The sequence below is a fragment of the Melanerpes formicivorus genome, unplaced genomic scaffold, assembly GCF_026170545.1.
Source record: "Melanerpes formicivorus ecotype bairdi unplaced genomic scaffold, bMelFor1.0.p_v2 SCAF_134, whole genome shotgun sequence".
NCBI classification, from domain to species: Eukaryota; Metazoa; Chordata; class Aves; order Piciformes; family Picidae; genus Melanerpes; species Melanerpes formicivorus.
In genome coordinates this window covers 709,995-777,332 of record NW_027142486.1, presented here as the reverse complement: position 1 = coordinate 777,332, position 67,338 = coordinate 709,995, and the positions used below count along the sequence as shown (strand labels likewise).

Below are 67,338 nucleotides of genomic sequence, written 5' to 3'. Positions count from 1 at the left end.
GTGTTCCCCAGAAGAGGAATCAGTCTCAGCCCCAAATTTCCCCAGGGGGCTGGAGAGGTGTCAGGGATGGCTCTTAGTGACCCTAGGTTTGAGTTTGGTGTCATCTCTGGGGCATTCCTGGGGTGAAAGACTGGGCTGGGAGGTGAGGGAGACTGGAAGGTGGCAGTGCTGGGAAAGGAGAGGCACTGGGAGATGGGGAGGGTCTGGCTTTTGGAGTCTTCATGTTGAAGCAGTGAGTGGTCACTGCTGTCAGCAGTACTCTATCCACCCCACCCCCCAGTGCCCCTGGAGGCCTGGGCTGTTTGATTTGCAGCTGCCCCATGCAGGAAGCTGGAGAGATGCCAAGGAAGGTGGATGGATCCGTGCCAGAGGTGAGGGTGACTGCGTGCCAGGCCTGGGCTTGTTGCCAGGGCTGGTGCCACTGCCAAGCCTGCCTTTGCCCTGGGGGCTCTTAGGAGGAAGAAGGAGGAGTCCTGGGAGGGATAAATCTGCCCCTCACCTTCCCCAGCTTCACCCAGGACTTACCACACCACAGAGGAAAATGAAGGTGGCAGTGGTCGGCGTGGCTCTGCTCTTCACCATCCTGCTGTGCACCCCAGCAGATGCCAAGGTAAGACTCCAGTGCCACAGGGAGGGGCTCATGGGGATGGGTCATGGCTACACGACATGTGGAATGAAATTGGAGTGGTGAGGATGAAACCCCTTGATTTGGCCTCTCCCTTGCCCAAGCAAGAGGCTCCTCCAGGCTCCCCTGCCTCTCCTGGCAATGCAGCTCTCTCCCTCCCACAGCTCCATCTCTTCCCTCCACTTCCCCCACTAAGCAGCTTCTTGTGCCCAAGGCCTGAGTTCCTCAGTGAATGCCTGGAGCTGTTCCCTCCCTGGGAAGGTCCAACACCAAAGCTGGGAAGGCTCCCACCAGTTTCTCCTCTTGGTGACCCCACACTCCTCCCTTCTGCAACTCCCCATCCCATGCTTTTGCTCCCCTCAAACATCTTCTGCCTGGGATCTCCTCCATGTCCTATCTAATGTCCCCAGATGCCCTCCCTTTGATCTCTCCCAATGCCTTTCTTTCCATCTTGTCCCTCAGCCCTTTGCCTTTCATCCTCTCCATTGCAGTGGTCACCCCAAATCTTCTTCCTGCCATAGCCATTCCCAAACACTCTCCCAGTCCCCTTGGTTGTGTCCTCTTCCTTCTGCCCCCACCAACCAGCTCTCTTGATGTCCCCATGTCCCCTCATCTTGAATTCTTTACCTATCAATTGCACCCCACACTGTCCTGCCCCTTCAACACTCCAGCCCAGTCCATTGGGGTCCATTAATTCACCCCAGGGCTCTGTTGTTGGAAGCCTTTTCCTTAACCTCATCCTCTTTGGAGACCTGAATTCCCTACACTCTTCTTGTCTCCATCCCCAGCCCTGAACCCTGCATGGAGAGGCATCCCAGGGGAACTTGGAGGAATCAGGCTGAGGGGAGCAGAAGGCATTTTCCCCTTCAGACCAGAGGGAAGCCTTTGGCCTGCTGGGACTGAGGACAGTTGTGCCCCACTCAGGGCCCCACTGAGGTTCCTTCCAGGTCACCTCTTTGCTCTTCCTCCCTAGGCACTGCTGGAAAGCATTGAGGAAAATTCTCAACTGGATGTAAGTAGTGAGGTGGACTTGGAGGGCATCCAGTCTGGGGAACGGGAGGGCATTTTGGCCCTCCCATCTCTTGCTGGGACTGGAGGTATCCCAGTGACCAGTGAGGTCTCCTGGTCTCTCTGCAGGTGAATGTAGCCAAACCTGAGCCACTGGAGAGTGTCGAGGTGGGTACCAAGAGTTCTGCTGGCCCCACCCCCTCCCTTCCCATGGCCACAACACTGCAGAGCATCCCAGGGTGCTCCAGCACACCCCAGTGCATCCCACTGCAACTCCAGAGAGTACCCCAGCACCCCAGTGCTTTCCAAGGGAGGACCTCTCCCCCAGAGCCCCCTTTGCATCCCCATCCATCCCAGTACAACCCAGTCCACCCCCGGCTGCCCCAGTACACAACCACACAGCCAGGTGGGCCCCTTCCCAGGACCCTCACTGCCTTCTGGGCACCACCATCCAAGCTCATCTGCTCCAGAAGCAACTTCCCCAAGGACTCCATTGCTTCCCCCCATCCTCCCAGCACACCCCAGTGCACCCAGACTTGTCCCTAACCTCCCTTTCTCCCCAGCTGCCTGCGGCTGATGTCCTGCTGGAGCGGGTGCGCCAGAAGCGCCTGGCTGTAGCTGCTAAAGCTGCTGTCTAGGTGAGCAGCACCAGGGCATTCCTAACCCCACAAAGAATCCTGGGCCCTGGGGCATCCCTGAGCCCTCTGGGGTGGGCAGACCTTAGGTGTCAGAAAAGGAAACAGAGGTCACTGTCCCTGATCCGTGCCCCAGGGGACACAGCACAGAGCTGGCTCTGTGCCTTTGCTTCAACTCAGTAGGGCTCTACAGACCCAGAGGGTCGCTGTGCAGGCCAGGCAGAGGCTTTGGTGCCACACAGACCCTCACAGGCACAGTAAGAGCTGGGCAGGGCTCTGGGAGATTTAGGGACATCCCAGGGTAACGACACACTGGGCAAGGGACTCTGGTGGCATCTGGATCTCAGGAGAACCAAATCCTGTCCAGGGTATATTGAGAGCTCCAATTCCCTTCTCTTTCCCCAAGTGTCTGCAAAGAGACATGGTGGGGACAAGGTTCCTCTTATGTCCTAGCTGACCCTGGGAGTCTCTCTCTTTCAGGACTGGAACTGCTGGTGACACCTCTGTCCTGTCCCCCATCAGAGGAAAGAGGAGATGATCATCCCTGGATGTCCCCACCTGATCCCCTGGGAGCCCTGGGCCATGTCCCTCTCATGATCAATAAACCCCCTCAGCAAAGCTACGCTCTGTGTGTCCAGGACCATGTTGTCCCTCCTCTGCCATTGCCACAACACTTGCATCCTCTGGCAGCACCATGGTGAGGAGCAGACTGGCAGAGGGCAGGTCTGGGAGCCTGGATACCTGGGAGCCTTTGTCCAGAGAGGGTTCCCCTGGAGCATCCTGCCATGAGGCTGGGAGATGCAGGCAGTCACAATGCCAGGCCTTGGGCAGGTGGTGTTTGGGAGGGGTGAAACGCTCTGTTGTTTTGGGGTGAGGGCAGGTGAGGAGCATGGAGAGGCAGCTGGGACCCCTGGGTCCTCTGCCCCACTCTGGCAGGGGTGGTGGTTCCCTGTCCCATGGGCTCAGCACCCCTGGGCTCACAGGAGATTTCAGAGCCCCATGCAGAGCCCAGAGGCCTTCCTGGCCCTCAGCCCACACTCTTCTCTGGGGTACCCCAACGCAGACCAGGAGGGCAGGCCATGGGCACAAGACACTGGTTGGATGCTCCTCTGTCCCCTGCCCTGTGTGGCCCAGCCTTGGGGACTTTGTGTCCATTCTCTGGGCTGTGCTTTGGTCTCTCCAGGCATGCACTGAGTTACCAGCGACTGTCACAGCAGCAATGTTTCCCTCACCCCATGGCATGTGGTGATCTCAAGGGTCTTTTCCAGCCTCAGTGGTTCCATGATTGCATCATTTCCTCTCTTCAGTGGGGGTGACTTCAGGGCAATATTTCCCTGGATGCAGAGGAAGACCTTAGCATCCCCAGGGCAGCCAAATGCAAGAGGAATGGTGGGCAGCAGCTTCCTGTGGCTTATCCCTGGACTGCAGGGAACCAACAGGAAAAGGGGAAACCACAACTGGGGCCTAACAGTACTTAAAGGGCTGATCAGAAAGCTGTGGAGGGATTCTGAGCAGGGCCTGGTGTGACAAGGCAGGGGCTGATGGTTTGAACGGAGGGAGATTCAGACTGGAAAGAAAGAAATGTTTGACACTGAGGGAGGTGAGAGCCTGGCCCAGGTTGCCCAGGGAGGTGGGAGATGCCCAATCCTGGAACCATTCCAGAGGAGATTGGAGGGGGGCTTTGAGCAGCCTGCTCTAGTTGCAGATGGTCCTGATCATTGCAAGCAGGTTGGTCTCTGTGATCTTTAAAGGTCTCTTCCAACCCAAAGCATTGTATGATTCTGGGATTCTTTGGGATTCTTGAGGACAAAACATGGAGAGGTGTCCGGGCTTGAGCTGGAATAGAACCAACTCTGTTCAGGGATCTGACTGCTCAGCTCAGTCTCTGCTCAGTGCCAGCACTTTCTGATGTTCAGAGCAGGTTTGCACGGTGGCTGCCTCTGGCAGTGAGAATGCTGATGTTCAGAGTGCCTGCCAAGGATTGCTGTGCAGGCCAAGGTCACTGCTCAATCTTGTGTTCCACCTTGGGGATGCAGAGTAAAAGGCTGCACTTGCAGGGAGGAATGGACAGGAGAGGTGACCCTGAACTGATCAACAAGAGATTCCACTCCATCCACATCACACTCAGTGTAAAGCTGAGGCACCACCAGCATGACGCCTCTTCCTCAGTGGCCAACACCCGAGGGGGACTCTGTTCTGCCTTCTGTCACAATCCATGAGTTCCTATTACAGTCTGAAGGGGGAACTTCAGCCTAGTCCCTGACTGCAAGGAGTGAAAGTAAAACAACTTTTTAGTACCCACTGGGCACAAAAGCAAAGTAATGCTAAGGTCTACAGAAGTCATTCCTGTGACCCTGTGATCCTGGGATAGAGAGCAGTGTCACAGCAGATTGGTCACAGACTCCAATATGATAATTGAAGAGGTTCATGAGAGCATCTGAGGGCCCTTGTTCATGCCCCAAAGAGCTGCTGTAAGCCAGCAAAAAACCAGAGCTGGGTCAACGAGCTCATTCTGACACAACTGACACAATAGGTCCCAGAAGACTGGAAGCTGGCCAACGTGGTGCCCATCCACAAGCAGGGCCGGTTGGATGAGCCAGGGAATTTTAGGCCTGTCAGCCTGACCTCAGTGCCAGGCAAGATCATGGAACAGGCCATCCTGAGTGCAATCACACAGCACTAACAGGATGGCCAAGGGATCAGGCCCAGCCAGCATGGATTTAGGAAGGGCAGGTCCTGCCTGACCAACCTGATCTCCTTCTATGATCAGGTGACTGCCTGGTGGATGTGGGGAGGCCTGTGGATTTAGTCTATCTGGACCTCAGCAAGGTCTTTGACACTGTCCCCCATAGCAAACTCCTGGCCAAGCTGTCAGACCATGGCTTGGATAGGAGCACACTGCATTGGGTTAGGAACTGGCTGGAGGGCTGAGCCCAGAGAGTGGTGGTGAATGGTGCCACATCCAGCTGGCAGCCAGGCACCAGTGGTGTGCCCCAAGGATCAGTGCTGGGCCCTGTGCCCTTTAACATCTTTATTGATGATCTGGATGAAGGCATTGAGTCCATCATCAGTAAATTTGCAGATGACACCAAGCTGGGGGCAGGAGTTGATCTGCTGGAGGGTAGAGAGGCTCTGCAGAGGGACCTCAACAGGCTGGACAGATGGGCAGAGTCCAAGGGCATGAGATTGAACACATCCAAGTGCCAGGTGCTGCACATTGGCCACACCAACCCCATGCAGTGCTATAGGCTGGGGTCAGAGTGGCTGGAGAGCAGCCAGGTAGAGAGGGACCTGGGGATGCTGGTCGATGGTAGGCTGAACATGAGCCTGTAGTGTGCCCAGGCAGCCAAGAGGGCCAATGGCATCCTGGCCTGCATCAGGAACAGTGTGGCCAGCAGGAGCAGGGAGGTCATTCTGCCCCTGTACACTGCACAGGTTAGGCCACACCTCGAGTACTGTGTCCAGTTCTGGGCCCCTCAGTTTAGGAAGGAGGTTGACTTGCTGGAAGGTGTCCAGAGAAGGGCAACAAAGTTGGTGAGGGGTTTGGAGCACAAGCCCTATGAGGAAAGGCTGAGGGAGCTGGGGTTGCTTAGCCTGGAGAAGAGGAGACTCAGGGGTGACCTTATTACTCTCTACAACTACCTGAAGGGAGGTTGTAGACAGGCAGATGATGGTCTCTTCTCCCAGGCAGCCAGTACCAGAACAAGGGGACACAGTCTCAGGCTGCGCCAGGGGAGGTTTAGGTTGGATGTTAGGAAGAAGTTCTATACAGAGAGAGTGATTGCCCATTGGAATGGGCTGCCTGGGGAGGTGGTGGAGTCGCTGTCATTGGAGGTTTTCAGAAGGAGACTTGATGGGGTGCTTGGTGCCATGGGTTAGCTGTTTGGGTGGTGTTGGATTGGTTGAAGGGGGACACGATGATCTTGGAGGTCTCTTCCAACCTGGTTGATTCTATATTCTATATTCTATATTCTATATTCTATATTCTATATTCTATATTCTACTTCCTCCTGATTACCCTGAGGATATTAAATTCACTGCTTCATGGTCACTGCAGCCAAGGATGTCTCTGAGCCTCACATTGGTTACCAGCCCTTTCCTGTTGGTGAGAACAAGGTACAGCATAAATTGATAACCTCTGGGACAAGAGGGCACTCAGAGGGAGACTGACCCAGCCCTTGGCTTTCTCTTCCATGGAACAGGCAGGGAGGATGGAGAGATGTCAGTGAGGGGGATGAGAGATTGAGGTGAACTTGGAGAGAGGACTGGGTGTCTTCAAAGGCAGAGGTGCAGCTATGGGACACCATAGGGCAGGCTGTGCTGGGGACCACTGAGGGCATTGGCCAGGCTGAATGCCCTCATCAGAGATGACCTCTTCATCACCATGGCTGTGGCCATTGTCTCTGCAACCAGAAGGTAGCTGAACTTCATTCACAAAGACCTCATTGCCTCCCTGCCCCACCTAGCACTGTCACACCATAGACCTGCTCCAGCCATTGCAAATCCTCACATCCCACTGCCCCAGGAAGAGCCCTGAGCCATGTCTGAGGGGCAGGATCTCCCTTCCAAGGGGCAGGGGGCCAGGACTTGGCCCTTTGGCTTGATCAAGCCCATCCAGGTTTGCTCAGCATCAGAGCAAACTTGATATTGTCTTGAGGTCCAGGTTGTTGCTCTTGCTTCTGCTTTTCTGCTCTAACAAGCCCCTGGGGAGGCTTTGTCAGTGATGGTCCTCAGTGGGACCCATTAGGGCTCCAGCAAAGTTGGCAGTTGGCATTTGGCTTCCTAAGAGGTTTCTTCAGCTTGCTCTCAGTCTCTGAGACTCATGGACTCGACACCAAGGCCACCAGAGGAGTCATTAAATGCCTGGGGCTGGTCCTCTGCTGCTGAGCTGGGCCAGGCTCCTGGGCTGGAGGGAGCTGCTGTTCAAGCAGGCAGCACTGCAGAGAGACAGCTCTGCCCAGGAGCTGCTCCTCTGCACAGGGCAGCAGGGCTGAGGGCACTGCCAGGACATCTCAAGGAGATGAGGAAGGCAGAGAGAGCTTCAAGGTAGCCAGGAGAAAGCTTCCCAGCCCTGGGTGCGGTGAGTCTGTGGTGTCCTAACCTGTCTGATGTCTTCGCTTTCAACAGTCCTCCATGCCCAGAGACAGACCATGTCCAACAGCAGCTCCATCACCCACTTCCTCCTGCTGGCATTCACAGGCACAAGGCAGCTGCAGCTCCTGCACTTCTGGCTCTTCCTGGCCACCTACCTGGCTGCCCTGCTGGGTAACAGTCTCATCATCACCACCATAGCCTGCGACCACCACCTCCACACCCCCATGTACTTCTTCCTCCTCAACCTCGCCCTCATTGACCTGGGCTACGTTTCTACCACTGTCCTCAAATCCATGGCCAATTCCCTCTGGGACACCAGGGACATCTCCTATGCAGGATGTGCTGCTCAGGTCTTTTTTATTGTCTTTTCTGCTTCAGGAGAGCTTTATCTCCTCACCATCATGGCCTACGATCGCTACGCTGCCATCTGCAGACCCCTGCACTATGAGACCCTCCTGGGCAGCAGAGTTTGTGTCCTCCTGGCAGCAGCTGCCTGGGCCTGTGGCTTTCTCACTGCTCTGCTGCACACCACCAATACCTTTTCCCTGCCCCTCTGCCAGGGCAATGCTGTGGAGCAGTTCTTCTGTGAGATCCCCCAGATCCTCAAGCTCTCCTGCTCCACCTCCTACCTCAGGGAACTTGTGCTAATCGTGCTCAGTGCCTCTTTATTCTTTGTTTGCTTTGTGTTCATTGTGGTGTCCTATGTGCAGATCTTCAGGGCAGTGCTGAGGATCCCCTCTCAGCAGGGATACCACAAAGCCTTTGCCACCTGCCTGCCTCACCTGGCTGTGATCTCCCTATTTATCACCACTGGCTTCTTTGCCTACCTGAAGCCCCCCTCCATCTCCTCTACATCCTTGAATCTGGTGATGGCAGTTCTGTACTCGGTGGTGCCTCCAGCAGTGAACCCTCTCATCTACAGCCTGAAGAACCAGGAGCTGAAGGATGCCCTCAGCAAACTGATCCCTGGGTGTTTTCAGAAGCAATAAACTCTTTGTCTTCTCCTTCAGATGCCTTTCTCCTTCTGATGCCTCTCAGGGCAGGCCCAGCCTGGCTTCTATACCGTTTGCTTCTGGTAGGGGATTTTGACTTGTGAGGATGCTGTCATCTCCTCTCTCTTTTCTTTTCTCCCCCAGGGTCTGTGAAAGAGGAGCTGTGCTCCTTGTTTGTTTAAACAAAATCAAAGGCCTTTCAATAACAGTTTCCTGCCCCAAATCCTTCTTCCAAGACTTTGCTGGAACTTCAGGGACAGTTTCCCAAGTGCCCAAGAGAGTGTCTCATAGATGAAGGCAGCAGTGACCAGCTAAACCATGTGAGTGTGCAGGGGTGGGGCAGGCAGAACTGTTCTGCAGAGAGAGGCCTCCTGAGAGAGATGTGAAGGAGCAGCAGAGCAGGAGCAGGTCCAAAGCTGTTTGCTGGATCTGAGCCTGGGAAAGCTGCCACAGGTCAATCACCCTGGAGCAGTGGTACAGCTTGAAGGGGGAACTGCAGCCTAGTCCCTGACTGCAAGAACTGAAAGTAAAATAAATGACCATTGGCTGTGAAAGGAAAAGAGTGATGAGGTCTGTAGAATTAATTTGACTGCTAATGGGCACACAGAGCAGAGGCATCAACAGTTCTTTCTCTTTTCTTCATCTCTCACTTCTGCTTGCAACCTCTCTCCCTGTGGGAGCTTCAGGCTGTGCCTAGACAATTTTCCACAGATCTTGAACAGAAAGTGGTAGAATGTAAATAAATTGCTGCTCTTCCTCTCATCCCTTTGTGTCGAGGGGCTTAGGGAGGGGGGCAGGGAAGGGGAAGCTATTACCTGCCCTGGGTTGTGTCCAGGGGGCTTCTTGTGGTGTTTCTAAATTGTAAATACCTGTAAATATTGTCAATATTGTATATTTTGTACATATTTGTTGCATTTCATTGTAGATTGTGGTTTTGCTTGCAAATCCAGCTTCATTTGCTCCCAGCTGAGCTGCTCTGGCAATTTCATGTTGGGGGGAATTTCAACCCACCACACTCTCTCATGGCCTTGCCAGGGGATCTCTGTTTTGACTCCTGTGAGAAGGAGCAGGAAGGAGGAAGGGAGTAGGGGAGGAGGTGAACTGTGCCCTGGATCCATCCAGGGGGTTCTGAGAAGTTTCTGTGCTGTTTATAAATTGTATCTATCAAATATTGTGCATCTGTTCTGTATTTTGTACCTGTTCATTGCATTTCACAGCTCTAGATTTTAGTTTGCTTGTAACTGGAGCTTCACTTCCTTCCATCCCAAACTGAGCTAGGTCTGGCTCAGTGTGTGTGTGTGTGTGTGTGAATTCTCTCAGATTAGTTGGGAGGTGAGATTTTCAACCTACCCCAACTAGCCCCTCACAGCCACTATTTCCAGCCCTGGCCTCTCACCTCAGCTTGCATAGGTTCTTTGGACATGGACTCAGTAGCTCAGTGTAGCAGTTTGGGCTGGGTGCCCTCTGCTGTGTTCATATAAGGGGGTACTTCCTGTGTCCAAAAGTCCAGCCCTGTGCCTGGACACAGGAACCTAGGTATTTCATCCCATAATGAGATGGGGAAAGACTCTGAACATGCTGAGATGAGGAAGGAGTTCATGGGGCCAGCTCAGATGTGGCCACCTGAGGGAGCTCTGACATCTCTGTGTGTGGCTGTGCTTTGCCTGAGCACATCCAGTGGTAAGTTGATGCCGAACCTGCCGGTCTGGACACGGAGAGCAGAAATGCAACCAACAGCCAGGTGTGAGGAGGTGACACTGGCACAGGGGAGCAAAGTGGCCCAGAGCTGCAGAGCCAGTGGCTCTTTATTGCCATGTAGATGAATGTTACAGATGCACTTTCCCACAGCGTGCCTCCTTCAGCCACTGATTTATCTCCATTTCAGCAGGTGCCCTTCTCCCCAGCTGCCTCTCCCTGCCCTTCAAAATGCAGCACTCTGCCAGTTTCTGCTCCCAGCCTTTTCTCACACAGTTTACAAGTGCAACATTGCTTATCACCTCCAGGGCCTCACACACAAAAAAGGCCACCTAAACATTTGGTTATCACTTCCCTTTTGGGTTCCCACATCTCCCCTTTCTTTGTTTTGCAATACTGAGTCTATGGCATCCTGGTATCCAGTCCTGATTCCGATGTCTCCTGGTCTCATTTACACGTGATCAGTCTCATAGCATAGGATCAGGCTTAGGTTGGTTGACTTCCAGCTTTGCAGGCACAGCCATCACTGCAGTCAGCTTTCATTTGGCTGTCCTCATTGCAGGCAGGGGACTTCAGGTGCATGGGACTTGTGCCAACCACAGGCTGCTTGGCCTGTTCTCCCCTCCTGGATGGATGTCTTGCAACACAGAGATTCATCCCTCATGTCAAGGTCGGTATAGCTGTCTCCACCACTCAACACCTCTTGGGTTGCAGCTTCTAGCCAAGGCCAATCCAGTCTTGCCCTTGACCATGGGAGGAGAGGATTGGTGGGTCCCAGCCCTTTCACCTGGTTGTTAACACAGAACCTCACCTGCCTCATCTGGTGACAAATGGCTATCAGGGCAAGGCAGAGGCAGATCCAGGTGAGCAGAAGAACCACATCAGGGTGTAGCAGGGGTTTTGAAGCTGCTGGTGGCTGTGGGCTTCCCAGGGGTGTTTTGCCTGACCATTCCTGCATGGTCAGCTGAGGTGCTGAGCATTGCATCTCCACAAGAAGCATTTCAGACCTTAGCAGTATCTGATGCTGCAGATACTCTCCTCCTCACCCAGCACAAAGCTCTCCTTAAACTGAATAAGGGAGAGACTCAGACCATGTTTTGCCCTCATCTGCTATAACTTCTGGGAATGCCACAGGATCCTCATTTCTCTCTGCTTCCTTACAACATGCACACCTCAGCCCCTGAGATGCCTCAGGCAGGGGAGGAGAGCTTGAGTAAAAAGCTCAGCCAGGCAGCTGAGCACAAGCAGCAGGGGGCCTGGAGGCACTTGTTGATTCTCCACTGGTGTCTGCACTCTTTCCATCCCAACTCTGCTCCTCTGGAGAAGCTGTGGGAATTGTATCTGTCTGCTGTGTTATGATTATGATTAATGAGAAACTAAGAAGGCAAATATGCCTTATTAGGGCATATTGCAGTGGGGGGAGCAACTGATAGACTGACTTTAGGGAGTAGAACCTCAAGCAATGCTCAGCTGCTAGAAGGAAATGGTTTAGCTCTTGTGGGCCATATACCCTGGGAACAAACTGCAGCGGTGTAGAGAGCAAAAAGCATTTAGCTGATTACCAATGACCTTTGTGACTGGGTGCTGGGTGCCAACTGATGCTCTGCTCCTCACAGGCTCAAGAGCGGTGTCCTGGCTGGCTCACCAAGCTGACACAGTGCATTAACTTAATGACCCCACACCAACGTGACCACTAAGCAGTATCCTTTATTGCATCACACACAGCCTGCACTGGAGCTCTGCAAAAGGCTGGGAGCCCTGAGCAAGGCAACCACACTGCTCATGGAAGGCTGAACAAGACAGATGCATTACAAGGCTACAAACTTCTTGAAAGAGAGAAAGTCCTTTCACTGCCTGGTCTTGGATGCTTTCCAAACACCATGCAGTCCTGATCCTCTCTTTCCAGTTGTTTCTTCTCATTGGTCTGGGGCCAGTTTTACAGGTTCCAAGCCAGAGACTGCTTCCCTGTGTCTCTCTGCAGCTGCAATGCTATCTAAGCCCAAGGCATTACCATTACCTAGCTTAATTGAAACTACTTCTAGTTGTGCTTCAAAACCTATTTCCTATGCTACTGGAGAAGCTTTTTCTAACAGAAAGAAAACAGAAGAGGAAGCAAAACCATTAGGGAGTGTCCTTCCTTCAGCACAATGCACAGAACTAGTCATCATCAGCAGTATCCTGCACTATGCTTAGAGGCTCATCCTCAGGCGTTCCAGAAGCAAGACCTGTGGAGAAGAAAGGAAAAAACTTCTCTGCCTGGCTGCTGCCCCCAGCAATGGTAAAAGTGTGCAGAGCTCTTTTCTTATGGACATCATAAACCGACAGCTGCTTGGCTGAGACGTCCAGGAAGAGCCCAATCTTTTGTGGCCTCCCACCCACACTCAAACGGGACCATGGCTCCACAAAGGCCCAGCAGTCTCGCCCATCTACAAGCCCTATGGCCCAGAAGCCATTCTCAGGGGACAGAGTCAATGCCCCTTTGCGACCCACAGACTCCCGCGCAACACCCAAGGTCCAGCTTTTCCTCCTGCCAACATCCACTTGCCAGCAGTGCCTGCCCGAGGTGTATCCTTCCTTTGCCAGCACAAACAGGTGGCTGTCAAACCTCAGATCATTCCTGGGAACGTCCCTGAGGGCCCCAGTGTCTTTCACACTCTTCCCCGCCTCAGAGATCTCCAGTCTGGGGTGAGCTGTGTCCGCATCCAGGGTGACATCCCCTGCAACCACCAAGTCATGCCATCAGGAACAGTCAGCACAAACTCTGCATTCCTGAGACTTTCTCCTCTGTGTCCTCATCCACCTCTCCCTTGCTCTTCCTTCCCCCTCCATGCTTAGGTGCACCTGGCAGCCTCTTGCCTCAGGGGACCTCCAGCTTCTCTCCTCCCATCCCTTCCATGTCCTTCCCTCGGGCTGCTGACCAGGAATTGCTGGGGGGATGGCCTGAGGAGAAGGACCAGGAGCTGGCCATGCAGCTCCTCCTTGGCAACACCAGAACTACAATAGACTTTTACAGGCCTGAGGAGCTGCAATCAGAATGGCCAAAGGAAGTTGTGTGTGACAGAAAGGGAGGGGGAAGCTGGAGAGATCAGGGATCAGGCTGGCAGGCAGCTGAAACCCACCTGGCAATCACTGCAGACACTCAGTGGCCAGCAAGAGCTGCTAAAATACAGACCCAAAGAGTTCAATAACTGCTGAAAACTGGTGTGTGGGAGCAGACCCTGCTGGGAATGATGGTGGAGGACAGCCAAGTCTTGAGCCAGCTGGACACAAGTCTCATGGCTATGGAAATGCAGGACCAGCAGCTGGAATTTGGGTTGGGGTCATGGTGAAGTCCTTAGCAAAGCCTGAAGGAGATTTTCAATCTCATCTCAACTCAGATTTAAAGAGTAAGGAACTGAGCCTTCAGTGGAGCAAGAGCAGCTGCAGACACTTCTCCTGAGCCTTGAAAGAGGGCAAGGCCAGGAGTGGGAGGCAGGGCCTGAAGCAACCAATGCTGGTTGACCATCCCTCTTCCCCGCAGCTGGGAGGGCTCCTGTCAAGCTCAGGCAGGGGCTGTGGCAGCACACAACCAAGTCCAAAGCTCTCAAAGAATCCCTGCCCTGAGCATGTTCCTCAGCCAAGAGTTCTCTGAGCACTGGGAGTTGCCTGCCAGAGCTGCACTCCCAGCGAGTGCTCGGCTCCACCATCGCCCTGCTGCTTACCTTGGTAGCGCTGGATCCTGAAAAGCTCTGTGGGAAGAGAGGAAAGCAGCCATGAGTGGATTTGCCAAGGCTGGCTCCAGAGTGCTGAGACACAGCCCAGGCTGCTGAGCAGAAGCTTCTTGTTCTCCTCTAGTGCTGTGCTGCTCATGTGGCAGGGGAATAGCGAAGAGGACTGCAGCAGGACACCTTTAGCACAGATCAGGTGATGGAAAGCCCAAGCTACAGACTCCCTTTAGAGACAAGGGAGGCAAGAGGGACCTTGAGCACCTGCAGTGTCCACCTGAGCATGCAGGCATCTCACTTGCATGGGACACAAGAGCTGCTCCCCAAGAAATAGAGCCCTGTGCACTTGCATCACTTGTGAGGAGGTGCAAAGGACCTGCTTGTAGGTTCCTTTGATTGTCCTCCAGGATCATCAAGTCCAACCTATCAACACAGACCCTATGACTAGACCATGGCACCAAGGGCCACGTCCAATCTCCCCTTGAACGCCTCCAGGGACGGCGACTCCACCACCTCCCTGGGCAGCACATTCCAACGACAAATGACTCGCTCGGCGAAGAACTTCCTCCTCGCCTCGAGTCTAAACCTCCCCTGGCACAGCTTGAGACTGTGTCCCCTTGTTCTGGTGCTGGTTGCCTGGGAGAAGAGACCAACCCCTTCCTGGCTACAACCACCTTTCAGGTAGTTGTAGAGGGCAATGAGGTCACCCCTGAGCCTCCTCTTCTCCAGGCTAAACAATCCCAGCTCCCTCAGCCTCTCCTCATAGGGCTGTGTTCAAGGCCTCTCACCAGCATTGTTGCCCTTCTCTGGACATGTTCAAGTGTTTCGATGTCCTTCTTAAACTGAGAGGCCCAGAACTGGACACAGGACTCAAGGTGCGGCCTAACCAAAGCAGAGTACAGGGGCACTATGACCTCCCTGCTCCTGCTGGCCACACTATTCCTAATGCAGGCCAGGATGCCATTGGCTCTCTTGGCCACCTGGGCACACTGCTAGCTCATGTTCAGACAGCTGTCAATCAGCACCCCGAGGTCCCTCTCTGTTTGGGAGCTCTCCAGCCACTCCGACCCCAGCCTGTAGCTCTGCATGGGATTGCCGTAGCCAAAGTGCAGCCCCTGGCACTTGGACTTGTTGAATGCCATCCCATTGGACTCTGCCCATCTGTCCAGTCGGTCGAGGTCCCTCTGCAGAGCCTTTCTACCCTCTAACTGACCAACATCTGCCCCTAACTTGGTGTCATCTGCAAACTGGCTGATGACTGACTCAACCCCCTCATCCAGATCATCAATGAAGATGTTAAAGAGCACAGGGCCCAGCACTGGTCCCTGGGGGACGCCACTGGTGCCTGGCTGCCAGCTGGATGTGGCACCATTCACTACAACTCTCTGGGCCCGGCCCTCCAGCCAATTCCTAACCCAGCACAGAGTGTAGTGGTCCAAGCCATGAGCTGACAGCTTAGCCAGCAGTTTGCTGTGGGGGACAGTGTCAAAGGCCTTGCTGAGGTCCAGGTAGACCACATCCACAGGCCTCCCCACGTCCACCAGGTGGGTCACCTGATCATAGAAGGAGATCAGGTTGGAGAGGCAGGACCTGCCCTGCTTAAATCCATGTTGGCTGGACCTGAGCCCTTGGCCATCCTTCAGGTGTGCAGTTATTGCCCCCAGGATAATCTGCTCCATCACTTTCCCTGGCACTGAGGTCAGGCTGCCAGGCCTGGAGTTTCCAGGCTCCTCCATCCGACCTTTCTTATGGATGGGGACCACGTTGGCCAGTTTCAGTCACCTGGGACCTCTCCAGTGAGCCAGGACTGGAGGAAAATTATGGAGAGCAGCTTGGCAGCTCATCTGCCAGCTCTCTCAGCACCCTAGGATGGATCCCAGCAGGTCCCAAACAAATTCCTCATGGATTACCGGGGCACTACACTGCTCCCTGACCCCATAGGCCAGCTCCGGAGGCCACTCATCCTGAACTCCTGCCTTGCTGTTAAAACCTGTTTAGGTTGGACATCAGGAGGAAGTTCTGCACAGTGAGGGTTGTGAACTACTGGAAGGGGTTGCCCTGAGAGGTGGTGGGGGTCTCATCCCTTGAGATGGCTTCAAGGTCAAACTCAATGTGGCCCTGGGCAGCCTGATCCAGCTGGAGGTGTCCCTGCTCACTGCAGAGGGGTTGGACAAGAAGACCTTTGAGGGTCCCTTCCAGCCTGATGCTTTCTGCCTCCCTGACTCTCTGTGCTGATCCTGCTCACCTTGATTGTTCTGCAGCTCTGCTCTGAGGATCTGAAGGTCGTGGCAAGTGGCCTCCTGCACAGTCTGCACATTCTGCACAGCCTTCAGGAGAGTTTCCATCTGCTGAGAGAGCTGCTGGAGGGATCCCAGGGCCCCTGTGGTACTCAGCTCCACTTTCTTTCCTGGGAAGAAACAGCAGTGCCACCAGCACAATGGCCTTGCCTCCCCTGAGGGAAGCTCTTGTCCCACCAATGGCACAGGGCCTTTCCTCACAGAAGGGACCAACAAGATGCTGACCTCTTTCTCTGCCAAGGAAGACCCAGCCCCAGAAGATGCTGGAGGGTGACCAGTGCAGCTCCAGAGCTGCCTTCCCCAGGACAGGGACACTGCTCAGGGGACATGGAGTCAGCAGGACAGAGGCACACCAGGACTGAAGGGGCACTCCTGAGCCTCTGCAAGGGCTTACTCAAGGCCTAAGCCCAACCTTGCTCCTCCCTTTAAGCTCTCTCTCCCTCTGGGGCTTGCCCACTGCCATGGCCCTTTCCTCCATCCCATCTCCACCTCTCTGGCTCCTGGGCCACCTGGACTCCTGAAGGGTGAGACCTGGCAAGTCCCTTGCCCCACCTCTGAACTGCTTTGGATGCCCTGAGTGCTGGAGGGGTGGGCAAAGAGCACAGGCCCCAGGAGCCTTCCTGAAGGCTTGGCAAAAGCCTGCTGAGCAGGATGAAGGGCAGGAAGCAGCTCCACCCATCTCTCCAGCCAGCACCTTTGGGCTGCAGCAGAGAAGACCCTTGGTCAGGAGGCAGGGGAGTGAGGAAAGAGAGTCAGCAGCAGGACATGGAGATGGACAACCTCATCACACAGATCAGGTCATTGACAGCCCAAGCTACACACTGCTTCCAAAGACAAGGGAGAGAAGAGAGGCCTTGAGCACCTGCAGTGTCCACATAAGCATGCAGCTGGCCCTGGGACAGGGCACACAAGAACTACTCCAGCCCCCACTGCAGGAAGGAGCTGGAGGTGCTGGAAAGTGTCCAGAGAAGGGCCATGAGGAGGAGCAGAGGGCTGGAGCTGCTCTACTGTGAGGACAGACTGAGAGAGTTGGGGTTGTGCAGTCTGGAGAGGATAAGGCTCCCAGGAGACCTTCTGAAGGGTGCTACAAGAAAGCTGGGGAGGGACTTTTGAGGGTGTCAGGGAGTGATAGGACTGGGGGGAATGGAACAAAAGTAGAAGAGGGGAGAGATTCAGATTGGATGTCGGGAAGAAGTGGTTCCCCATGAGGGTAGTGAGGCACTGGCACAGGTTGCCCAGGGAGGTGGTGGAAGCCTCATCCCTGGAGGTGTTTAAGGCCAGGCTGGAGGTGGCTGTGAGCAACCTGCTATGGTGTGAGGTGTCCCTGCCCATGGCAGGGGGTAGGAACTGGATGAGCCTTGAGGTCCCTTCCAGCCCTGACAGTTCTCTGATCTACTCCACAAGAAAGAGTTTTGTCCTTCTCCATCCCCTGTGAGGAGGTGCAGAGGATGTGCTCACAGCTCGGTTTGCCTGTGCCCAGCCTTTGCCAGCAGAGAGATGAAGGCCTGCTTGGTGGGGGCCCTGCTCACCTAGTTCCTCCTTGAGGCTCTGAAGGTCTCTCTGGGTGGATTCCTGCATGTCCTGCACAGCTTTCTGGAGAGTTTTCATTTGTTGGGAGAGCTTCCACAGCTCTGATGTGGTACTTGCTGTGAAGGAAACATTGTGCCACTGGGACACTGCTGGTACCTCCTTCAGGTACCTGGAGATCATCTATCTGCCATGAAGATGCCCAAGAGCTCTGATTGAAGGCCCCTGCTAAAGCATCTTTCCCAGGCCTCTCCTGTGGGTGATTTCTCTCTCCTCATTCCCCCTTAGAAATCTTCACCTCACAGGGATTCAATTGCACCTTGAAGGTGCCACCTGGGGAGGGTTCTCACTTGGCCCTCTGCCTGCTCAAAGTCTTCCCAGCAGAGCCCTGTGCTCAGGGGCATGGCCAGGCCCTGTTCCCATGGAACCTCATCTCCTCCTTTCTCAGCAGCAGCAAAGGAAGCCCACTGCTTCCCCACCACCCAAAGGCACAGCCAGAGAAGGAGCCCAGGCCATGCTCCTTGCCAGGTGTTCCTTGAGGGAAGAACACTGCCCTGCCAAGATGCCAGCTGGCCAGAGCAGGGGCAGGGCAACTCCTTGCCTTAGAACCTGGGGAGGATGGGACTGCAGAGCCCAGACTGTGCTGGGAAAAGCTCCCTGCCCAGGCAGCTCTGCACACTGGCAGCCTGGAGTCCCAGACACCTACCTGGATGGCCAACACGATCAAGGAATAGCTTGAAGTCGTTGTGATTGGCCATTCCTGGAGTGGGGAGTTGGCTTCATCTGAGTGTGGTGGGCCCTCAGGCATGGGAAGCCTCCAGAACTCCTTGCTCAGAAGGCTTTTGTTCCTAGGTGCTGTTGGTCACTCCTGGCACTCACTGAAAGAGAAACTGTGTGAAGGGTTTCCTGCAAAAGAGTTTAGAGTAATTAGTGTCCTCCTCTTCCCATGGGATGGGAGAGGAGCTCACAGAGTCCCACCTTGTCCAGCTGTTTGCAGCTGGGCAGGAGGCTCCAGAGATCTTCAAGCCCAGTCCCCATGCCAGAGCAGGACCATAGAATCCAGCACAGGAACACAGCCAGATGGGGCTGGAAAGTCTCCAGAGGAGACTCCACAACCTCTCTGGGCAGCCTGCTCCAGGGCTCTGTGACCCTCACAGTGAAGAAGTTCCTCCTCATGTTGAGATGGAACCTCCTGTGCTGGAGTTTACATCCATTGCCCCTTGTCCTACCCCAGGGTGCAACTGGGCAGAGCCTGTCCCTGTCCCCTCCTTCCTGACCCCCAGCCCTCAGCTATTGAGAGACATGGATCAGATCCCTCTCAGGCTTCTGCCCTCTCTAGACTAAACAGCCCCAGGGCTCTCAGCCCCTCCTCACCAGGCTGTGCTCCATTCCCTCCTGGTAGCCTCCCTTGGACTCTCTCCAGCAGATCTCTGTCCCTCCTGAGCTGGGGAGCCCAGAACTGGATGCAATACTCCAGGTGAGGTCGCAGCAGGGCAGAGCAGAGGGGCAGGGAGAACCTCCCTGGATCTGCTGGACACACTCCTAATGCACCCCAGGACCCCCTTGGCCTTCTTGGCCACCAGGGCACATTGCTGTCCCATGCAGAACTTGCTGCCCACCAGCACTCCCAGGTCCTTCTCCACAGGGCTGCTCCCCAGCAGATCCCCTCCCAACCTGCCCTGCTGCACTTGATTCTTCCTTCCCAGCTGCAGGACATGTCCTTGTTGAGCCTCATTAGGTTCCTCTCTGTCCAGCTCTCTGAATGGCCTCACAGCCCTCAGGTGCAGCAGGCCCCTCCCTCTGACCAAATTCCTCCCACCCCAATGGCCTTGGCTTCAGCTGTGCTCTGGAAGGGAACCTGCAGGTGATTTGCTTTCAGTGACTCCTTTGCCTTTCCACCCCTGCCCAAAGAGAACAAACCCAGTTCTTACCAAACATCTCCTTGCTCCTCCTGCCTTCCTGTGCCTTTCCTCAGGGCTCAAAGAGTGGCCAAAACCTCTAGAGAACAGAAGGCAGAGTTGGTGACACCTTCTGATGGACTCCCAGCAGGTCCCTGTCCCATCTCAGGTGCAGGGGAGCCCTCTGGGAATCCTCACTCCATGCCCATCCTTCTCCTTGCTCACAATCAGCCCTGTGTGCTTGTGCAGAGCACAGGAGAAGCTGCTTCAGCCCAGCTGCTTCCCCCCTCCGAGGCACAGGAAGGGCAGCACTGGCTACATGCACAGCTCTGAGACCAACTCCAAGCCTGGAGGGGACCCTGGCAAAGCTCCAGAGTAAGGACAGGGGTGGAATGGCCTTGGCTGGCTGCCAAAGGCACACCAAGCTGCTCCCTCCCTCCTCAACTGCACAGGGGGAGAAATAGGAGGGCAAAGCTGCTGGGTGGCCACCAGGAGTGGGAGATCTCCAGGCAGTGGCCATCGTGGGCACTACAGACTCAGCCTGGGGAAGACCACTTGAATTTGGTGACCATTTCAAAGCAAGCAGCTTGGGGAGAAGCCAAAGCCACACTCAACCCAGGTGCCCCCAGCCTCCCCCTCAGCTTCACCTCCCTCCTTCCCAACCCTTTTACTTTGTCACCCTCTGCTGTGCTTTAAGCTTCCCTGCAGCCCAGAAGCCCAAATGGAACAGACTTGGATTTGCCTCCCAGGAGGACAAAAGCAAATTAGGCAGGAGAAAAGAGAGGTACAAGTCAGGAAAGGAGCAGCCTGGAATCCCTTTGGAAGTCAAAAGCAAAGCTTAACAAAACAGAGAGAAAGGATCTGAGTAAAAGGGAAGTGACAAAGGGGTAAGCAAAAAGGGTAAATGAGAAAAGCCACCACAACAGCAGGCCCAGCTGGCACAGAAGTCTCTGGATGTAAGTGTGGATTGTCCCTGGCTGCAGCTCTTAGGAGAGTGGCTGCAGCAGGAGGCAGCACTCACCATGGGGCAGCTGCAGGAGCAGAGAGGAGTCTCAGGCAGGAAGAAGAGGCAGAAGCAGGCAGATGGCTCCCCTTAAACAGGCTGTGGGCAGGAAGGGGGAGTGGAAGAGACCTTGACCCGGGGACCCCTCCCCCTGGGAGTCTCTCTGCCCACCTGGGTCAGGTTTCTTTGTCCACCTGGGGCAAAATCCTTCCCAGCTGCTCCAGGGATGGCTGGGACCTGACACACCCTGGCCCTTGTCTTTTCCTCCCTGGGCCCTGCAGGGAACAGCCCTGCTGCTAGTGCCTCCAGTTCCTTGCTGCCTGCCCCTGAGGGGACCTGGGGGATGAGCAGGGCCTGCTGGCCCCTGTGTGCAGGGCTTGCAGGAAAGCAAGAGAGTGCTGCTCTTGCAGCCCCACAGCAGCACAGCCTTCAGGGCAGGAGGAGAGACACTTACCTGCCTGAGCTACCCAAGGGGAACAGTGACACAGGACAGCTGAAATTCCACCTGCAGAAGGGAAGGAAAAGGCACAGAAGACTGAGGCACTGGAGTTGAAATTCAGCCTTCCTCTGCCCCCAGGCCCTGCCTCCCCTTCGGGGCAAGGTGTTGGTACTGGAGGCAACCAGGTGCCAAGGGAGCTATGATGCTCCAGAAGCCAAGCAGACCCTCACCAGATGCCCACTGCCCAGCACCAGAATGGAGCTCATGGCAGGAGAAAAGCTTCACCCTGCCTGCTGTCAGGGAGGACAAACTCCTTCCCTGCAGCCTAGGGATCAGAGATGACCTTTGCTCAGCTGCTGAAGGGCTCAGCTTTGAACAGGGACAGCAGACACTGACCTGTCAAAGATGAGCTGAGGAGGAGGCTCTGGCTGACACTCAGCAATGGTTTGTCTGCAAGGCCCAGGCTTGGGGCTCAGCTGCCTTTGGGGGTTGTGGCCATTGGAAGGGGAACTTTAGCCCAGGCCCTGTCTGCACAGACTGAAAGTCAAATAAATGACCACTGGATGCCAAAGGGAAAGAATGACAAAGGCTACACCATTCACTGGCTGCTGATGGGGCCAGGGAGGAGAGGCAGGAGCAGTTCTGGCTCTCTTCTTCTGTCCCTTCTGCTTGCAGCTTCTCTCTCTCTCTCATGGCCTTTACAGGGGATATCTGAAGGGAGGATGTCCCTGGGCCTGGAGGATGTCCCTGCCACTGGAGGGAGGATGTCCCTGCCACTGGAGGGAGGATGTCCCTGGCATTGGAGGAAGGATGCCCCTGGGCCTGGAGGATGTCCCTGGCACTGCAGGGAGGATGGCCCTGGGATTTCAGAGACTGTTTAGTTCTCTAAACCACCATGGAATGGAAGTGATTCTGCCTCTGGAGCAGGTAATTTCTGGAGCTGCTCTGGGATTGGCTCCAGGCCTTGCCTCTTAGTGTCACTGCTCACAGCTGCTCCTTCCTGGCCATGCTGTGCCAGGAGCATTCCCAGCTGCCCTGCAGATGTTCTGCTGTGGGAGGGGCTTGGGAAGCTGGGAAATGGAGCCAGGAGAAGGGAATGCTCTGCATGAAAGGAGGAAGCAAGCAAGGAGGAGGGAAGGTACTGCCCTTGCTGGAGAAGGACCAGGCTGGGGACCCAGAGACCAGCTTGACATGGAGCAGTACAGAGGTTGCACCCTGCCTCTCCCCAGTGCTGCCAGTAGCACCCCATTGCTCCCAGTGCTGCCCCAGTGCCGCCCCCAGCTGCTCCCAGTAGCACCCCAGTGTTCCCAGTTCTCTCCCAGTGATCCCAGTGCAGCCACAGAGGCTCTCCCCATTGCACCCCAGCGCTCCCAGTGCCGCACCAGTGCCACTCCCTGGCTCCCCCTAGTGGCCCCAGCGATGCCTCTGTGCCAATTCTTTGCTGTTCCCAGTGCTGCCAGTGCCACTCTGGTTCTCCCCAGTGCTGCCAGTAGTATCCCAGTGCCACCCCATGGCTCTCCCCAGTGCCACCCCCTTGCCACTTCCTCATTCCCACCCTAACCACACACCCCCCCAGCGTGCTCCCAGGGCTGAAGCAGTTCCATTCCCTGGCTCCTCCCAGTGCTCCCAGGGCTAGCCCAGTGCTCTCACCTGGGACCTCCCTGACTCCATCCAAAATTCAGGAGTGTTTGGGCTCAAACCCAGTAATTTAGGAACATTTTGGGCTCAAACCCAGCGACTAAGGAACATTTTGGGGCTCCAAACCACTAATTTTCAGATGTTTGGATCTCAAAACCACCAATTCTGGGAACTGTTGTGCAACACTTCCCCCCCTGCCCCCCCTTCCCCCCTCCCTGCCCTGCCCTGCTTAACTGGGAAAATTTTGGGCTCAAAAATTCCCATTTCAGGAGTTTTGGGGTCAGAAACCTCTGTTTAGAGACCTTGGGGGTGGGGTGGGGAGAGGCACAAAACCTGGGGGGATTTTTGGTCTCAGAAGTTAGTTAGGGACTCAAACCCAGTTCAGTCCTGCTTGAACCGGCAAAGGCACCAGCTCAGTCCCAGTTAGCCCAGTTCAGTCCCCCTCCACCCCAGTCTGATCCCAGTTTGTCCCCTGGTGCCACTCACCCCAGGGCCACCAGCTGGGGATGGGCCTCGGGCTGTCCCCACTGCTTCTTCCCAGTCCAGCTGCAGTTTATCCCCAGTCAGGGACCAGTTTGCCCAGTCCCAGCTCTTCCCCTCCTCCCAGCTTCCCCTTTTTGAGCACGGGGGAAAGTGAAAGTGAAAGGGATGGGGGGAGGGGAGAGCAAGTCTGGACACGGCCCAGGAAACAGACTGGGAGCACTGGGAGTGGTGCTGGGGTGGAGCTGGGAGCGCAGGAGGGACACAAGGGGCAAGACTGGGAGCACTGGGATGGAACTGGGAGCACTGGGGGGACACAAGGAGTGATACTGGGAGCGCTGGGGTGGCACTGGGAGTGCTGGGGGGATGCTGAAGCAGTACTGGGAGCCGGGGGGCAGCACTCAGAGCAGTGGCTGGAGCCACACTATGGAACTGGGAGAACTGGGACGAGTGAGGGAACTGCTCTGGAGCACTGGGAGCTGCTAGAAAGCCAAACTGGAAGCAACAGAGTGTACTGGGAGTACTGGTGGTGTACTGGGAGCACTGGGGCTGTAGCAGTAGCACTGGGGCTGCACTGGGGGCACTGGGGATGCACTGGGGGCACTGGGGATGCACTGGGAGCAGTGGGAGTGATCCTGGCATGTACTGGGAGCACTGGAGCTGTTACTGGGAGCACTGGCAATGATCCTGGATTTATAGTGGGAGGACTAGCACTGATCCTGCTGCTGCACTGAGGCTGCACTGGGGGCACTGGAGCTGTACTGGGAGCACTGGCAGTGAGTCCCAGCAGTGCTGCAATGGCCTCCTACAGGATCATAGAATCACAGAACTGTCAGGGCTGGAAGGGGCCTCAAGGCTCATCCAGTCACAACCCCTGGCCATGAGCAGGGACACCTCACACTACAGCAGGTGGCTCACAGTCACCTCCAGCCTGGTCTTAAACACCTCCAGGGATGAGGCTTCCACCCCCTCCCTGGGCAGCCTGTGCCAGGCTGTCACCACCCTCCTGGGGAACAACTTCTTCCTCACAGCCAATCTCAGTCTCTAGTTTTGTTCCATCCCCCCCAGTCCTATCCCTCCCTGATACCCTCAAAAGTCCCTCCCCAGCTTTTCTGGAGTCCCCTTCAGATCCTGGAAGGCCACAATTAGGTTTCCTGGGGGCCTTCTCCTCTCCAGACTGTACAACCCCAACTCTCTCAGTCTGTCCTCATAGCAGAGCAGCTCCAGCCCTCTGCTCCTCCTTGTGGCCCTTCTCGGGACACTTTCCAGCACCTTCAGATCCTTCCTGGAACAGAGGCTCCAGAACTGGACACAGAGCTCCTTGTGTGGTCTCAGCAGAGTGGAGCAGAGGGGCAGAATCCCCTCCCTGGCCCTGCTGGCCACACTTCTCTTGCTGCAGCCCAGGCTCTGCTTGGCTCTCTGGGCTGCAAGTGCTCACTGCTGGCTCCTGCTGAGCTTCTCCTCCCTCAGCATCCCCAAGGCCTTTCCTTCAGGGTTACTCTCCAGCCAGTCCCTGCCCAGCCTATAGCAGTGCCTGGGATTGCCCTGAGCCAACTGCAGGACCTTGCCCTTGGCCTTGGTGAACCTCATGAGGTTGTCCTGGGCCCAGCTCTGCAGCCTCTCAATGTCCCTTGGGATGGATCCTTCCCTCCAGCAGTCAGCAGCACCACAGAGCTTGGTGCTGAGGGAGCCTCAGTGCCTCTCTCCATGCAACAACAAAGATGTTAACCAAGCCTGGTCCCAGTGCTGATCCCTGAAGGACTGCACTTGTCCCTGCCCTCCACCTGGGCATGGATCCAAGCTCAAGTGCAAACCAAGATCAGTGACCTCCAGCATGGGTGACATCAACAGGAGAGTCTTTGGGCATCATGGACATTTCCTCTGAGCAGCTGCTTGTGCAGGAAGCTGCAGGAGCTGCAGAGAGAACTTTGCTGCAGAGAGTGGTGCTGGCAGGAGCAGCTCCAGGGGGTCACAGGCTCCAGCTGCTCTTCATCCAAACCACGGCAGCAGGGTGAGGAACCCACAGGGCCAGGAGTCCCAGGGAGCTGCTTGAGCTGCTGTGGAAAACCATAGCAGGGCACTGGGAAAGTTCACCTTTGTTTCTGGAGGACTCTGGGTGCAGCGTGTCCCCGTCTGAGGGTGGGAGAAGTGTGAAGCCATGTCCAGCAGAAGGGGTGCAGGAGGTCAAGGGGAGCCATGTCCAGCAGAAGGGAGCAGGAGCTCCCCCATAGATGTCCTTCCCCCTGGGGTCTCTCACAGCTGTCCCTCCCCATGTGGTTGGCGGTGCTGGACACAGTGGTGCTGCAGCTCCTGGAGGTTCTGGGACCTCCTCAGGCAGCTGTTGCAGCAGGGGACACCGAGGGAGCCAGCCTGGGGACATGTGTGGGGCTGTGCCACCTCCATGGGCACACAAGAGAGGACACAGCCCCCCCTTCCCCCCCCGAGGGCACACACATGGGAATGGGACACGGGTGGGGATGTGCCACCTGCCATGGGGACACCGCTGACAACAGGGACACGCCATGGCTGCTGTCAGACCACTCCACTCCCCTGTCCCTCCCACATCCCTGTCCCCAGCCGTGGCTGTCTTGTCCCCATGGCCCTTCAGGGATGGCTGTCCCTGTCCCAGCCCCCTGTGGTGGTTTAAGCCTTAGCTTGGAGTTAAGAGCTCAGATGGGGGCAAGGCTGAGAATCTCTCCCCTGCTCACCCCTCCTCCCTCCCAGAAGAGAGGGAAAACAAAAGGAAAAACACCAGAAAGAAGCAAATCCACCAAGCAATGATTTGGAGTCGGCCTGGAAGTAGGGAGGTAAAGAGTTTTCTTTCAACACTATGTATATAAAACAATAACAGATAAGGTTCACAAGGGCAAGGAACAAGGATGGATGGGAGGGGAAAAAAAAACAGAATACAAAACCAGTCTCTGAAGAGGTGCAGAGGCAGCAGGGAAAAGATCAGGCTCCATGTGGCAGAGGAGCAGGAAGGCAGCTGCAGTAGCTCTCATCCAGGAGAGGCAGGAGCCAAAAGGAGAGAGCCTAATGACTGCAATGTCCTGCTTTTTATACCCTAGCTGGGCAGGGAGGGGGGAGTGGAAGAGACTCAGTTTCCCAGGGGGAAAATGCCCTGCAGGGAGGGCAAAGCACATGCAAGCCCTCCACCCTGCTCTGTGTTATTTTCAGAATGGGTGTTAACCCACCACAATCCACCCCTCTGTTCCACTTCCACTCTTCTGTCACAGCCCCTTCATCCAATCTTGACATGTGGTATTGGAATCCTTGGTGCAAGTCCCTTGTTATCCCGGCTCGCTCTCTCTCAGGGCAGTCTCTCTCTCTCTGGTGCTGGTCAATGTAGGTGGTGCTTGAACTGGGCAGGGATGTGGAGAAGAATCAGGAATCAGTCTGTTTTTGAAAGGGAAAGGAAAAAATCAGGAACAGTCCGTTGCTGTAGGGAAGCAGGTGAGATGACCCAGGAGTTCTCTGGGTTGGTGTGTGGTGTGTATGCTGAGTCTTGGATGCTAGGCTGATATTAAGCTAGGAGGGAGAAACTTTGAACAACTTATAACTATTCACACAGTGACTATAATACATTGATCCGCGCTGCCCCCTCTCAGTTCATCCCCTCTCAGCCAGAGTCACATTCTGCTGTGGGATACACTGAATGTCCCCAGTTTCTAACATGACTCAGTAGGTGTCACCAGGCCCCTCAGCCAAGACCACCCCTCGGGTTAGTCTGCACCCACCAGCAGCAGGGAAAACCCACACTGGCTTCCCCAGCAGGTTCTTCTCAGCAGTCACAGGAACTCCATCTCCATCCACTGTTTGCAGCAGGTGGGACTGGGCAAGACAAGCTCATTTCACAGATCCTCTGCTGGTCACTAACCAACTGGCTTGAGCTAGGTGTCTCTCCCAGTTCCTAAAGGCTCCACTCCCCATGGCTTTTAGGGCGGTTTTTAGCAAGCCAGTGGAGCGCTCAACCTTCCCTGCAGCTGGTGCAAGGTATGGGATGTGGTAAATCCACTCAATGCCATGTTCCTTTGCCCAGTCCCTTAGGAGATGGTTCTTGAAGTGGGTTCCATTGTCTGATTCAATCCTCCCAGGGGTGCTGTGTCTCCACAGGACATGTCTCTCTAGGTACAGGATGGTGTTGCGAGCAGTGGCATGAGGTACTGGGTAGGTCTCCAGCCACCCTGTACTTGCCTCCACCATGGTCAGTAGGTACTGCTTGCTACTGTGAGACCGAGGAAGGGTGATGTGGTCGATCTGCCAGGCCTCTCCGTACTTATATTTCGACCATCTCTCTCCATACCACAGAAGCTTTGTGTGCTTGGCCTGCTTGAAGGCAGCACAGATGTCACACTCATGGATTGACGAGAATGGAGACAGGGACGGCAGCACTCAATATGAGTAATAGAAATCATCCAACTTTATTGTTCCATGCTTTATTATTTATAGTCTTATCTTATGCATAGTTAATTCTATTCTAATTTAACACATACTATTGGTTTAACTCTAAAAGATTACATCATTATTTCACTACTCTGTGGTTTTTTCTACTAAGTCTAATTGCTCTTTTTCCCAGATCTTGCCTCCTCCTTATCTTGTTTGTCTCTTCTCAGGGGAAGCTTGACCTTAGCATACCAGGCACTTTTCCACAACTCCTACTCCATTGCTATATTTTCAACAGAAAGTCCTTCAAGGCCTGAATTGCACAGATGTTCCTGGGACCATTGTCCCTTCTCCCTAAGCCAATCCCCAACAATTCCCCCATTTTTCTTTTGTGCAAGTAAGGCCTTGGAGGTTATCCTTTGAACACTTTGCATGATACAATTATAGGCAAGTTTAACAACAATCAAAATTAGTACAATAATACTTAAAAACCTTAAAGCTTCTTTTATCAATTGTATAACCCACTGTGACACATTCCCAAATATTGATCTTAACCAATCATCCAAGGGACTTTTTACAATTGCAACAGCACGCGTGTGATTCCTTAGCCACTTAATCTCAGCATGCATTGACACTCCATGATCTGACAGGTTCAAACAACACATTCCATCAAAGTCTTCCACCCATACCCTTGAGCCATTGTTCCAGTATTGTAGGACTACAGAGCAAGCATAGTGAGTATAGCACAGTAAAGAAGGTAAAATAAAGCAAAGAAGAAGAAGTGCATATCAAGGGAACTCCTACAACTTATATAAACTCGGAGAGCCTCGTTGGCATAGCTTCATTGGTTCCCTATGAGTGACCACACATCGCACTGTTATAGATTATTGGTCCAACTCCTAATGACATGTGAGGTTGTTGATGCAGGTGTGTGTCCTGTTATTCCCACATAACTTTCTGTGTTTATAGCTACCAGTGTCCTGCTTTAGTTACATGCTGCAGGCACAGCACTGTTTTGCTACACTGCTAGCCACTTCTGCACTTATGCTGAGCATGGCCTACCACCATGTCAGGCTCTAGGCCTACACTGCCTGATCGCTCACACTGCTCGTCACTGGCATTTGGTCATAGGAGTTGTTCTCATCCTATACAAGATACTACTTGCATACACAGAAGCTAGCAAATTAAACCTAAGCTATATAGCAAAAGCAGGAGTTCTGTAGCGCAGCATGTCTAACAGACTGATGTAACCCATACAAGGCACAAAGCTTAAGCTGAACTAGTTACAATGTTCTAACAGAGCTGGCATAATACATGGTCAAAGATAACAGACATTGTAAAGAAGAACTTAGATCTTAATAGTTCTGATCTTTACATTTCACTCCTGACAGAGAAGACTTGATCATGCCTGAACACATTGCACACAGACATTAAGACACAAATCCTGTCTCACACTTCCCATCTGAGGGACGCTGGGAGCAATGAACGCAGGAGAAGCTGTCTTGATCCTGCTGTTATTTCTGAGCTATCAAGTAATGGCCACCTGCTAGTGCTTGCCTCAGACAATCCCTTTTGGATGCAGCCAGCTCTTTACAGGGTGCACAGTGGTCTAACATCATCCTCCATGTGCCAGAGCCCAGCAGAGGGGAAAAAGTCAAATTTGTGTGCTGAAATAAAGACAGTTTAATAGGACAGAAAATGAAAGGGAGATGTAATAATAATGATGATGATGATGATGATGATGATGATGGAAATCTAATTAGAATGTTGTCTTAGTTTAAAGAGTGGACAGAGATAATTTTACTCCCAATGGAAGTAAACCAAAGACACTCTTGTGGAACTGGAGATAAGTACAGAAATTGTATTCAGAAATAGACAGGAAAAATACAGAATGCATGAAAATGCACAAACCCCATCCCCCAAGCAGACTGAACCACAAACCCCAGCTGCTCCTTTTCTCTCCCACTCATTGACTCCCAGGCCTAAGCAGGCCATAATTGCACAGGAGAAAATTAGTCAGGCGTCTGCAGGTCTGTCCTTCATGTTAGCAGGAGATAAGGACTCCCTCCAAAGAGCTGGGTTGGTCTCTTCTCCCAAGAAACCAGCACCAGAACAAGAGGACACAGTCTCAAGCTGCGCCAGGGGAAGTTTAGGCTGGAGATGAGGAGAAAGTTCTTCACTGAGAGAGTTATTCATCATTGGAATGTGCTGCCCAGGGAGGTGGTGGAATCACTGTCTCTGGAGGTTTTCAAGAGGGGACTGGATATGGCACTTGGTGCCATGGTCTAGTTCTGTGGTGACAGGTTGGACTCGTTGACCTTTGACGTCTTTCCTCTGCCCAGCTGGAGACAGGACCCTTTACTTCTGGTCAGCATAGGCAGGGTTTGGGTTTTGTAGCTGCAGAGCAGAATTCCCTTCCTCCAGGTGGAAAGTAGGAGCAGCCCTTCTGCTCCACCCAACAGACCCTTCAGCAGCACTTTTCCTGGGTCCATGGCCTTTGGCTGTTGGTTGTTCTTGCACTTCCTATCCCCAAGGTTCCAGTCCCCAGGTAGGTTCACCATGCCACCTCCTCATGTCCCCCCTGGTCACACAGGGTGGCATGTGGTGTGTGCCAGCAGTGCCCTTTCCCTTGAGCAGAAAAAGCCTGAGCCTTAACTGCAGAGACACAGCTCAGTGTGAGAGAGGAAGGCATCCTCTTGGAAATGCTGGCACAAGGGCTGGGATACAGGCTTGTGGGGAGGAGGTGAGATTCTCTTGCAGTCCTGGAGGGAACTCCAGAACACCAATCAGCTCACAGCCCAGTGTTGATAGGCTCAAGAATTCATCCCTGAGCCACTCAGCTCTGACAAAGAGCTCCCAGAGCAGGAGCTGTCACAGTGACCATGTGCCAGGTGACTGCCTGCTCTTGGGCAGCTTCCAAAGCAAACTCTCAAGTCTATTGCCTTAGGCCTTTGCACAACTGCCCCACAGCAGAGCTCTTGTTTAGAGTTAGTGTCCTGTAAAGAGAGACCAATGGCCCTTCAAAATACCCCAGGAGGTCAGTGCTGAAGGGGCTCTTTGTGCCACAGGCCCTGGGCACTCACAACTGAGCAGAGGTGCTGCAGGAACAAACATCCTTCCTCTTGCCAGGGCAGCTCTGGCCCCACCATTAGCTCCAAGTGGCTGCCTGGGCACAAGAGCCCTCTTCATTGTGACCCTGTGGATGGTCACACCCTGCCCAGGGACAGTGCTGGCCAGGGCCAAGGAAAAGGGCATTGAAAGGACACTCAAGGGCCTTGGGTGAGCTGTGGCCAAGTTCCAGTCAGGGACAGGGCTGGAGCCAGAGTCTTGTTGGGGCCAGGGTCACTGGGACCTACCATCCCAGGGCAGCTCTGCAGAGTGGGACCCAGGTTGTCTGGGAGGGCTCAGTGGCCCCAGGCATTGTCAGGGTGAGGGCCAGGGCAGAGGATATTCCCCTCTGGTCTCTGCTCTGGGGAAGAAGACATGACCACTTTGGGTCCTGGAGTGCAAGGGCAATGGGGTGGGCTGGAGCTGAGCACTGCAACCACCCCAGCACTTCCCCCAAATGAGCTCTCATCTCCCAGTGGTCAGCACCCCCCAGTGCTCCCCAGCAGTGCTTCCAGTCACTGAAGATCTCAGTGTCGAGGCTTTAAGCACTGAGGTATCTTAAACCATACCTTACAGGCCTCCTAGATAGGTCCCAGAGGGGGTACCAAAAAGTGTAATCTCCTGTTATTCCATGCCCATAAGCCCTGCATTTCTATAACCACTGCCATTTCTCTTTGTTCTTCCATTTTTTGTACCTCTCTGCTCCCAGGAGGACAGGTGGAGCTTTATCTTGGGTTTGTGCAGGGGACTCAGGCTTGTTCAGCCTTGGCCAGGCTGCCACTTGGGGCCTGGAGTGGCCTGGCTTGGCCTGGAGCTGGCAAGCAGAATTTCTCTTGGGGGTGGGGAGGAGGGTGCATGTGAGGCCTGGGTGTTTGGCCTGGTTTGGAGGAAGGTGGTGTGAAGCTTTGGCTTAAGGAGGTTCTGAGGTTCTTGGAGAACCATGGCTGAGGTGGATGATGGATTTTGTGCTGCTGTATGCAGTTGTGATTGATACTTCCACTGCCACTTCTTTCTTTCATAGCCAGCAGGGAGCATTGTCCTTTACTCCCCTGGGAAGGGCTGAAGAGCAGCTGTCTCGCTCCTCAAACCAAGACACTCAGCCACTCTGCTGTCCCTACTGCCCAGGCCACCAGTTGTCCTCCCATCTCCCAGTGTTCCCAAGAAGAGTCGTCAGTCTCAGCCCCAAATTTCCCCAGGGGGCTGGAGAGGTGTCAGGGATGGCTCTTAGTGACCCTAGGTTTGAGTTTGGTGTCACCTCTGGAGCATTACTGGGTTGAAAGACTGGGCTGGGAGGTGAGGGAGACTGGAAGGTGGCAGTGCAGGGAAAGGAGAGGCACTGGGAGATGGGGAGGGTCTGGCTTTTGGAGTCTTCATGTTGAAGCAGTGAGTGGTCACTGCTGTCAGCAGTACTCTATCCACCCCACCCCCCAGTGCCCCTGGAGGTCTGGGCTGTTTGATTTGCAGCTGCCCCATGCAGGAAGCTGGAGAGATGCCAAGGAAGGTGGATGGATCCGTGCCAGAGGTGAGGGTGACTGCGTGCCAGGGCTGGGCTTGTTGCCAGGGCTGGTGCCACTGCCAAGCCTGCCTTTGCCCTGGGGGCTCTTAGGAGGAAGAAGGAGGAGTCCTGGGAGGGATAAATCTGCCCCTCACCTTCCCCAGCTTCACCCAGGACTTACCACACCACAGAGGAAAATGAAGGTGGCAGTGGTCGGCGTGGCTCTGCTCTTCACCATCCTGCTGTGCACCCCAGCAGATGCCAAGGTAGGACTCCAGTGCCACAGGGAGGGGCTCATGGGGATGGGTCATGGCTACAGGACATGTGGAATGAAATTGGAGTGGTGAGGATGAAACCCCTTGATTTGGCCTCTCCCTTGCCCAAGCAAGAGGCTCCTCCAGGCTCCCCTGCCTCTCCTGGCAATGCAGCTCTCTCCCTCCCACAGCTCCATCTCTTCCCTCCACTTCCCCCACTAAGCAGCTTCTTGTGCCCAAGGCCTGAGTTCCTCAGTGAATGCCTGGAGCTGTTCCCTCCCTGGGAAGGTCCAACACCAAAGCTGGGAAGGCTCCCACCAGTTTCTTCTCTTGGTGACCCCACACCCCTCCCTTCTGCAACTCCCCAGCCCATACTTTTGCTCCCCTCAAACATCTTCTGCCTGAGATCTCCTCCATGTCCTATCTAATGTCCCCAGATGCCCTCCCTTTGATCTCTCCCAATGCCTTTCTTTCCATCTTGTCCCTCAGCCCTTTGCCTTTCATCCTCTCCATTGCAGTGGTCGCCCCAAATCCTCTTCCTGCCATAGCCATTCCCAAACACTCTCCCAGTCCCCTTGGTTTTGGCCTCTTTCTTCTGCCCCCACCAACCAGCTCTCTTGATGTCCCCATGCCCCCTCATCTTGAATTCTTTACCTATCAATTGCACCCCACACTGTCCTGCCCCTTCAACACTCCAGCCCAGTCCATTGGGGTCCATTAATTCACCCCAGTGCTCTGTTGTTGGAAGCCTTTTCCTTAACCTCATCCTCTTTGGAGACCTGAATTCCCTACACTCTTCTTGTCTCCATCCCCAGCCCTGGACCCTGCATGGAGAGGCATCCCAGGGGAACTTGGAGGAATCAGGCTGAGGGGAGCAGAAGGCATTTTCCCCTTCAGACCAGAGGGAAGCCTTTGGCCTGCTGGGACTGAGGACACTTGTGCCCCACTCAGGGCCCCACTGAGGTTCCTTCCAGGTCACCTCTTTGCTCTTCCTCCCTAGGCACTGCTGGAAAGCATTGAGGAAAATTCTCAACTGGATGTAAGTAGTGAGGTGGACTTGGAGGGCATCCAGTCTGGGGAACGGGAGGGCATTTTGGCCCTCCCATCTCTTGCTGGGACTGGAGGTATCCCAGTGACCAGTGAGGTCTCCTGGTCTCTCTGCAGGTGAATGTAGCCAAACCTGAGCCATTGGAGAGTGTCGAGGTGGGTACCACGAGTTCTGCTGGCCCCACCCCCTCCCTTCCCATGGCCACAACACTGCAGAGCATCCCAGGGTGCTCCAGCACACCCCAGTGCATCCCACTGCAACTCCAGAGAATACCCCAGCACCCCAGTGCTTTCCAAGGGAAGACATCTCCCCCAGAGCCCCCTTTGCATCCCCATCCACCCCAGTACAACCCAGTACACCCCCGGATGCCCCAGTACACAACCACACAGCCAGGTGGGCCCCTTCCCAGGACCCTCACTGCCTTCTGGGCACCACCATCCAAGCTCATCTGCTCCAGAAGCAACTTCCCCAAGGACTCCATTGCTTCCCCCCATCCTCCCAGCACACCCCAGTGCACCCAGACTTGTCCCTAACCTCCCTTTCTCCCCAGCTGCCTGCGGCTGATGTCCTGCTGGAGCGGGTGCGCCAGAAGCGCCTGGCTGTAGCTGCTGAAGCTGCTGTCTAGGTGAGCAGCACCAGGGCATTCCTAACCCCACAAAGAATCCTGGGCCCTGGGGCATCCCTGAGCCCTCTGGGGTGGGCAGACCTTAGGTGTCAGAAAAGGAAACAGAGGTCACTGTTGCTGATCCGTGCCCCAGGGGACACAGCACAGAGCTGGCTCTGTGCCTTTGCTTCAACTCAGTAGGGCTCTACAGACCCAGAGGGTCGCTGTGCAGGCCAGGCAGAGGCTTTGGTGCCACACAGACCCCCACAGGCACAGTAAGAGCTGGGCAGGGCTCTGGGAGATTTAGGGACATCCCAGGGTAACCACACACTGGGCAAGGGGCTCTGGTGACATCTGGATCTCAGGAGAGCCAAATCCTGTCCAGGGTATATTGAGAGCTCCAATTCCCTTCTCTTTCCCCAAGTCTCTGCAAAGAGACATGGTGGGGACAAGGTTCCTCTTATGTCCTAGCTGACCCTGGGAGTCTCTCTCTTTCAGGGCTGGAACTGCTGGTGACACCTCTGTCCTGGCCCCCTTCAGAGGAAAGAGGAGATGATCATCCCTGGATGTCCCCACCTGATCCCCTGGGAGCCCTGGGCCATGTCCCTCTCATGATCAATAAACCCCCTCAGCAAAGCTGCACTCTGTGTGTCCAGGACCATGTTGCCCCTCCTCTGCCATTGCCACAACACCTGCATCCTCTGGCAGCACCACAGTGAGGAGCAGACTGGCAGAGGGCAGGTCTGGCAGCCTGGATACCTGGGAGCCTTTGTCCAGAGAGGGTTCCCCTGGAGCACCCTGCCATGAGGCTGGGAGATGCAGGCAGTCACAATGCCAGGCCTTGGGCAGGTGGTGTTTGGGAGGGGTGAAACGCTCTGGTGTTTTGGGGTGAGGGCAGGTGAGGAGCATGGAGAAGCAGCTGGGCCCCCTGGTTCCTCTGCCCCACTCTGGCAGGGGTGGTGGTTCCCTGTCCCATGGGCTCAGCACCCCTGGGCTCACAGGAGATTTCAGAGCCCCATGCAGAGCCCAGAGGCCTTCCTGGCCCTCAGCCCACACTCTTCTCTGGCGTACCCCAACGCAGACCAGGAGGGCAGGCCATGGGCACAAGACACTGGTTGGATGCTCCTCTGTCCCCTGCCCTGTGTGGCCCAGCCTTGGGGACTTTGTGTCCATTCTCTGGGCTGTGCTTTGGTCTCTCCAGGCATGCACTGAGTTACCAGCCACTGTCACAGCAGCAATGTTTCCCTCACCCCATGGCATGTGGTGATCTCAAGGGTCTTTTCCAGCCTCAGTGGTTCCATGATTGCATCATTTCCTCTCTTCAGTGGGGGTGACTTCAGGGCAATATTTCCCTGGATGCAGAGGGAGACCTTAGCATCCCCAGGGCAGCCAAATGCAAGAGGAATGGTGGGCAGCAGCTTCCTGTGGCTTATCCCTGGACTGCAGGGAACCAACAGGAAACCACAACTAGGGCCTAACAGTACTTAAAGGGCTGATCAGAAAGCTGTGGAGGGATTCTGAGCAGGGCCTGGTGTGACAAGGCAGGGGCTGATGGTTTGACCTGAGGGAGATTCAGACTGGAGAGAAGGAAGAAATATTTGACACTGAGGGAGGTGAGAGCCTCGCCCAGGTTGCCCAGGGAGGTGGGAGATGCCCAATCCTGGAACCATTCCAGAGGAGATTGGAGGGGGGCTTTGAGCAGCCTGCTCTAGTTGCAGATGTTCCTGATCATTGCAAGCAGGTTGGTCTCTGTGATCTTTAAAGGTCTCTTCCAACCCAAAGCATTGTATGATTCTGGGATTCTTTGGGATTCTTGAGGACAAAACATGGAGAGGTGTCCTGGCTTGAGCTGGAATAGAACCAACTCTGTTCAGGGATCTGACTGCTCAGCTCAGTCTCTGCTCAGTGCCAGCACTTTCTGATGTTCAGAGCAGGTTTGCACGGTGGCTGCCTCTGGCAGTGAGAATGCTGATGTTCAGAGTGCCTGCCAAGGATTGGTGTGCAGGCCAAGGTCACTGCTCCATCTTGTGTTCCACCTTGGGGATGCAGAGTAAAAGGCTGCACTTGCAGGGAGGAATGGACAGGAGAGGTGACCCTGAACTGATCAACAAGGGATTCCACTCCATCCACATCACGCTCAGTGTAAAGCTGAGGCACCACCAGCATGACGCCTCTTCCTCAGTGGCCAACACCCGAGGGGGACTCTGTTCTGCCTTCTGTCACAATCCATGAGTTCCTATTACAGTCTGAAGGGGGAACTTCAGCCTAGTCCCTGACTGCAAGGAGTGAAAGTAAAACAACTTTTTAGTACCCACTGGACACGAAAGCAAAATAATGCTAAGGTCTACAGAAGTCATTCCTGTGACCCTGTGATCCTGGGATAGAGAGCAGTGTCACAGCAGATTGGTCACAGACTCCAATATGATAATTGAAGAGGTTCATGAGAGCATCTGAGGGCCCTTGTTCATGCCCCAAATAGCTGCTGTAAGCCAGCAAAAAACCACAGCTGGGTCAATGAGCTCATTCTGACACAACTGACACAATAGGTCCCAGAGGACTGGAAGCTGGCCAACATGGTGCCCATCCACAAGCAGGGCCGGATGGATAAGCCAGGCCTGTCAGCCTGACCTCAGTGCCAGGCAAGATCATGGAACAGGCCATCCTGAGTGCAATCACACAGCACTTACAGGATGGCCAAGGGATCAGGCCCAGCCAGGATGGATTTAGGAAGGGCAGGTCCTGCCTGACCAACCTGATCTCCTTCTATGATCAGGTGACCCACCTGGTGGATGTGGGGAGGCCTGTGGATTTAGTCTATCTGGACCTCAGCAAGGCCTTTGACACTGTCCCCCATAGCAAACTCCTGGCCAAGCTGTCAGCCCATGGCTTGGATAGGAGCACACTGCATTGGGTTAGGAACTGGCTGGAGGGGCGAGCCCAGAGAGTGGTGGTGAATGGTGCCACAGCCAGCTGGCAGCCAGTCACTAGTGGTGTGCCCCAAGGATCAGTGCTGGGCCCTGTGCTCTTTAACATCTTTATTGATGATCTGGATGAGGGTATAGAGTCCATCATCAGTAAATTTGCAGGTGACACCAAGCTGGGGGCAGGAGTTGATCTGCTGGAGGGTGGAGAGGCTCTGCAGAGGGACCTCGACAGGCTGGAGAGATGGGCAGAGTCCAAGGGCATGAGATTGAACACATCCAAGTGCCAGGTTCTGCACATTGGCCACACCAACCCCATGCAGAGCTACAGGCTGGGGTCAGAGTGGCTGGAGAGCAGCCAGGCAGAGAGGGACCTGGGGGTACTGGTCGATGGTAGGCTGAACATGAGCCTGCAGTGTGCCCAGGCAGCCAAGAGGGCCAATGGCATCCTGGCCTGCATCAGGAAGAGTGTGGCCAGCAGGAGCAGGGAGGTCATTCTGCCCCTGTACACTGCACTGGGTAGGCCACACCTCGAGTACTGTGTCCAGTTCTGGGCCCCTCAGTTTAGGAAGGAGGTTGACTTGCTGGAAGGTGTCCAGAGAAGGGCAACAAAGTTGGTGAGGGGTTTGGAACACAAGACCTATGAGGAGAGACTGAGGGAGCTGGGGTTGCTTAGCCTGGAGAAGAGGAGACTCAGGGGTGACCTTACTACTCTCTCCAGCTACCTGAAGGGAGGTTGTAGACAGGCAGATGTTGGTCTCTTCTGCCAGGCAGCCAGTACCAGAACAAGGGGACACAGTCTCAGGCTGCGCCAGGGGAGGTTTAGGTTGGATGTTAGGAAGAAGTTCTATATAGAGAGAGTGATTGCCCATTGGAATGGGCTGCCTAGGGAGGTGGTGGAGTTGCTGTCATTGGAGGTGTTCAGGAGGAGACTTGATGGGGTGCTTGGTGCCATGGGTTAGTTGATTGGGTGGTGTTGGATTGGTTGAAGGGGGACACGATGATCTTGGAGGTCTCTTCCAACCTGGTTTATTCTATATTCTATATTCTATATTCTATATTCTATATTCTATATTCTATATTCTATATTCTATATTCTACTTCCTCCTGATTGCCCTGAGGATATTAAATTCACTGCTTCATGGTCACTGCAGCCAAGGATGTCTCTGAGCCTCACATTGGTTACCAGCCCTTCCCTGTTGGTGAGAACAAGGTGCAGCATAAATTGATAACCTCTGGGACAAGAGGGCACTCAGAGGGAGGCTGAGCCAGCCCTTGGCTTTCTCTTCCATGGAACAGGCAGGGAGGATGGAGAGATGTCAGTGAGGGGGATGAGAGATTGAGGTGAACTTGGAGAGAGGACTGGGTGTCTTCAAAGGCAGAGGTGCAGCTATGGGACACCATAGGGCAGTTTGTGGTGGGGACCACTGAGGGCATTGGCAAGGCTGAAAGCCCTCATCAGAGATGACCTCTTCATCACCATGGCTGTGGCCATTGTCTCTGCAACCAGAAGGTAGCTGAACTTCATTCACAAAGACCTCATTGCCTCCCTGCCCCACCCAGCACTGTCACACCATAGACCTGCTCCAGCCATTGCACATCCTCACATCCCACTGCCCCAGGAAGAGCCCTGAGCCATGTCTGAGGGACAGGATCTCCCTTCCAAGGGGCAGGGGGCCAGGACTTGGCCCTTTGGCTTGATCAAGCCCATCCAGGTTTGCTCAGCATCAGAGCAACCCTGGCACCGTCTTGAGCTCCAGGTTGTTGCTCTTGCTTCTGCTTTTCTGCTCTAACAAGCCCCTGGGGAGGCTTTGTCAGTGATGGTCCTCAGTGGGACCCATTAGGGCTCCAGCAAAGTTGGCAGTTGGCATTTGGCTTCCTGAGAGGTTTCTTCAGCTTGCTCTCAGTCTCTGAGACTCATGGACTCGACACCAAGGCCACCAGAGGAGTCATTAAATGCCTGGGGCTGGTCCTCTGCTGCTGAGCTGGGCCAGGCTCCTGGGCTGGAGGGAGCTGCTGTTCAAGCAGGCAGCACTGCAGAGAGACAGCTCTGCCCAGGAGCTGCTCCTCTGCACAGGGCAGCAGGACTGAGGGCACTGCCAGGGCATCTCAAGGAGGTGAGGAAGGCAGAGAGAGCTTCAAGGTAGCCAGGACAGGTTGGGAGCTGAGAGCTCAAAGAGGAGAAAGCTTCCCAGCCCTGGACGTGGTGAGTCTGTGGTGTCCTAACCTGTCTGATGTCTTTGCTTTCAACAGTCCTCCATGCTCAGAGACAGACCATGTCCAACAGCAGCTCCATCACCCACTTCCTCCTGCTGGCATTCATAGGCTCAGGGCACCTGCAGCTCCTGCACTTCTGGCTCTTCCTGGCCACCTACCTGGCTGCCCTGCTGGGTAACAGTCTCATCATCACCACCATAGCCTGCGACCACCACCTCCACACCCCCATGTACTTCTTCCTCCTCAACCTCACCCTCATTGACCTGGGCTACATCTCCACCACTGTCCCCAAATCCATGGCCAATTCCCTCTGGGACACCAGGGACATCTCCTATGCAGGATGTGCTGCTCAGGTCTTTTTTATTGTCTTTTCCGTTTCAGGAGAGCTTTATCTCCTCACCATCATGGCCTACGATCGCTACGCTGCCATCTGCAGACCCCTGCACTATGAGACCCTCCTGGGCAGCAGAGTTTGTGTCCTCCTGGCAGCAGCTGCCTGGGCCTGTGGCTTTCTCACTGCTCTGCTGCACACCACCAATACCTTTTCCCTGCCCCTCTGCCAGGGCAATGCTGTGGAGCAGTTCTTCTGTGAGATCCCCCAGATCCTCAAGCTCTCCTGCTCCACCTCCTACCTCAGGGAACTTGTGCTAATCGTGCTCAGTGCCTCTTTATTCTTTGTTTGCTTTGTGTTCATTGTGGTGTCCTATGTGCAGATCTTCAGGGCAGTGCTGAGGATCCCCTCTCAGCAGGGACGCCACAAAGCCTTTGCCACCTGCCTGCCTCACCTGGCTGTGGTCTCCCTATTTATCACCACTGGCTTCTTTGCCTACCTGAAGCCCCTTTCCATGTCCTCCACATCCCTGGATCTGGTGATGGCAGTTCTGTACTCAGTGGTGCCTCCAGCAGTGAACCCTCTCATTTACAGCCTGAGGAACCAGGAGATGAAAGCTGCCTTCAGCAAACTGATCCCTGGATGTTTTCAGAAGCAATAAATTCTTTGTCTTCTCCTGCAGATGCCTTTCTCCTTCTAATGCCTCTCAGGGCAGGCCCAGCCTGGCTTCTATACCTTTTGCTTCTGGTGAGGGATTTTGACTTGTGAGGATGCTGTCATCTCCTCTCTCTTTTCTTTTCTCTCCAAGGGTTTGTGAAAGAAGAGCTGTGCTCCTTGTTTGTTTAAACAAAATCAAAGCCCTTTCAGTAACAGTTTCCTGCCCCAAATCCTTCTTCCAAGACTTTGCTGGAACTTCAGGGACAGTTTCCCAAGTGCCCAAGAGAGTGTCTCATAGATGAAGGCAGCAGTGACCAGCTAAACCATGTGAGTGTGCAGGGGTGGGGCAGGCAGAACTGTTCTGCAGAGAGAGGCCTCCTGAGAGAGATGTGAAGGAGCAGCAGAGCAGGAGCAGGTCCAAAGCTGTTTGCTGGATCTGAGCCTGGGAAAGCTGCCACAGGTCAATCACCCTGGAGCAGTGGTACAGCTTGAAGGGGGAACTGCAGCCTAGTCCCTGACTGCAAGAACTGAAAGTAAAATAAATGACCATTGGCTGTGAAAGGAAAAGAATGACGAGGTCTGTAGAATTAATTTGACTGCTAATGGGCACACAGAGCAGAGGCATCAACAGTTCTTTCTCTTTTCTCCTTCTCTCACTTCTGCTTGCAACCTCTCTCCCTGTGGGAGCTTCAGGCTGTGCCTAGAAAATTTTCCACAGATCTTGAACAGAAAGTGGTAGAATGTAAATAAATTGCTGCTCTTTCTCTCATCCCTTTGTGTCGAGGGGCTTAGGGAGGGGGGCAGGGAAGGGGAAGCTATTACCTGCCCTGGTTTGTGTCTAGGGGGCTTCTTGTGGTGTTTCTAAACTGTAAATACCTGTAAATATTGTAAATATTGTATATTTTGTACATATTTGTTGCATTTCATTGTAGATTGTGGTTTTGCTTGCAACTCCAGCTTCATTTGCTCCCAGCTGAGCTGCTCTGGCAATTTCGTGTTGGGGGGAATTTTCAACCCACCACACTCTCTCTCATGGCCTTGCCAGGGGATCTCTGTTTTGACTCCTGTGAGAAGGAGCAGGAAGGAGGAAGGGAGTAGGGGAGGAGGTGAACTGTGCCCTGGATCCATCCAGGGGGTTCTGAGAAGTTTCTGTGCTGTTTATAAACTGTATCTATTAAATATTGTGCATCTGTTGTGTATTTTGTACCTATTCATTGCATTTCACAGCTCTAGATTTTAGTTTGCTTGTAACTAGAGCTTCACTTGCTTCCATCCCAAACTGAACTAGGTCTGGCAATTTTATTTGTGTGTGTGAATTCTCTCAGATTAGTTGGGAGGTGAGATTTTCAACCTACCCCAACTAGCCCCTCACAGCCACTATTTCCAGCCCTGGCCTCTCACCTCAGCTTGCATAGGTTCTTTGGACATGGACTCAGTAGCTCAGTGTAGCAGTTTGGGCTGGGTGCCCTCTGCTGTGTTCATACGAGGGGGTACTTCCTGTGTCCAAAAGGCCAGCCCTGTGGCTGGACACAGGAACCTAGGCATTTCATCCCATAATGAGATGGGGAAAGACTCTGAACATGCTGAGGTGAGGAAGGAGTTCATGGGGCCAGCTCAGATGTGGCCACCTGAGGGAGCTCTGACATCTCTGTGTGTGGCTGTGCTTTGCCTGAGCACATCCAGCGGTAAGTTGATGCCGAACCTGCCGGTCTGGACACGGAGAGCAGAAATGCAACCAACAGCCAGGTGTGAGGAGGTGACACTGGCACAGGGGAGCAAAGTGGCCCAGAGCTGCAGAGCCAGTGGCTCTTTATTGCCATGTAGATGAATGTTACAGATGCACTTTCCCACAGCCTGCCTCCTTCAGCCACTGATTTATCTCCATTTCAGCAGGTGCCCTTCTCCCCAGCTGCCTTTCCCTGCCCTTCAAAATGCAGCACTCTGCCAGTTTCTGCTCCCATCCTTTTCTCACACAGTTTGGAGGTGCAACATTGCTTATCACCTCCAGGGCCTCACAGACATGATGGCCACCTAAACATTTGGTTATCACTTCCCTTTTGGGTTCCCACGTCTCCCCCTTCTTTGTTTCTTAATTCTGAGTCTATGGCATCCTGGTATCCAGTCCTGATTCCGATGTCTCCTGGTCTCATTTACACGTGATCAGTCCCCTAGCATAGAATCAGGCTTAGGTTGGTTGACTTCCAGCTTTGTAGGCACAGCCATCTGTGATGGGTTGAGGCAGACCCCTCCCCACCACGGGCAGAAATAACGACTCAGACAAACGGATTGCAAAAGTGGCGGAAAGTTTAAATGGAAAGCGGTGAATGTTTGCAGAGAGACAGAAGTGCAGTGACCAAAGAAATCCCAAAGCAGGCCCAGAACATCCCATCCCCACCTGAGGGTGCACCCAAGACCCCCAGGGCTCCTTCTTAACCCCCCCCCCCCCCCCTTCACTGCTAGGCTAGTCTCAGCTGGCCAGGTCTGAGACTGCCCATCCCCCCGTGGCCTTGGGCCTAGCCAGGCCTAAGGCCTGGGGACATCTCCCCCAGTTACTGGGTGATGGTGAGGAAAGAAAGAGGAACCCAGCACGTGGCTGAAGAGAGAGGAGGCAGCTTGAGGAGCGCAGCTCTGGGAGTTTGGCTTTTGGCTTTGATTCCCTTGCTTTTCAGGCGGTAAGGGGCTGGTGGCTTGGGACTTTCCAAAGAGAGGAGGAGGGGCAGCGGGCTCGGATTGCATACCTGCCGGAGGGCAGTGACGTAGCTGGGGGAGGGGTTGCCGCGGAGACCGCGCGCAAACCAAACAGAACCCAGCGCGTGGCGGAAGAGAGAGGAGGCAGCTTGAGGAGCGCAGCTCGGCTTCTCACCGACAGGGGAGAGGGTGGTTACTACAAGATGGTGACCACTAGAGCAAAGGCTAACAGAAGGACAGTGGGCACCCAAACAGAGACCACACACAAGGATGCAGATGTTCAGGCAGGTGGCTGCAGTGAGTGCTGGAACCTGGCACTCGATGTGGAGGATGGAAGGAACATCTTCTGTGTCAGGTGTGAGCAGGTCAGTGATCTGATGAACATGGTGGTCGAACTAAAAGAAGAGGTGGAAAGGCTAAGAGCTAGAAGAGATGGCAAATGGAAAATTGACTATTCCCATAATCTAACCTCTTCTAAACCAGAACAGGGGGTAACTCTTAGTGGAACAGGGAGTTTGATACCTTCCCAGCAGCAAGCCTCTCAACCTCCCTGTAGTAACTCACATGAGCAGGGCCAATGGGAACAGGTCTCTGCCCGATGGAAGAAATGCAACTGGAGAAAGTCTGCTACTTTGAGCATCACGCTGCCTACAGTGCAATTAAAGAACAGGTATGAGGCTCTGCAGGAGGAACAGGTCATTGGTAAGGTCAAGGACTCAAGAAGGTCAGAAGCTGCACCAATGACAGGTTGCCTCAGGCCAGCCATCAAAACTTACCCAGAAAAGAAACCTCGTAGGGTCATCGTTATAGGAGACTCCCTACTGAAGGGAACAGAGGGCCCAATATGCAGACCAGACCCATTTCATAGAGAGGTCAGCTGCCTCCCTGGTGCCCAAGTAAAAGACATTGTAGATAGAATTCCCAACCTCGTGAGCCCTTCAGACTACTACCCACTGCTGGTCTTTCAGGTGGGCAGTGACGATGTAACAATGAGAGGCTCACAATCTATTAAAAAAGACTTCAGAACCTTAGGGCAACTGCTAAAGGGATCAGGGGCTCAAGTCGTGTTCTCTGCCATCCCTCTAACACCAGCAATGGATAAGGAAACACTGAGGAAGGGCCAACAGGTCAATTCATAGCTCAGGGGCTGGTGCCATCGACAGGGCTTTGGATTCCACAATCATGGATTGGTTTTCAAGGCACCTGAGCTGAAAACAACTTATGGGACACACTTGTCCCAGAGGGGGAAAAGAATCCTGGGACAGGAATTGGCAGGGCTCATTGATAGGGCTTTAAACTAGATTTGAAGGGGGAAGGGGTTAATAGTCTCCTGCTGGCTGGTGACAAACAGAGGCGCAGCTCACCAGCAGCAGAGAGAAGGAGAGCTGGTAAGGGCTCTCAACTTGCTGCCCTGAGGCAAGCCACAAATGATCCACCAGGACATTCTGTGGAAACCAAGGGGAATTGGCACAAGAGGAGGACAGGGCCAGCCCAGCTGAAGTGCTTCTATGCGAATGCGAGCAGCTTGGGCAACAGGATGAGTTAAGGGCCACTGTGCTGCTGGGATGCCACGACATAGTGGCTGTTACTGAAACTTGGTGGGATGAATCCCATGACTGGAATGTAGGCATAGATGGGTATAAACTCTTTAGGAAGCATAGGCAGGGAAGGAGAGGAGGAGGTGTTGCCCTCTATGTCAATAACCATCTGGAATCAGTGGAGCTCCACCTGGGGAGGGATGATGAGCTGGTTGAGAGTGTATGGGTTAAAATTAAAGGCAAGACAAGGGAAGGAGATATTACTGTGGGGGTCTCCTACAGGCCACCTGACCAGCAGATCCAAGCAGATGAGGCCCTCCACAGGCAAATAGAAGCGGCTTCCAGGTCACAAGCCCTGGTTCTCATGGGTGACTTCAACCACCCTGACATCTGCTGGAGAGACAACACAGCAAGGCACCAGCAATCCAGGATGTTCCTGGACTGCATAGAAGACAACTTCCTCCTCCAAATGGTAGAGGAACCAACAAGAAAAGGTGCTATGCTGGACCTTGTTCCCACCAACAGGGAAGGGCTGGTAAGCAATGTGAGGCTCAGAGACAGCCTTGGCTGCAGTGACCGTGAAGCAGTTGAATTTAATCTCCTCAGGGCAATCAGGAGGAAGTATTCTAAGCTTATGACCCTAGACTTTAGGCATGCAGACTTTGATCGCTTCAGGGATCTGCTAGCCAAAGTGTTGTGGGACAATGCCCTAGAGGGAAGAGGGACCCAGGACAGCTGGTCAGTATTCAAGGACCACCTCCTCTGTGTCCAGGAGCTCTGTATACCAACAAAGAGGAAAGCAGGTAAGAATGCTAGGAGGCCTGCCTGGATGAGCAAGGAGTTACTGGACACACTATTACTTAAAAAGAAACTCTACAGGCAGTGGAGGGAAGGACAGCAAGAGCAGGGGGGAATATAAGGAAGCTGCCCGAGCAGCAAGAGTCCTGGTTAGGAAAGCCAAAGCAGAGTTTGAATTGAATCCAGCCAGGGAGGTTAAAGGGAACACTAAGAACTTCTACAGGTATATGAATGGCAAGAAGAAGACTAGGGAAGGTGTGGGTCCCCTCAGAAAGGAAACTGGTGACATGGTCACAAGTGATGAGGAAAAGGCTGAGGTACTTAATAACTTCTTTACCTCAGTCTTCACTGCAAGGGCCTCTAGCCACACTCCTGATGTTATGGAAGACAATGCCAGGGACAGGGACAATACTATGATACTGTACTATTCTATTCTAATTACAGGTGGGCCAACCTGTAATAGTGAAGCTGCCATCAGTTGGTATAGTGCCCATGACATTGGCCAAACCCCGAGGGTTACACGCATGGGAAGCACTGGATGCTAAGGGAAGGACTCATCGCAGCAGTGTGCAATGGGTTGTTCCCAACCGTTGACTTAACCTGCCTGGTTGCTACACACTGAAGTGAGTTCTGCCTCCATACAGCATGGAGCCCGGTTCCAGCCAGCACTTGGAACAGGGAGACTGGGACCGTGAATGAGGAAGACCAGTCATCCAGGGACTAAAGCCCATCATTGGGGTGGGCAACCAGAGAGGATGCTTCTCCAGAGACTCATCGACGTTGGACAACTGGAAGAGACAACTCCCCATCAGAGACCCATTCAGCACTGGACAAACACTGATTTGACTCAGAGTGACATTGCTCTAATTAAGACCCTGCTATAGACTTAGAGCTTGTATGGTTGTGTAACGTTGCTGTGAAATAGCTGAGTACATTGCTGTCTGCTATAGGGAAATGAAAACCCGCAAGGAGTATACGTAAAGGCAATTAAGTAATAATCATTCCCAGCTCATTAAACACAGATCTGTCCAATGCCATTGGGGTGGATTGTCATGGAAGAAGTATTAACAAACCTGCTAAACCTGTCTGGCCACTGACCTTTCTCCTCCCTCCCCATTGCAGGGTCTAGGATGGAGGTCGAGGAGCCAATAGGCAGTTGCTGTTGAGGCTGCCTGAGGGGTGGAAGCTGAACTCTGTGCCTCACAGTTCAGATAGGAAACTGCACATGTCAGAGGCTATTTATGAAGGTGTCTGCACTTTGCCCACCAGACAACATTTTGAATTGATTGGCTGGATTTGAACAGGTGATCTGCCATTGGGCCGTTCAGTTTTCAAAAAGGGAATTTATAGGGGAAGATTTCAGAGCCCACACCCTGTTCGTTAATGGGATTCAAGGTGGCAACAAGCACCTACATTGCTCTCCTGTCATCAGGGTGATTGGCTTCTTTTTTTCTAGCACCCTGTGTGAGTCACAGATCTTTGCCATAGCAGCTCCTCTCTCTCTCTCTTACTTCCTCTAACTTTGGAATTTGCCTTTTGGATTACAAATTGCAACTCAGAGCATCGCTTCATCCAGCAAAGGTTTTGGTGATAACAACTCAGCGGTTCGTGAGTAACTCAGGCTAATTTACCTGGTTATCTCTAAGGTTTAAAACATGTTTACCTGCTGCTTAGCTCCCTTATAAGCTGAGGGCTCCATCTCACCACCCAAGGCGGCACTGCCCTTTGTTTTTGTGCTTGTAAGAGTTTCCAGTTTGTTTCTCTGTATTCCAAGTTTCTCATTTTCCTATGCTGTCATTCCACTGTTTATTAGCTTCCTATCTTGTGTGCTCAGCCTGCCATGGGCCAGGCAAATGAACCTGATCATAGTTTCATAGTTTCATAGTTTCATAGTTTCATTCAGGGTTGGAAGGGACCACAAGGATCAGCTAGTTCCAACCCCCCTGCCATGGGCAGGGACACCCCACACTAGATCAGGCTGGACAGAGCCTCATCCAGCCTGCTCTTAAACACCCCCAGGGACAGGGCCTCGACCACCTCCCTGGACAACCCATTCCAGGGTTTCACCACTCTCATGGTGAAGAACCTCCTCCTCACATCCAGCCTGAATCTCCCCACCTCCAGCTTCATTCCATTCCCCCTAGTCCTATCACTACCTGAGATCCTGAGCAGTCCCTCCCCAGCCTTCCTGTAGCCCCCTTCAGATACTGGAAGGCCACAATGAGGTCACCTGGGAGCCTTCTCTTCTGCAGACTGTACAGCCCCAACTCCTTCAGTCTGTCCTCATAGGAGAGGTGCTCCAGCCCTCTGATCATCCTCGTGGCCCTTCTCTGGACACGTTCCAGCACCTCCACATCCCTCTTGTAATAGGGGCTCCAGAACTGGACACAGTACTCCAGGTGGGGTCTCACCAGGGCTGAGTAGAGGGGGAGGATCACGTCCCTCAACCTGCTAGCCACACTTCTCCTGATGCAGCCCAGGATCTGATTGGCTTTGCGGGCTGCAAGTGCACACTGAGAGCTCATGTTGAGCTTTTTGTCCACCAGCACCCCCAAGTCTCTCTCCTCAGGGCTACCCTCCAGCCAGTCCCTGCCCAGCCTGGATTTGTGCCTGGGATTGCCTCGACCCAGATGCAGGACCCTGCACTTGCTCTTATTGAACTTCATGAGGTTGGCCTGTGCCCACCTCTCCAGCCTGTCAAGGTCCCTCTGGATGGCCTCCCTTCCCTCCAGCGTGTCTGCTGCACCACACAGCTTGGTGTCATCAGCAAACTTGCTGAGGGTGCACTCAATGCCACTGTCCATGTCCCCCACAAAGATGTTGAATAAGACAGGTCCCAGGACTGATCCCTGAGGGACTGCGTTTGTCACTGGCCTCCACTGGGACATGGAGCCATTGACAGCCACTCTTTGGGTGCAGCCATCAAGCCAGTTCCTTATCCATCTAGTGGTCCACCAATCAAACCCATGTGTCACCAGTTTGGAGACCAGGATGTGGTGTGGGACAGTGTCAAAGGCTTTGCTCAGGTCCAGGTAAACGACATCAGTTGCTCGCCCCCATCTATTAATTTTGTCACCTGCTCATAGAAGGCCACCAGGTTGGTCAGGCAGGATTTGCCCTTGGCAAAGCCATGCTGACTGTTCCCAATCACCTCTTCACTATTCTTTTGAGCGAGTAGTGACTCCAAACTAGCTCAGTGATCAAACTAGCTCAGAGAAATAATTTGTGATCTCTAATAAATCATATCCATATTGTGACAGCTTTAGGCTATGCCTTTAAGAAGAGACAATTACTGAAACACTCTAGCTGAATGTTTTGGTGTAAAAAGGAAAACAAAGCTAATTCTGAATGAATTTCATTATTAGATCAGTGGGAATGTAACTTTAGGATTTTTAGTTTTAGTTCTGTTTGTTTCAGTCAGTCTGTGCAGTCTGTCCATGCAGTCTGAGTCCGGACAGCTGCTGTCTCTCTTCTGGCAGTTTTTGATCTTGGACTAATGAGATAAGAGACTAACTTTTTTTTTTTTCTTCCCTTAACTGCTTTGAACTAACAAAATTTCCCTTAATATCCTTTCTCTCTCTAACCCCTTTTGGGAAAAAAAGGAGGAAGGGGAAAAAGGGGGTTTGGGAGGCACCTTCCTCCATCGAGGGGAGGGAGAGTTTTTTCTGTGTTACATTCTACCCTGTATATTTTTGTATAGACTGTAAATACTGTATATTGTGTATGTATTCACCACATTGCATCCTGCCTGTAAAATACAGCTCCTTTCCATTTTGCTTCTCCAACTGAGTTAGTTGTGGTTTTGTGTGTGGGGAGAACTGAACTTTTCTCACTACCACACATATTTTATCATATTTCCAGCTTATAAATTTGATCATAAACTATATCAACTGTTCAAAGCTGAGCCCTTCACCAGCTGAGCAAAGGTCATCTCTGATCCCTAGGCTGCAGGGGTGCACTTTGTCCTCCCTGACAGCAGGCAAGGTGCAGCTTTTCTCCTGCCATGAACTCCATTCTGGTGCTGGGCAGTGGGCATCTGGTGAGGGTCTGCTTGGCTTCAACCTCTCTGGAGCATCAAAGCTCCCTTGGCACCTGGTTGCCTCCAGTACCAACACCTTGCTCTGAAGAGGAGGCAGGGCCTGGGGGCAGAGGAGGGATCTGGAGGCAGAGGAAGGCTGAATTTCAACTCCAGTGCCTCAGTCTTCTGTGCCTTTTCCTTCCCTTCTGCAGGTGGAATTTCAGCTGTCCTGTGTCACTGTCCCCCTTGGGTGGCTCAGGCAGGTAAGTGTCTCTCCTCCTGCCCTGAAGGCTGTGCTGCTGTGGGGCTGCAAGAGCAGCACTCTCTTGCCTTCCTGCAAGCCCTGCACACAGGGGCCAGCAGGCCCTGCTCATCCCCCCAGGTCTCCTCAGGGGCAGGCAGCAAGGAACTGGAGGCACTAGCAGCAGAGCTGTTCTCTGCAGGGCCCAGGGAGGAAAAGACAAGGGCCAGGGTGTGTCAGGTCCCAGCCATCCCTGGAGCAGCTGGGAAGGATTTTGCCCCAGGTGGACAAAGAAACCTGACCCAGGTGGGCAGAGAGACTCCCAGGGGGAGGGGTCCCCGGGTCAAGGTCTCTTCCACTCCCCCTTCCTGCCCACAGCCTGTTTAAGGGGAGCCATCTGCCTGCTTCAGCCTCTTGTTCCTGCCCAAGACTCCTCTCTGCTCCTGCAGCTGCCCCATGGTGAGTGCTGCCTCCTGCTGCAGCCACTCTCCTAAGGGCTGCAGCCAGGGACAATCCACACTTACATCCAGAGACTTCTGTGCCAGCTGGGCCTGCTGTTGTGGTGGCTTTTCTCATTTACCCTTTTTGCTTAGGATGGGCATGGAGTGAGGATTCCCAGAGGGCTCCCCTGCACCTGAGACGGGGCAGGGATCTGCTGGGAGTCCATCAGAAGGTGTCACCAACTCTGCCTTCTGTTCTCTAGCCCTGAACCCACCACAGAGTTTTTGGTCACTCTTTGACCCTTGAGGAAAGGCACAGGAAGGCAGAAAGAGCAAGGAGATGTTTGGTAAGAACTAGGTTTGTTCTCTTTGGGCAGGGGTAGAAAGGCAAAGGAGTCACTGAAAGCCCTGGGTCCCTGGGAGGATGGAGTGGGACCAGGAGGGATCTGTGTGTCCCAGGAAGCTGTTCCATCCACTCTACTCCTTCTTTAGGGAAAGGTCTTTGTTCATTTCCTTTTCCATTTGTGTTTTCCTTTTTATTTTTGCTGTGATATGGATGAAACATCTCAGGGGCTCTGAACCTAAATGGCCTTTGAAACTTGAACCCTCCCAAGACCTAGATAAGTTTGTTGAGTCCCACTGGTCTTGCCTGGGGACATCCTTTGGAGCCTCTGGACTCTGGCTCTGTGCAAGGCCAGTGGAGGTCAATCCCTCTGAGCAAGTCACCTGCAAGTTCCCTTCAAGAGCACAGCTGAAGCCAAGGCCTTTGGGGTGGGAGGAATTTGGTCAGAGGGAGGGGCCTGCTGCACCTGAGGGCTGTGAGGCATTTCACAGACCTGGGCAGACTGAGAGCTGGGCAGAGAGGAACCTAATGAGGCTCAACAAGGACAGGTACAGAGTCCTGCAGCTGGGAAGGAAGAATCAACTGCAGCAGGGCAGGTTGGGAAGGGATCTGCTGGGGAGCAGCCCTGTGGAGAAGGACCTGGGAGTGCTGGTGGGCAGCAAGTTCTGCATGGGGCAACAATGTGCCCTGGTGGCCAAGAAGGCCAAGGGGGTCCTGGGGTGCATTAGGAGTGTGTCCAGCAGATCCAGGGAGGTTCTCCCTGCCCCTCTGCTCTGCCCTGGTGAGGCCTCACCTGGAGTATTGCATCCAGTTCTGGGCTCCCCAGCTCAGGAGGGACAGAGATCTGCTGGAGAGAGTCCAAGGGAGGCTACCAGGAGGGAATGGAGCACAGCCTGGTGAGGAGGGGCTGAGAGCCCTGGGGCTGTTTAGTCTGGAGAGAGCAGAAGCCTGAGAGGGATCTGATCCATGTCTCTCAATAGCTGAGGGCTGGGGGTCAGGAAGGAGGGGACAGGGACAGGCTCTGCTCAGTTGCACCCTGGGGTAGGACAGGGGGCAATGGATGTAAACTCCAGCACAGGAGGTTCCATCTCAACATGAGGAGGAACTTCTTCACTGTGAGGGTCACAGAGCCCTGGAGCAGGCTGCCCAGAGAGGTTGTGGAGTCTCCTCTGGAGACTTTCCAGCCCCATCTGGCTGTGTTCCTGTGCTGGATTCTATGGTCCTGCTCTGGCATAGGGACTGGGCTTGAAGATCTCTGGAGCCTCCTGCCCAGCTGCAAACAGCTGGACAAGGTGGGACTCTGTGAGCTCCTCTCCCATCCCATGGCAAGAGGAGGACACTAATTACTCTAAACTCTTTTGCAGGAAATCCTTCACACGGTTTCTCTTTTGGTGAGTGCCAGGAGTGACCAACAGCACCTAGGAACAAAAGCCTTCTGAGCAAGGAGGGCTGGAGGCTTCCCATGCCTGAGGGCCCACCACACTCGGATGAAGCCAACTCCCCACTCCAGGAATGGCCAATCCCAACGACTTCAAGCTATTCCTTGATCGTGTTGGCCATCCAGGTAGGTGTCTGGGACTCCAGGCTGCCAGTGTGCAGAGCTGCCTGGGCAGGGAGCTTTTCCCAGCACAGTCTGGGCTCTGCAGTCCCATCCTCCCCAGGTTCTAAGGCAAGGAGTTGCCCTGCCCCTGCTCTGGCCAGCTGGCATCTTGGCAGGGCAGTGTTCTTCCCTTGAGGAACACCTCGCAAGGAGCATGGCCTGGGCTCCTTCTCTGGCTGTGCCTTTGGGTGGTGGGGAAGCAGTGAGCTTCCTTTGGTGCTGCTGAGAAAGGAGGAGATGAAGTTCCATGGGAACAGGGCCTGGCCATGCCCCTGAGCACAGGGCTCTGCTGGGAACACTTTGAGCAGGCAGAGGGCCAAGTGAGAACCCTCCCCAGGTGGCACCTTCAAGGTGCAATTGAATCCCTGTGAGGTGAAGATTTCTAAGGGGGAATGAGGAGAGAGAAATCACCCACAGGAGAGGCCTGGGAAAGATGCTTTAGCAGGGGCCTTCAATCAGAGCTCTTGGGCATCTTCATGGCAGACAGATGATCTCCAGGTACCAGCAGTGTCCCACTGACAGAATATTTTCTTCACAGGAACTAAAGCAAGTTCAACAAGTCCCCCATCAGACTTCCAGAAGCTCTCCCAACAAATGGAAACTCTCCAGAAAGCTGTGCAGGACATGCAGGAATCCACCCAGAGAGACCTTCAGAGCCTTGAGAACAAACTAGGTGAGCAGGGCCCCTGACATCCAATCTGAATCTCCCCACTTCTACTTTTGCTCCATCCCCCCCAGTCCTATCACTCCCTGACACTCTCAAAAGTCCCTCCCCAGCTTTCTTGTAGCACCTTTCAGATCCTGGAAGGCCACATGAAGGTTTCCTGGAGCCTTCTCCTCTCCTGATTGCACAACCCCAACTCTCAGTCTTATAGCAGAGCAGCTCCATCCATATGTCCTTATAGCAGAGCAGCTCCATCCCTCTGCTCCTTCTCGTGGCCCTTCTCTGGACACCTTCCAGCACCTCCAGATTCTTCCTTCAGGAATTCTTGTGTGCCCTGTCCCAGGGCCAGCTGCATGCTTATGTGGACACTGCAGGTGCTCAAGGCCTCTCTTCTCTCCCTTGTCTTTGGAAGCAGTGTGTAGCATCTTCTGGGACTGGATCCTCCTTGGCAGAAAAAAGTTCAGCATCTTGTTGGCCCCTTCTGTGAGGAAAGGCCCTGTGCCACTGGTGGGACAAGAGTTTCCCTCAGGGGAGGCAAGGCCATTGTCCTGGTGGCACTGTTGTTTCTTCCCAGGAAAGAATGTGGAGCTGATGAAAACTCTCCTGAAGGCTGTACAGAATGTGCAGATTCTGCAGGAGGCAACTCGCCACGACTTTCAGATCCTCAGAGCAGACCTGCAGAACAATCAAGGTGAGCAGGATCAGCACAGAGAGTCAGAGAGGCAGAAAGCATGAGGCTGGAAGGCACCCTCAAAGGCTGTCTTGTCTAACCCCTCTGCAGCGAGCAGGGACACCTCCAGCTGGATCAGGCTGCCCAGGGCCTGTGGGGGATTGAAGTTTCCCCCCAGCATTAACTCTCTGCCAGACCAACTCAGTGAGAAGCAAATGAAGCTGTACTTACAAGCAAAACCTACACTCTACAGTGGAATGCAATGAATATGTACAAACCATACAGGATTTACAATATTATACAGATATTTACAAGTAGCAAACAACATGAAACCCCTCCTGGCCAAAAGACCAGGGAAGCCTATTCCACTGCTCCCTCAAGTTCCACCCTGTTCCAAGAGGGGGAGAGAGAGGGCGGAGAGCAAAAAGGCACTGGGTAAGACTTATCCCAAGGCCAGCCAGAAGCACATTATCTACTGAGCAAAGCAAAACAGCCAAGATCAGAAGGGCAGAGAAGGGAAGGGGGAATGGCTTTTATCCCAGCCATTTATCCAATGAATTTGTTCAGAATAATCTTTTGTCTTCCTTTTTACACCCAATAGTGATTTACTTATACTTTTCTACTTTTCTGCTTGAAATCTGCAGCTATATTTTAAAGGCATAGCCTAAAACCACCACAATCCACCCCTTCTAAACAATTGCATTGGCTGTTAATACTATCCCTCTAACCTAAAGCAATACCTACAACAATTAGTAAATAAAGCTCTCAGTCCATTCTGGCTGTCCTCAGATGTAGATGATTCAGAGTTCCAAAAACCAGGTATTAAGAAAACACAAAAGTTTGTCTCTCTGCTGATGAGGCAAGGAAAGGAACAGGGACTCTCAGGGTTTGTGCACCTCATGGATTCTTCCTTTGGGTGCAATGTTGTATCTGTACAACACTCTGAAATTAAACTCTTTCAGCTAAAGTTATATTTCCTTGTGGAATACACTGAATTTCACCATTCTCTTGCATTACCCAATAAGTGTGACCCGGACCTTCAGCTGAAACCACCCCTTGGATAGGTTTGGCCTCTCCTGAGGGAGAAAATACTCAAACAGTTTTGCCTAAGAGATTGTTTTCTCTAACAACAGGAACTCTATCGCCTTCTACTTTCTGTAGCAGATCTGAGTGTGCAGGTCCAGCTCGATTCACTGAACCTCTACTATTTACCAGCCAGGTTGCTTGTGCTAAATGTTTTTTCCCAGCTTTTCAAAGATCCACTCCCCCATGGCTTTAAGAGTGGTCTTTAGCAAACCATTGTAGCCTTCTATCTTCCCTGCAGCTGGTGCATAGTAGGGAATATGGAATATCCACTCAATACCGTGCTCTTTGGCCCAGTTCTTTACAAGGTTGTTCTTGAAATGAGTTCCGTTGTCTGACTCAATCCTCTCTGGAGTTCCGTGTCTCCACAGGATCTGTCTCTCCAGACCCAGAATGGTGTTGTGTGTGGTTGCATGTGGAACTGGATAAGTTTCCAACCATCCAGTGTTTGCCTCTACCATAGTAAGCATGTACTGCTTACCAGAACGAGAACGTGGTAGAGTGATGTAGCCAATCTGCCAAGCTTCACCATACTTGTACTTGGACCATCTGTCACCATACCACAAGGGCTTAATTCGTTCTGCCTGCTTAATAGCAGCACAAATGTCACAGTCATGGATGACTTGTGTGATAGCATCCATGGAAATGTCTATGGATCTGTCATGAGCCCACTGGTATATTGCATCTCTACCTTGATGTGCTGATGAATCGTGAGCCCACCAAGCTCAGAACATCTCACTTCGGTGTTTCCAGTCGAGATCAAGATTAGAGTCCATGTCTACTTGAGAAACTCTTGCAGCCAGATCTGCCTGATGGTTGTGTTGTTGTTCCTCAGTAGCTTTGCTCTTAGGAATGTGAGCATCAATGTGTCACACCTTCACTGGAATTCTCTCAATTTGATCAGCCAGCCTTGGCAAATCCACTCATGGCTGCTTTCCTCTCTTCCCACAGAGCTTTTCAGGATCCAGCGCTACCAAGGTAAGCAGCAGGGCAATGGTACAGCTGAGCACTCACTGGGAGTGCAGCTCTGGCAAGCAGCTCCCAGTGCTCAGAGAGCTCTTGGCTGAGGAACATGCTCAGGGCAGGGATTCTTTGAGAGCTTTGGACTTGATTGTGTGCTGCCACAGCCCCTGCCTGAGCTTGACAGGAGCCATCCCAGCTATGGGGAAGAAGGATGGTCAACCAGCATTGGTTGCTTCAGGCCCTGCCTCCCACTCCTGGCTTTGCCCTTTTTCAAGGCTCTGGAGAAGTGTCTGCAGCTGCTCTTGCTCCACTGAAGGCTCAGTTCCTTACTCTTTAAATCTGAGTCGAGGTGAGATTGAAAATCTCCTTCAGGCTATGCTAAGGACTTCACCATGACCCCAACCCAAATTCCAGTTTCTGGTCCTGCATTTCCATAGCCATGAGACTTGTGTCCAGCTGGCTCAAGACTTGGCTGTCCTCCACCATCATTCCCAGCAGGCTCTGCTCCCACACACCAGTTTTCAGCAGTTACTGAACATTTTGGGTCTGTATTTTAGCAGCTCTTGTTGGCCACTGAGTGTCTGCAGTGATTGCCAGGTGGGTTTCAGCTGCCTGCCAGCCTGATCCCTGATCTCTCCAGCTTCCTCCTCCTGTTCTGTGACACAGAACATCCTTTGGCCATTCAGATGGCAGCTCCTCAGGCCTGTAAAAATCTATTGTAGTTCTGGTGTTGCCAAGGAGGAGCTGCATGGCCAGCTCCTGATCCTTCTCCTCAGGCCATCCCCCCAGCAATTCCTGCTCAGCAGCCCGAGGGAGGGACATGGAAGGGACGGGAGGAGAGAAGCTGGAGGTCCCCTGAGGCAAGAGGCTGCCAGGTGCACCTAAGCATGGAGGGGGAGGAAGAGCAAGGGAGAGGTGGATGAGGACACAGAGGAGAAAGTCTCAGGAATGCAGAGTTTGTGCTGACTGTTCCTCATGGCATGACTTGGTGGTTGCAGGGGATGTCACCCTGGATGCGGACACAGCTCACCCCAGACTGGAGATCTCTGAGGCAGGCAAGAGTGTGAAAGACACTGGGGCCCTCAGGGACGTTCCCAGGAATGATCTGAGGTTTGACAGCCACCTGTTTGTGCTGGCAAAGGAAGGATACACCTCGGGCAGGCACTACTGGCAAGTGGATGTTGGCAGGAGGAAAAGCTGGACCTTGGGTGTTGCGCGGGAGTCTGTGGGTCGCAAAGGGGCATTGACTCTGTCCCCTGAGAATGGCTTCTGGGCCATAGGGCTTGTAGATGGGCGAGACTGCTGGGCCTTCGTGGAGCCATGGTCCCGTTTGAGTGTGGGTGGGAGGCCACAAAAGATTGGGCTCTTCCTGGACGTCTCAGCCAAGCAGCTGTCGGTTTACGATGTCCATAAGAAAAGAGCTCTGCACACTTTTACCATTGCTGGGGGCAGCAGCCAGGCAGAGAAGTTTTTTCCTTTCTTCTCCACAGGTCTTGCTTCTGGAACGCCTGAGGATGAGCCTCTAAGCATAGTGCAGGACACTGCTGATGATGACTAGTTCTGTGCATTGTGCTGAAGGAAGGACACTCCCTAATGGTTTTGCTTCCTCTTCTGTTTTCTTTCTGTTAGAAAAAGCTTCTCCAGTAGCATAGGAAATAGGTTTTGAGGCACAACTAGAAGTAGTTTCAGTTAATCTAGGTAATGGTAATGTCTTGGGCTTAGATAGCATTGCAGCTGCAGAGAGACACAGGGAAGCAGTCTCTGGCTTGGAACCTGTGAAACTGGCCCCAGACCAATGAGAAGAAACAACTGGAAAGAGAGGATCAGGACTGCATGGTGTTTGGAAAGCATCCAAGACCAGGCAGTGAAAGGACTTTCTCTCTTTCAAGAAGTTGGTAGCCTTGTAATGCATCTGTCTTGTTCAGCCTTCCATGAGCAGTGTGGTTGCCTTGCTCAGGGCTCCCAGCCTTTTGCAGAGCTCCAGTGCAGGCTGTGTGTGATGCAATAAAGGATACTGCTTAGTGGTCATGTTGGTGTGGGGTCATTAAGTTAATGCACTGTGTCAGCTTGGTGAGCCAGCCAGGACACCGCTCTTGAGCCTGTGAGGAGCAGAGCATCAGTTGGCACCCAGCACCCAGTCACAAAGGTCATTGGTAATCAGCTAAATACTTTTTGCTCTCTACACCGCTGCAGTTTGTTCCCAGGGTATATGGCCCACAAGAGCTAAACCATTTCCTTCTAGCAGCTGAGCATTGCTTGAGGTTCTACTCCCTAAAGTCAGTCTATCAGTTGCCCCCCCCACTGCAATATGCCCTAATAAGGCATATTTGCCTTCTTAGTTTCTCATTAATCATAATCATAACACAGCAGACAGATACAATTCCCACAGCTTCTCCAGAGGAGCAGAGTTGGGATGGAAAGAGTGCAGACACCAGTGGAGAATCAACAAGTGCCTCCAGGCCCCCTGCTGCTTGTGCTCAGCTGCCTGGCTGAGCTTTTCACTCAAGCTCTCCTCCCCTGCCTGAGGCATCTCAGGGGCTGAGGTGTGCATGTTTTAAGGAAGCACAGAGAAATGAGGATCCTGTGGCATTCCCAGAAGTTAGAGCAGATGAGGGCAAAACATGGTCTGAGTCTCTCCCTTATTCAGTTTAAGGAGAGCTTTGTACTGAGTGAGGAGGAGAGAATCTGCAGCATCAGATACTGCTAAGGTCTGAAATGCTTCTTGTGGAGATGCAATGTTCAGCGCCTCAGCTGACCATGCAGAAATGGTCAGGCAAAACACCCCTGGGAAGCCCACAGCCACCAGCAGCTTCAAAACCCCTGCTACACCCTGATGTGGTTCTTCTGCTCACCTGGATCTGCCTCTGCCTTGCCCTGATAGCCATTTGTCACCAGATCAGGCAGGTGAGGTTCTGTGTTAACAACCAGGTGAAAGGGCTGGGACCCACCAAGCCTCTCCTCCCATGGTCAAGAGCAGGACTGGATTGGCCTTGGCTAGAAGCTCAACCCAAGAGGTGTTGAGTGGTGGAGACAGCCATACCAGACCTCGACACAAGGGATGAATCTCTGTGTTGTAAGAGAGCCATCCAGGAGGGGAGAACAGGCCAAGCAGCCTGTGGTTGGCACAAGTCCCATGCACCTGAAGTCCCCTGCCTGCAATGAGGACAGCCAAATGAAAGCTGACTGCAGTGATGGCTGTGCCTACAAAGCTGGAAGTCAACCAACCTAAGCCTGATCCTATGCTATGAGACTGATCACGTGTAAATGAGACCAGGAGACATCGGAATCAGGACTGGATACCAGGATGCCATAGACTCAGTATTGCAAAACAAAGAAGGGGGAGGTGTGGGAACCCAAAAGGGAAGTGATAACCAAATGTTTAGGTGGCCATCATGTCTGTGAGGCCCTGGAGGTGATAAGCAATGTTGTACCTCCAAACCGTGTGAGAAAAGGCTGGGAGCAGAAAATGGCAGAGTGCTGCATTTTGAAGGGCAGGGAAAGGCAGCTGGGGAGAAGGGCACCTGCTGAAATGGAGATAAATGAGTGGCTGAAGGAGGCAGGCTGTGGGAAAGTGCATCTGTAACATTCATCTACATGGCAATAAAGAGCCACTGGCTCTGCAGCTCTGGGCCACTTTGCTCCCCTGTGCCAGTGTCACCTCCTCACACCTGGCTGTTGGTTGCATTTCTGCTCTCCGTGTCCAGACCGGCAGGTTCGGCATCAACTTACCGCTGGATGTGCTCAGGCAAAGCACAGCCACACACAGAGATGTCAGAGCTCCCTCAGGTGGCCACATCTGAGCTGGCCCCATGAACTCCTTCCTCATCTCAGCATGTTCAGAGTCTTTCCCCATCTCATTATGGGATGAAATGCCTAGGTTCCTGTGTCCAGCCACAGGGCTGGCCTTTTGGACACAGGAAGTACCCCCTCGTATGAACACAGCAGAGGGCACCCAGCCCAAACTGCTACACTGAGCTACTGAGGCCATGTCCAAAGAAGCAATGCAAGCTGAGGCGAGAGGCCAGGGCTGGAAATGGTGGCTGTGAGGGGCTGGTTGGGGTAGGTTGAAAATCTCACCTCCCAACTGATTTGAGAGAATTCACACACACAAATAAAATTGCCAGACCTAGCTCAGTTTGGGATGGAAGCAAGCGAAGCTCTAGTTACAAGCAAACTAAAATCTAGAGCTGTGAAATGTAGTGAATAGGTACAAAATACAGAACAGATGCACAATATTTGATAGATACAATTTATAAACAGCACAGAAACTTCTCAGAACCCCCTGGATGGATCCAGGGCACAGTTCACCTCCTCCCCTACTCCCTTCCTCCTTCCTGCTCCTTCTCACAGGAGTCAAAACAGAGATCCCCTGGCAAGGCCTTGAGAGAGAGAGTGTGGTGGGTTGAAAATTCCCCCCAACATGAAATTGCCAGAGCAGCTCAGCTGGGAGCAAATGAAGCTGGATTTGCAAGCAAAACCACAATCTACAATGAAATGCAACAAGTATGTACAAAATATACAATATTTACAATATTTACAGGTATTTACAATTTAGAAACACCACAAGAAGCCCCCTGGACACAAACCAGGGCAGGTAATAGCTTCCCCTTCCCTGCCCCCCTCCCTAAGCCCCTCGACACAAAGGGATGAGAGAAAGAGCAGCAATTTATTTACATTCTACCACTTTCTGTTCAAGATCTGTGAAAAATTGTCTAGGCACAGCCTGAAGCTCCCACAGGGAGAGAGGTTGCAAGCAGAAGTGAGAGAAGGAGAAAAGAGAAAGAACTGTTGATGCCTCTGCTCTGTGTGCCCATTAGCAGTCAAATCAATTCTACAGACCTCATCATTCTTTTCCTTTCACAGCCAATGGTCATTTATTTTACTTTCAGTTCTTGCAGTCAGGGACTAGGCTGCAGTTCCCCCTTCAAGCTGTACCACTGCTCCAGGGTGGTTGACCTGTGGCAGCTCTCCCAGGCTCAGGTCCAGCAAACAGCTTTGGACCTGCTCCTGCTCTGCTGCTCCTTCACATCTCTCTCAGGAGGCCTCTCTCTGCAGAACAGTTCTGCCTGCCCCACCCCTGCACACTCCCATGGTTTAGCTGGTCACTGCTGCCTTCATCTATGGGACACTCTCTTGAGCACTTGGGAAACTGTCCCTGAAGTTCCAGCAAAGTCTTGGAAGAAGGATTTGAGGAAAGAAAATCTTACTGAAAGGCCTTTGATTATGTTTAAACAAACAAGGAGCACAGCTCTTCTTTCACAAACCCTGGGGGAGAAAAGAAAAGAGAGAGGAGATGACAGCATCCTCACAAGTGAAAATCCCTCACCAGAAGCAAAAGGTATAGAAGCCAGGCTGGGCCTGCCCTGAGAGGCATCAGGAGAAAGGCATCTGCAGGAGAAGACAAAGAGTTTATTGCTTCTGAAAACACCCAGGGATCAATTTGCTGAGGGCAGCCTTCAGCTCCTGGTTCTTCAGGCTGTAGATGAGAGGGTTCACTGCTGGAGGCACCACCGAGTACAGAACTGCCATCACCAGATTCAAGGATGTAGAGGAGATGGAGGGGGGCTTCAGGTAGGCAAAGAAGCCAGTGGTGATAAATAGGGAGACCACAGCCAGGTGAGGCAGGCAGGTGGCAAAGGCTTTGTGGTATCCCTGCTGAGAGGGGATCCTCAGCACTGCCCTGAAGATCTGCACATAGGACACCACAATGAACACAAAGCAAACAAAGAATAAAGAGGCACTGAGCACGATTAGCACAAGTTCCCTGAGGTAGGAGGTGGAGCAGGAGAGCTTGAGGATCTGGGGGATCTCACAGAAGAACTGCTCCACAGCATTGCCCTGGCAGAGGGGCAGGGAAAATGTATTGGCGGTGTGCAGCAGAGCAGTGAGAAAGCCACAGGCCCAGGCAGCTGCTGCCAGGAGGACACAAACTCTGCTGCCCAGGAGGGTCTCATAGTGCAGGGGTCTGCAGATGGCAGCGTAGCGATCGTAGGCCATGATGGTGAGGAGATAAAGCTCTCCTGAAACGGAAAAGACAATAAAAAAGACCTGAGCAGCACATCCTGCATAGGAGTTGGCCCTGGTGTCCCAGAGGAAATTGGCCATGGATTTGAGGACAGTGGTAGAAACGTAGCCCAGGTCAATGAGGGCGAGGTTGAGGAGGAAGAAGTACATGGGGGTGTGGAGGTGGTGGTCGCAGGCTATGGTGGTGATGATGAGGCCATTGCCCAGCAGGGCAGCCAGGTAGGTGGCCAGGAAGAGCCAGAAGTGCAGGAGCTGCAGCTGCCTTGTGCCTGTGAATGCCAGCAGGAGGAAGTGGGTGATGGAGCTGCTGTTGGACATGGTCTGTCTCTGGGCATGGAGGACTGTTGAAAGAGGAGAAGAGATCACACAGGTTAGGACACCACAGACTCACCACGTCCAGGGCTGGGAAGCTTTCTCCTGGCTACCTTGAAGCTCTCTCTGCCTTCCTCATCTCCTTGAGATGTCCTGGCAGTGCCCTCAGTCCTGCTGCCCTGTGCAGAGGAGCAGCTCCTGGGCAGAGCTGTCTCTCTGCAGTGCTGCCTGCTTGCCAGCAGCTCCCTCCAGCCCAGGAGCCTGACCCAGCTCAGCAGCAGAGGACCAGCCCCAGGCATTTAATGACTCCTCTGGTGGCCTTGGTGTCGAGTCCATGAGTCTCAGACTGAGAGCAAGCTGAAGAAACCTCTCAGGAAGCCAAATGCCAACTGCCAACTTTGCTGGAGCCTTAATGGGTCCCACTGAGGACCATCACTGACAAAGCCTCCCCAGGGGCTTGTTAGAGCAGAAAAGCAGAAGCAAGAGCAACAACCTGGAGCTCAAGACGGTGCCAGGGTTGCTCTGATGCTGAGCAAACCTGGATGGGCTTGATCAAGCCAAAGGGCCAAGTCCTGGCCCCCAGCCCCTTGGAAGGGAGATCCTGTCCCTCAGACATGGCTCAGGGCTCTTCCTGGGGCAGTGGGATGTGAGGATGTGCAATGGCTGGAGCAGGTCTATGGTGTGACAGTGCTGGGTGGGGCCGGGAGGCAATGAGGTCTTTGTGAATGAAGTTCAGCTACCTTCTGGTTGCAGAGACAATGGCCACAGCCATGGTGATGAAGAGGTCATCTCTGATGAGGGCATTCAGCCTGGCCAATGCCCTCAGTGGTCCCCAGCACAGCCTGCCCTATGGTGTCCCATAGCTGCACCTCTGCCTTTGAAGACACCCAGTCCTCTCTCCAAGTTCACCTCAATCTCTCATCTCCCTCACTGACATCTCTCCATCCTCCCTGCCTGTTCCATGGAAGAGAAAGCCAAGGGCTGGCTCAGCCTCCCTCTGAGTGCCCTCTTGTCCCAGAGGTTATCAATTTATGCTGCACCTTGTTCTCACCAACAGGGAAGGGCTGGTAACCAATGGGAGGCTCAGAGACATCCTTGGCTGCAGTGACCATGAAGCAGTGAATTTAATATCCTCAGGGTAATCAGGAGGAAGTAGAATATAGAATATAGAATATAGAATATAGAATATAGAATATAGAATAAACCAGGTTGGAAGAGACCTCCAAGATCATTGTGTCCCCCTTCAACCAATCCAACACCACCCAATCAACTAACCCATGGCACCAAGCACCCCATCAAGTCTCCTCCTGAACACCTCCAATGACAGCAACTCCACCACCTCCCCAGGCAGCCCATTCCAATGGGCAATCACTCTCTCTATATAGAACTTCTTCCTAACATCCAACCTAAACCTCCCCTGGCGCAGCCTGAGACTGTGTCCCCTTGTTCTGGTACTGGCTGCCTGGGAGAAGAGACCAACATCTGCCTGTCTACAACTTCCCTTCAGGGAGTTGGAGAGAGCAATAAGGTCACCCCTGAGTCTCCTCTTCTCCAGGCTATGCAACCCCAGCTCCCTCAGTCTTTCCTCATAGATCTTGTGTTCCAAACCCCTCACCAACTTTGTTGCTTTTCTCTGGACACCTTCCAGCAAGTCAACCTCCTTCCTAAACTGAGGGGCCCAGAACTGGACACAGTACTCGAGGTGTGGCCTAACCAGTGCAGTGTACAGGGGCAGAATGACCTCCCTGCTCCTGCTGGCCACACTGTTCCTGATGCAGGCCAGGATGCCATTGGCCCTCTTGGCTGCCTTGGCACACTGCAGGCTCATGTTCAGCCTACCATCGACCAGTACCCCCAGGTCCCTCTCTACCTGGCTGCTCTCCAGCCACTCTGACCCCAGCCTGTAGCACTGCATGGGGTTGGTGTGGCCAATGTGCAGCACCTGGCACTTGGATGTGTTCATTCTCATGGCCTTGGATTCTGCCCATCTGTCCAGCCTGTCGAGGTCGCTCTGCAGAGCCTCTCCACCCTCCAGCAGATCAACTCCTGCCCCCAGCTTGGTGTCATCTCAGCTTGGTGTCATCTGCAAATTTACTGCTGATGGACTCAATGCCCTCATCCAGATCATCAATAAAGATGTTAAAGAGCACAGGGCCCAGCACTGATCCCTGGGGCACACCACTGGTGCCTGGCTGCCAGCTGACTGTGGCACCATTCACCACCACTCTCTGGGCTCGGCCCTCCAGCCAGTTCCTAACCCAATGCAGTGTGCTCCTATCCAAGCCATGGGCTGACAGCTTGGCCAGGAGTTTGCTATGGGGGACAGTGTCAAAGACCTTGCTGAGGTCCAGATAGACTAAATCCACAGGCTGCCCCACATCCACCAGGCAGTCAGCTGATCATAGAAGGAGATCAGGTTGGTCAGGCAGGACCTGCCCTTCCTAAATCCATCCTGGCTGGGCCTGATCCCTTGGCCATCCTGTAAGTGCTGTGTGATTGCACTCAGGATGGCCTGTTCCATGATCTTGCCTGGCACTGAGGTCAGGCTGACAGGCCTGTAATTCCCTGGCTCATCCAACCGGCCATGGTTGTGGATGGGCCCCACGTTGGCCAGCTTCCAGTCCTCTGGGACCTATTGTGTCAGTTGTGTCAGAATGAGCTCATTGACCCAGCTCTGGTTTTTTGCTGGGTTACAGCAGCTATTTGGGGCATGAACAAGGGCCCTCAGATGCCCTCATGAACCCCTTCAATTATCATATTGGAGTCTGTGACCAATCTGCTGTGACACTGCTCTCTATCCCAGGATCACAGGGTCACAGGAATGACTTCTGTAGACCTTAGCATTATTTTGCTTTTGTGCCCAGTGGGTACTAAAAAGTTGTTTTACTTTCACTCCTTGCAGTCAGGGACTAGGCTGAAGTTCCCCCTTCAGACTGTAATAGGAACTCATGGATTGTGACAGAAGGCAGAACAGAGTCCCCCACGGGTGTTGGCCACTGAGGAAGAGGCGTCATGCTGCTGATGCCTCAGCTTTACACTGAGTGTGATGTAGATGGAGTGGAATCCCTTGTTGATCAGTTCAGGGTCACCTCTCCTGTCCATTCCTCCCTGCAAGTGCAGCCTTTTACTCTGCATCCCCAAGGTGGAACACAAGATGGAGCAGTGACCTTGGCCTGCACACCAATCCTTGGCAGGCACTCTGAACATCAGCATTCTCACTGCCAGAGGCAGCCACGGTGCAAACCTGCTCTGAACATCATAAAGTGCTGGCACTGAGCAGAGACTGAGCTGAGCAGTCAGATCCCTGAACAGAGTTGGCTCTATTCCAGCTCAAGCCAGGACACCTCTCCATGTTTTGTCCTCAGGAATCCCAAAGAATCCCAGAATCATACAATGCTTTGGGTTGGAAGAGACCTTTAAAGATCACAGAGACCAACCTGCTTGCAATGATCAGGACCATCTGCAACTAGAGCAGGCTGCTCAAAGCCCCCCTCCAATCTCCTCTGGAATGGTTCCAGGATTGGGCATCTCCCACCTCCCTGGGCAACCTGGGCCAGGCTCTCACCTCCCTCAGTGTCAAACATTTCTTCCTTCTCTCCAGTCTGAATCTCCCTCAGGTCAAACCATCAGCCCCTGCCTTGTCACACCAGGCCCTGCTCAGAATCCCTCCACAGCTTTCTGATCAGCTCTTTAAGTACTGTTAGGCCCCAGTTGTGGTTTCCCCTTTTCCTGTTGGTTCCCCAGATGACAGCTCCAGTCCTTGCCCCGCAGCCCAGAGATAAGCCACAGGAAGCTGCTGCCCACCATTCCTCTTGCATTTGGCTGCCCTGGGGATGCTAAGGTCTCCCTCTGAATCCAGGGAAATATTCCCCTGAAGTCACCCCCACTGAAGAGAGGAAATGATGCAATCATGGAACCACTGAGGCTGGAAAAGACCCTTGAGATCACCACATGCCATGGGGTGAGGGAAACATTGCCGCTGTGACAGTGGCTGGTAACTCAGTGCATGCCTGGTGAGACCAAAGCACAGCCCAGAGAATGGACACAAAGTCCTCAGGGCTGGGCCACACAGGGCAGGGGACAGAGGAGCATCCAACCAGTGTCTTGTGCCCATGGCCTGCCCTCCTGGTCTGCGTTGGGGTACCCCAGAGAAGAGTGTGGGCTGAGGGCCAGGAAGGCCTCTGGGCCCTGCATGGGGCTCTGAAATCTCCTGAGAGCCCAGGGGTGCTGAGCCCATGGGACAGGGAACCACCACCCCTGCCAGAGTGGGGCAGAGGACCCAGGGGTCCCAGCTGCCTCTCCATGCTCCTCACCTGCCCTCACCCCAAAACACCAGAGCGTTTCACCCCTCCCAAACACCACCTGCCCAAGGCCTGGCATTGTGACTGCCTGCATCTCCCAGCCTCATGGCAGGGTGCTCCAGGGGAACCTTCTCTGGACAAAGGCTCCCTGGCATCCATGCTGCCAGAACCTGCCCTCTGCCAGTCTGCTCCTCACCATGATGCTGCCAGAGGATGAAGGTGTTGGGGTAATGGCAGAGGAGGGGCAACATGGTCCTGGACACACAGAGTGTAGCTTTGCTGAGGGGGTTTATTGATCATGAGAGGGACACGGCCCAGGGCTCCCAGGGGATCAGGTGGGGACATCCAGGGATGATCATCTCCTCTTTCCTCTGAAGGGGGCCAGGACAGAGGTGTCAGCAGCAGTTCCAGTCCTGAAAGAGAGAGACTCCCAGGGTCAGCTAGGACATAAGAGGAACCTTGTCCCCACTATGTCTCTTTGCAGAGACCTGGGGAAAGAGAAGGGAATTGGAGCTCCCAATATACCTTGGACAGGATTTGGCTCTCCTGAGATCCAGATGTCACCAGAGCCCCTTGCCAGTGTGTTGTTACCCTGGGATGTCCCTAAATCTCCCAGAGCCCTGCTCAGCTCTTACTGTGCCTGTGAGGGTCTGTGTGGCACCAAAGCCTCTGCCTGGCCTGCACAGCGACCCTCTGGGTCTGTAGAGCCCTACTGAGTTGAAGCAAAGGCACAGAGCCAGCTCTGTGCTGTGTACCCTGGGGCACAGATCAGGGACAGTGACCTCTGTTTCCTTTTCTGACACCTAAGGTCTGCCCACCCCAGAGGGCTCAGGGATGCCCCAGGGCCCAGGATTCTTTGTGGGGTTAGGAATGCCCTGGTGCTGCTCACCTAGACAGCAGCTTCAGCAGCTACAGCCAGGCGCTTCTGGCGCACCCGCTCCAGCAGGACATCAGCCGCAGGCAGCTGGGGAGAAAGGGAGGTTAGGGACAAGTCTGGGTGCACTGGGGTGTGCTGGGAGGATGGGGGGAAGCAATGGAGTCCTTGGGGAAGTTGCTTCTGGAGCAGATGAGCTTGGATGGTGGTGCCCAGAAGGCAGTGAGGGTCCTGGGGAGGGGCCCACCTGGCTGTGTGGTTGTGTATTGGGGCATCCGGGGGTGTACTGGGTTGTACTGGGGTGGATGGGGATGCAAAGGGGGCTCGGGGGGAGAGGTCCTCCCTTGGAAAGCACTGGGGTGCTGGGGTACTCTCTGGAGTTGCAGTGGGATGCACTGGGGTGTGCTGGAGCACCCTGGGATGCTCTGCAGTGTTGTGGCCATGGGAAGGGAGGGGGTGGGGCCAGCAGAACTCTTGGTACCCACCTCGACACTCTCCAATGGCTCAGGTTTGGCTACATTCACCTGCAGAGAGACCAGGAGACCTCACTGGTCACTGGGATACCTCCAGTCCCAGCAAGAGATGGGAGGGCCAAAATGCCCTCCCGTTCCCCAGACTGGATGCCCTCCAAGTCCACCTCACTACTTACATCCAGTTGAGAATTTTCCTCAATGCTTTCCAGCAGTGCCTAGGGAGGAAGAGCAAGGAGGTGACCTGGAAGGAACCTC

The 67,338-nt window shown here is 53.6% G+C and overlaps 5 protein-coding genes and 3 long non-coding RNA genes across 24 annotated transcripts in view; 5 read left to right on the top strand and 3 right to left on the bottom strand.

The window, feature by feature from the left end:
* The first annotated feature begins 356 nt into the window (after positions 1-356).
* Positions 357-2,890, top strand: LOC137456654 (uncharacterized). The gene is made up of 6 exons (XR_010991068.1): positions 357-371; positions 456-610; positions 1,599-1,637; positions 1,763-1,801; positions 2,197-2,271; positions 2,749-2,890. It is a non-coding gene; the product is annotated as an uncharacterized lncRNA (long non-coding RNA).
* A 4,528-nt stretch (positions 2,891-7,418) lies between these two features.
* On the top strand, positions 7,419-8,351 carry LOC137456683 (olfactory receptor 14A16-like). The gene has a single exon (XM_068168242.1). The coding sequence runs from the start codon at positions 7,419-7,421 to the stop codon at positions 8,349-8,351; it is 933 nt and encodes a 310-aa protein (XP_068024343.1).
* Positions 8,352-11,736: 3,385 nt separating this feature from the next.
* On the bottom strand, positions 11,737-23,174 carry LOC137456636 (E3 ubiquitin-protein ligase TRIM39-like). 10 transcript variants are annotated; one of them, XM_068168184.1, is made up of 9 exons: positions 23,042-23,174; positions 21,314-21,454; positions 20,933-20,983; positions 19,509-19,575; positions 18,284-18,483; positions 17,580-17,696; positions 15,999-16,160; positions 13,751-13,777; positions 11,737-12,766 (listed from the first exon to the last, which is right to left on the bottom strand). In XM_068168184.1, the coding sequence occupies exons 5-9, from the start codon at positions 18,333-18,335 to the stop codon at positions 12,207-12,209; spliced, it is 918 nt and encodes a 305-aa protein (XP_068024285.1). In that variant the 5' UTR covers positions 18,336-18,483; positions 19,509-19,575; positions 20,933-20,983; positions 21,314-21,454; positions 23,042-23,174; the 3' UTR covers positions 11,737-12,206. The 10 variants fall into 10 exon arrangements, with proteins under 10 accessions (XP_068024285.1, XP_068024283.1, XP_068024284.1 ...); XM_068168182.1 differs by lacking the exon at positions 21,314-21,454; XM_068168183.1 differs by lacking the exon at positions 21,314-21,454 and having other exon boundaries at positions 18,284-18,455.
* Positions 23,175-32,033: 8,859 nt separating this feature from the next.
* On the top strand, positions 32,034-34,569 carry LOC137456657 (uncharacterized). The gene is made up of 6 exons (XR_010991071.1): positions 32,034-32,048; positions 32,133-32,287; positions 33,276-33,314; positions 33,440-33,478; positions 33,874-33,948; positions 34,426-34,569. It is a non-coding gene; the product is annotated as an uncharacterized lncRNA (long non-coding RNA).
* A 4,555-nt stretch (positions 34,570-39,124) lies between these two features.
* On the top strand, positions 39,125-40,057 carry LOC137456682 (olfactory receptor 14A16-like). The gene has a single exon (XM_068168241.1). It carries the CDS (start codon positions 39,125-39,127, stop codon positions 40,055-40,057), a length of 933 nt encoding a protein of 310 aa, XP_068024342.1.
* A 6,449-nt stretch (positions 40,058-46,506) lies between these two features.
* Positions 46,507-57,127, top strand: LOC137456648 (E3 ubiquitin-protein ligase TRIM39-like). Of its 8 annotated transcripts, none has more exons than XM_068168213.1 (8): positions 46,514-46,541; positions 49,308-49,358; positions 50,040-50,123; positions 51,484-51,683; positions 52,258-52,392; positions 52,958-53,074; positions 55,088-55,114; positions 56,098-57,127. In XM_068168213.1, exons 4-8 carry the CDS (start codon positions 51,632-51,634, stop codon positions 56,655-56,657), a joined length of 891 nt encoding a protein of 296 aa, XP_068024314.1. In that variant the 5' UTR covers positions 46,514-46,541; positions 49,308-49,358; positions 50,040-50,123; positions 51,484-51,631; the 3' UTR covers positions 56,658-57,127. The 8 variants fall into 8 exon arrangements, with proteins under 8 accessions (XP_068024318.1, XP_068024314.1, XP_068024315.1 ...); XM_068168214.1 differs by lacking the exon at positions 46,514-46,541 and adding an exon at positions 49,099-49,116; XM_068168217.1 differs by lacking the exon at positions 50,040-50,123 and having other exon boundaries at positions 46,507-46,541.
* Positions 57,128-60,508: 3,381 nt separating this feature from the next.
* Positions 60,509-61,441, bottom strand: LOC137456680 (olfactory receptor 14A16-like). Its single transcript, XM_068168240.1, has one exon. It carries the CDS (start codon positions 61,439-61,441, stop codon positions 60,509-60,511), a length of 933 nt encoding a protein of 310 aa, XP_068024341.1.
* A 4,564-nt stretch (positions 61,442-66,005) lies between these two features.
* Positions 66,006-67,338, bottom strand: part of LOC137456653 (uncharacterized) — a 2,406-nt gene continuing 1,073 nt past the window's right edge. Inside the window, exons 2-5 of the long non-coding RNA XR_010991067.1 lie at positions 67,260-67,298; positions 67,096-67,134; positions 66,626-66,700; positions 66,006-66,149 (exon numbers count right to left, since the gene is read on the bottom strand). This is a non-coding gene — a long non-coding RNA (uncharacterized lncRNA). The remainder of the gene's footprint in view (positions 66,150-66,625; positions 66,701-67,095; positions 67,135-67,259; positions 67,299-67,338) is intronic.

Coding starts and splice junctions, on each gene's coding strand:
- LOC137456683 (XM_068168242.1), top strand. CDS start 7,419: ATGTCCAACAGCAGCTCCATCACCCACTTCCTCCTGCTGGCATTCACA.
- LOC137456636 (XM_068168184.1), bottom strand. CDS start 18,335: ATGGCCAATCACAACGACTTCAAGCTATTCCTTGATCGTGTTGGCCAT. Junction 16,161..17,579: donor GAGCCTCAAGGAGGAACTAG/GTGAGCAGGGCC, acceptor GTTTCTTCCCAG/GAAAGAAAGTGGAGCTGAGT. Junction 13,778..15,998: donor AGAGCTGCAGAACAATCAAG/GTGAGCAGGATC, acceptor CTCTTCCCACAG/AGCTTTTCAGGATCCAGCGC.
- LOC137456682 (XM_068168241.1), top strand. CDS start 39,125: ATGTCCAACAGCAGCTCCATCACCCACTTCCTCCTGCTGGCATTCATA.
- LOC137456648 (XM_068168217.1), top strand. CDS start 51,632: ATGGCCAATCCCAACGACTTCAAGCTATTCCTTGATCGTGTTGGCCAT. Junction 51,684..52,257: donor TGATCGTGTTGGCCATCCAG/GTAGGTGTCTGG, acceptor TTTTCTTCACAG/GAACTAAAGCAAGTTCAACA. Junction 53,075..55,087: donor AGACCTGCAGAACAATCAAG/GTGAGCAGGATC, acceptor CTCTTCCCACAG/AGCTTTTCAGGATCCAGCGC.
- LOC137456680 (XM_068168240.1), bottom strand. CDS start 61,441: ATGTCCAACAGCAGCTCCATCACCCACTTCCTCCTGCTGGCATTCACA.